Source organism: Aythya fuligula, chromosome 16, assembly GCF_009819795.1.
Source record: "Aythya fuligula isolate bAytFul2 chromosome 16, bAytFul2.pri, whole genome shotgun sequence".
Taxonomy (NCBI): domain Eukaryota; kingdom Metazoa; phylum Chordata; class Aves; order Anseriformes; family Anatidae; genus Aythya; species Aythya fuligula.
The window spans coordinates 15,509,837-15,578,673 of NC_045574.1; the positions used below are offsets into that span (position 1 = coordinate 15,509,837).

Consider the following 68,837-nt stretch of genomic DNA (forward strand, 5'->3'; position numbering starts at 1 on the left):
TTTCAGAGCAGGCCTGCAGGATGCCACAGGATGGGGAATTACTTCAGAGGCAGGCCAGGAACCAAGAGCACCTTGCTGGTTTCCATCTCTGGGCTGCCGTACAGGCCTTTTGCTTTGAATCATTCCATTTTTTGATAATAGAGAAATGAGAGTCTTGGAAGTGAGCATTAAGTGATTCACTAGGTTAAATGCTCTCCTTACTTCCCTGTCTTCTCTGCTTAAATCGTAAAAGTTAGATAATGGTTTTTGCTTCCGTTTCCCTCTTTCTCAACAAATTAAATTCTGTTACAAATGGTGCAGGATGCAAACAGATTTATTTCTTTGCTACAAATATCCACGTATTTCTGCCAATAATTTCTCGTAATAGTTATATTAAAAAAAAAAAAAAAAGATATGGGTGGTCTTGTAGTTGCTTCAAAACACTTTCCAAAGATCCAGGTTCTGAAGGACTGATGGGTCTCTGTGGGCCATGACACTACTGTTTGTCACACGGTCTTGTCTTCCCTTATCCCGCTGTTACAGTCAGCTGGGAAAGAACAGATCTGCAGCGCACAAGGAGAAATTAAACATCCTGGACAGATGTCAGTTCAGACCCACGTAGTTTCAGCTGAAACTCTCCAGGCTGGTTTTGACCCGTTCCATTTCATGCAGAAAACTGTAGAACTGGGGCAAAGTTAACTCTGCAGAAAAAAAGAGGCATAAAGTCTTAGATTTCAGGTTACACATGCAACATTGGAAAAGCCATTCTGGTGCTACTGCAGAGCAACTCACGTTCACCTAAGCTAGGCAGGATTAGACACTGACTCTCAGCAGCTGTTTCTTTATGCTAGCTGGACCGTGCAGGGTGAGGATTCTCCTAACAGCAACTGCCACTTTGGAATTGTTTACTTTCTTCTTCTGTCATGCTGCTCTGACTGCTTTTCAGGGCTCTGTGGCATATCTATATTTACTCATGCAAAGACGCGAAGACTGCCCAAGAGTCAGTGTTTGTAAGCGTTTTGCAGAGCAACTGTGGCTGGGAGAGGCCAGGGCGGGAGCAGCCGCAGCATCTACCAGCAGTGCTCTCACAGTGACCCCTGCTGGGTCCGCGTCCAAAGCTCCCCTACCTCCACGAACAGCCCAGAAGCTCTGACTGCAGCTCAGATTTCGTGTTCTTGAATGCTTGCTTCTTTTCCAGAACAGTTAACTCACCTATATATACGTTTTCCGTTTGGGTTCCTTTTTTAATCACCAGCTTCAGCTGGGGGAAAGAAAAAGCAGAGGCATTTTAATTCAGAGGCCTGTATTTCAAGCACTGTGAAAAGGCAGGAGTCTGCTGAGAGTTTTAGTGCAGACTGCTGCAAAGCACACACATCTTTGACAGGCCTTTCAAGAAGTGTCACTGTAGGAACAGATTAGGCATTGGGAGGATCTCCGGGAAGTCCTTATAAATGATGGCATTCCCCCTCCCTCCCCGAGATAGCATGACCTTTGCTAGATTGAGCTTTTTGAACAGATTTTCAGAGTGGGCTACGCTTCTGTGACACGATGTCTTCTGAAGAGTAACAAATAGCAGCGTGCCTGCTATCTGCTGGCAGTTGCACTGAGAAGACTGAAGCAGATGCACTGTTGCAGAGCCTGCTCCTATGAGCTGTGGCTTTCCTCAATTTCCTCTCACAGCCAGTACTTCCCACATGCCTGGTCATAGCTTGTTCCTTAACTGCACTATAACCTGAACTCTCTGATGTAGGAGATTTACCTGTAAGAAGATACTTCCCACTTTTTCCAGTTCACTGCTCCCAGCAGTAACTGTGAGTCAGAAAGAACAGAAGGGAGATAACGTTAGCTAAGCTGTGAAATAAAAAATTCTTTAGCTGAAAGCTGCTGTTGGGTTTCCCAATCCATTTGGTTTATCTTTTAGCTCTATTACCTCCAAACTTCCACTCCATATCTATCAGCTGGTTAATCATCAGCGTCTGACCAACAGCCAGGCGTGTTAGGGTAGGGGAATTCAGCCTCCACTGCAAGAGCAAGACACACGAACAATCAATTCAGAGGGACGTCCATTTACGGTACCTGTAATTTCAGCATAAATTGGAAACCAGAAGCCCAATGTGTGTGTGTGAAGGGACAACCTAACGTGGTTGGGAGGTTTCAAAGATGTTTGAGTCCTACAAGGAATCCCCTCTGCCTTGTCACTTCTGGAAATGAAACTCACTGTTTCTGGTTTAACACTGGTTCAGCGTAACAATATCTGCACAAAAAGTCATGTGTTCATGTAACTGCATGACCCCAGGGCTCAAAGCATGCAAAGCAGAAAAACAATCCAATGAAAGCCACACAGAACCACAGGAATCACTAAACCTATGGGGTAGAGGCCACAGTAAGCCAGATGTATCATTAGACAAAATGTTTCTTATCGGTTATCTGGGGATCTTTCATTCAAAACTCTGAGCTGGATTTGAAGAAAGCAGCTGATGCATCTCAGTGGGGTTTTACAAGTTCCTGCTCAAAGACTGTCTTTTTGTTAGTTTAGAAACAAGCAAAGATGTATTAATACCTGTTCTGCAAAATAACTGGCTTTCTCTTCACTGAGGCCTGTGGGAGAAACCATATGAGATTACTATATGTGATAAATATTAATTAGCTTTTATTTAGTGAAGTCACGTGACCTACCTAGAGCAATAAAATCTGCTCTGACTTGTTCGGAAGACAGATTTCTCTTCAGGGCACCTGAATAAACAACGCAAGGAAAGAAAATCAGTTTTTACTGAGTCAAATCAATCTTTACTGAGACAAACAAATGCAGGGATGGAGACCCTGCCATAGAAAGACTGGTTGTGGCCTGTGTTTTGAAACAAACCACAGCTCGGCGAGATAGGAAATACAGTTGTGTCTGCCGATATCTTTGCGGATGCCCAGTGCTTTAAAAGTCAGTCCTATGGAAGTGCCTGAGAGAGAGAGGGAGATTTCATTGCAGGTCACCATGGTAACAGCAGCAGCAGTTGTGTTTTGAAGTTGCTGCTTTCTCTCCTATAGAAGCTTTGCTTGTTAAAGGGGAACTGTTAAGGCTGGCAGGCTACTAATTTGACCTACCTGCTGTGTTTTGGATTATGGGTGTGAACGTGTGCATATAACACTTTCCCCTGCTGTGCCTGCCTCCTTTGTTCTGGGGCACAGGCAGCACATGGAAGTTTACAAGGATTCTGTTCTCTGAAGCCAAGAGCAGGAATCTCATAAATTCAAAGAGACTGCCAGCCCCACGTGGCTTTCTGTCTGTGTAGCACATAGGCAAAGTTATCTGCTGTAATCTGTTCTGATGCTGGCCGTGGCATCTCAGAGCTAATGAAAAGGTGTAACAGTATTGGAGCCAGTGCACACAAACAGGAACTGTGGGGCTGAATGCGCCTAATCCAGAAACAGGAAGGGAGAAAATACCAATTCCACATTAAATACCTCCCAGACAGTCGTAGGGAAGGAAATCATTCTGTGCTTCTCTGGGATAGAAGAAAAGGCTTAAAGTAGTGGAATGAAAGTTTAGACCAAATGCAGGAAACAGTTGTGCATGGCTTCACTGCTGTGAGGAAAGCTATAGGAAAACCTGGATCGAAGGATGTTTATAAGGAACTATTAATAATAAGGATCAACATGGCATGAACATGCATGTAGGTAAGATGCCTGATGCAGTATTATGTCCAGTGGCAGCCCCAGCATCAAAGCAATCTCAAATAGTGCTGGAGGCTGTCTGGGGCACCCAAGGGGAATCCCTCTCGCCCCTCTTCTCCACTGCTTATGAATGAGGAATTGCTGGACGCTAATGAGTTTATCTAAATCAAGACTAAAACAGCAGACATCACATTTATGTTGCCTAGAACTATGCTGGTTTCCAGCCCACTCCAGAAGGGTGTGAATGGACTGAGATCTGTCTCAAATGGTGCTTTGTCCTTGTTGGAATTACAGTCCTGGATCATCTAGATGGAAGTTTGCACTGGTCTAGCAAAAATGGATTTACAGGCAGAAGTTAAACCGAGCTCTGTTGCTGTCACAAAGTGTTGTGCTTGCATTTAATAAGTACCTAAGTGAGATTAGTCAGGCCTGTGAGACGCGTACACAGGCAGGGTGTAAAGAAGACAAAGCCTGAGTCACCAGACAGGGATACTCCAACAGGAGAGCAATTTTTGAATTTTTGATTCTTAAATGCTAAGCCATTTATTAGCTGCTATTAGCACTCATTGTGTAAGTCAAGTGCACTGCAGTTCTGAAGACACACAGCCTTAAGCAGCATGCAGGAATGGACACAACCATTTGGCCTCAGGGTAGCATATGCATATGTATCACTTACCATTAGGTACCAGAAGAATACTTTTGACAATGTTTTTCAGGGGGCCCAAGCTGATTTTATTCATGGTGGCAAAGTCTGAGAGCTGAGTCAGAAACCTTTCTACCTGCTCGAGAGAAAGAGCAGCAACACAATCTTATCTCTGGGTGCATCTCACCCAAGAGCTGCAGTCACACACTTCTTGGTGTTCTGTGCAGGCCTTACCTCCTTGGGCTCTGTTAGAAACCGGAAAAGCACTTCGGTCAGCGCTGAGAATTGCTGTGAAGAAACAGGACAGCGTTAGGAATTGTGCATCTGCATGTATCATTTCTCAGCACCTCTCCACCCCCATCATCCCCACGACTCGGGGGTGATACACCACCTTGATACAGCTCTACCTGGCTCCAGTACATCGGTCCCAGAGTTTCATCTCCCCTGCTGGTACAGTACCCCAGTCCTTGGCATGACAAGATGCCTGTGGATGGGATTTGCTCATGGATGCTTTTCAGGGACTCTCAAAAGGGTTTGTGCAGCTGGTAGCTGGCACTGCACAGGGCTTTTGTGATTCTTGGCTAATCAGAAGCTGCTGTTCTATCCCGTGTAATCCAAAAACTGCTAGAGAGAAGGGATGCAAACATCCACTCTCATGTTTCATGGAAGCCACAGGGTAACCAGACTGACTCGGGAAAAAAAAGAACTGGTCAAAGGCCCAGCTGCTGCCCTCAGCCCCCTGCACTCGCAGCCAGGAGAGCTGCAGAGCCTGCCTGTGGCGCTGAGCCCACCACCCTCCCTCTGCTGCTGCCACCAGTGCTGGCGTTGTCCCGAGCACCCCAGCGAGAGAAGCCAGTGCTCGATGGGACCAGAACCCTCCTGTGCGTGCTGTGCATGACACGAGCCCCTCCATCACCCCCTGCACCCTGAGCACAAGCTGTGGCGGGGCTGTGCCACGCTCTGGTCCCGCACCGAGGCTGCTGCGGGGCCCGTTCCCCGTGCCACCCGTCCCGGCTGCTGCAGCCCCGTGGGTGCGGGCCGGGCCTGGTGCCATGGCCTCGCCTCGCTCTCCCCCCCCGGCCGGCCCCGCACCTCGGCGCTGAGCTGGTTGAGGTTGTGCATGTCGCCGCTCACCGCCTCCGGCACGGGCTCGCGGGTGAAGTTGAGCAGCCCCATGGCGGCCTCGGCTCCGCCCGCCCGGCCCGGCCCGGCCCCGCTGCCGGCGCCCGCCTCAGCCTGAGCATTGGCGGCCGCACTTTCCGCACCGCCCGGTCCCCCCCCCGGTACACCGAGACCGGGCACAGAGACCGGGCACCCCCCCCTCTCCCGGGGCACCCCCGCACCCAGGGGTGCCGAGCACCCCAAGCCAGGCCCTGGTGGCCGGGTGCTGCCGGCCCTGTACAGCGCACACCCGGTCACCCTCACGTGTTTCTCCCAAGAGATCTAAACCGGGCGCCTCGGGACCCCCGTGCCCCTTGCCCACTTTGGCCCCTTTGTGGTGTGCCCCCATGCCCAGGCTCCTTGCCCCTCAGTGCCGCTCTCCCTGCACCCCGGGCTGGCACCCCAGGGCCCGCAGGCCACCCCTTGTCACCCCTTTTTTCTCCTGCCACATCTGCTCTGTGCGGGGAGGTGGCAGAGGGCACCGATCCTGGCTCCCTGTCCCCTGGAGCAGGGACACATGGCATGCTGCACCCCCCAGGGTACCCCAGAGCAGTCGCTTCGGCCCCGCTCCCAAAGCCTGGGCACCCAAAACTGCAGCTCTGGGGGGACCCTGCTGCCTCCACAGCTTTGCTCTGAGACAGGGAAGGGGCTTGGGGGGCTCCTGTGCTTCCTGGGGGAGGCAGCCAGCAGGGCGGTGGGTCTGGTCCCCCCCCAGCTTGCACACAAGGTGCTGTGCCATGACCATGCGGCCTGCAGGCTGCACTTGTGCAGGACGAAGGAAATGTAGCCAGGGCTTACCTCCGAACGCATGCTCATCCTCCGTGCATGGGTCAAACAAAACGATTGCTTTTGATGCAAGGGTTTGGGATAGCCTTTTGCTTTCCTACCCAAAAGCGCTATGTGTATATCTGCACGTTTGCTTGTCTGTCTGTGCCGATAAATATTTATTCGTCTTCATGCTTCTAAGATCTTTATCCTATAATTATTTACCCATGTGTTTGATTTTATGCACCTGATTCCTTCCATGGAAAGTAAAGTGTGTGATTGCTTGTAGGGGTGTGGAGACTAAAGTATAGGTGAAAAGGGAGAGAGCTGTGAGTGCCCTCGGTGAGCAGAGGCTTTAAACTTCACCTGCTGATGTCTGGATGAGAGCCAAATGGTGTATATTATTTTTCTGTACAAAAACCTCAAATAAATTGTTGAAAATCCATAGTTTACAGAGTGATTTATTTATGTATTTATTTATTTATTCCCCTGGAGATTGCAGGACACAAAACTCAGCTGTGGTTTTCCAGCTCTGCTCTTAGCACAGCCCTGCTCCTGAGCCCACCCCATGCCTGTGGCACTGTCTGTCTGCAGCAGCTCATCTCCAGCCAGGCTGCGTGGTGTGGTCAGGTCCTGTGCAGGAGAGGAGGCAGTTTGGGACTGAGAGCCCAGTGACATGAAGTATCTGTGTTTCAAAAGGATCAGGGTTTCACAGGAAGATTTTAAGCCGATTCTTACTACAAACAGTAAGCAGGAGGTCTCCTTGACTCATGGGCATGTACAAGGGCAGGTGAGATGTAAAATCAGCCCTTTCTCATCCTGTTACACGGTCTAGTTTCCATTTGTGTTCAGGAGAAAGGCCTTGATCCAGAAAATATTAAAACTTGATGTATTTCCGCAGAGGACAATGGGGCTGATCTGAGTTTAAGGACTCCATTGCCTTAAGCTGCTATTTTGCAGCTTTCCAATAACAGCAAAGTAAGTTCTGCAGAAGTTATTCCTCTGTCAGTGTGAGTGTATCTGACCCATTTTTATCTTGCAAGGTGTTCACCAGCTGCCTGAGCAAATAGCATACGAAAGCCCCTGTGAAAGGTAAAACTGTGGCAGTTCACAAGGCTGCTGGTTTATTACTGAAACTTTCAGTTGCAAATGAGAGCACAGAAATTTTATAGTGCCTTTCATTGTGAAGATATCCTACCAGTGGTTTATAAACAAGGAGTAAAGCAGCAAAGTACCAGTAAAGATGAGGAGTTAAGAGATATTTACTGGTGGTCTGGCTGGAAATAACATTTGCACTTCCTTTTCTTCTCCCTCCATCTCCTAGCTCAGCCAGGAGATTTTCTATTTCATGTACATGCTGAGTGGGGTGGAACTGGGTGCCTCAGTTTAATAGGATTGGTGAGGCGAAAAAGTTACGTTAGATTGCCTGCAGGATTTGACCCTAAATATTCAGTATACCTTAAAACAAGGTGCAGATTTTTCACAGTGTAGGTAATTAGCTATTGGAATAATTTATCAGGCTCTGTGGTGAACTGGCGACACTGTCAGTTTTAAAACCACAGGGATATGTTTGTCTCTAAACAATAGTTAACCTTTACTAAAATTAATTCAGGATTATTTACAGACTATGTAGTTATGGGTGCCAGTGCGTGTGAACACGGTACACCTTTCTGGCCTTAGAATGTCACATAAAGTCCTATGTACATTTTCCTAAGTGTAAAATAATAATTGCAGGTAAGGGTGCGCTTCCATAACCCAAAATTCATTTGTGGCCAAAAAAATGAAACAAGGAAAGAGACAATTTTCTGTCTGGTTTGTGTGCCAGGATTAGCCATGCAGTAGCAGTGTGTGAGTCATCTTTAATTCCCCACGTCTTTCTAGGGTGATGATTTAGGAACTAGTTAAGGATGGTCTCGGTGCACGGTGTGTACCTGTGTGAGCATGCATGAGGTATGGCAGAAGGGGGAAGCCAGTGGTGGCGAAGAACTTCCCAGGCAGCAAACCAAATTCTTGGGGAAAGTTGAGTGACAGGATTCACGAAGAAGAGTTTAGACTGAGGTACGTGCTCATAACATCCTGTTTAAACAATCAACAGGAAATTCGGCGATCCCACCTCGCAGGATGCTGGTTTATTGAGGCATGGCACACAGCTGAGTGCCACGAGCCCTCCCGCAGCACTAGGACCAGGCTGGGATCTGGCAGCAGGCATCCCCAAAAGGACTTAATCCAGGAGGAGAGAAGGCCACAGGGTGCCCGTGGGGGCGAGTTATGTGCCAGGGCAGGGCTGGTGCCTGCAGAGCCCCCGGGCTCCCCCCTCCAGGCTATGGTGGGCGCAGGGTGCTGGGGCTGCTCAGCCCCAGGGTGCTGCAGCGGGGCCATTCTCATGCAGAGCGTGGCACTGATGGGCTCCTCCGAGCTGAGGACAGGCTGAGGACGGCGTCTCTGTGTTATGGGGTAGGTGCTCTCGTCAACCACAAGTACTGGAGCAAAAGCAGCAACAAAAAGCAGTTGTGGGGGGACGCAAGGAAATAGGGTATTAAAATGGTGCACTCCAAAATGAGCTACAGGACTGATGTGCCCTTTTCAAGAGGCATTTTTCATTTCACCTGTCCAACTTGAGGAGCTTTCTGCCTGGCCTTCTTCAGCACATGGAGAAGGTTACCTTGGGCAGGCTCCTAATGACATGTTCTGCCTTTCACCCCACCAGGACCACAACTTCTGTGGCTTCTGTTTATTCTGCTGATGCACTGCGTGTCCCTCCAGGCTGTGTGAATTGGGAGCATCTGTCTAGAGAGCTGAGGAATGCTGAAACTTCCCTGCCTGCTGTTGTGATGGATATTGCCCAGCTGAAACACTGCTGGATGGGGGGGTGGAAGTTCTGTTCCTACAAAGGCTCACCCAAGTGACACCTTTGAGATCCGGATTTCATTTTCTCCTGCATTTCAGTGCCTCTCCCCGTCTCCTGTCACACTCTGTACTCCCAGCGAAGTCTTGCCACAGGAGTAAATTATTGCAAAATGCAGGGGTTGGAGCTGGAAGCACCACTTCTGGGCCCTGCCATGTGCTTGCCTGGTGGACGGGTGAAATATTTCCTCCACCGGGCTGCCCAGGAGCAGGGGGGGAGCCCAGCCTGCGAGGGGCTCTGGTGGTGGCACCCTGCCTGCCACCACCCTGCTGCTCACAGACCTGCGAGCGGGCTTGGGGGCCTCGTCTGCAGGTTGGGCTGTAGCAGGCGCATCCTGTTTTCTAGGAAAAAGAGGATTTTGTGGCCGGCTTTGTTACAGAGGCATTGAAGACTTCTCTTTGTGTGCTTTCTCATTTGAAGTTTACACGCTGGTTGCCGCAATCTTTCTAGATGTTCTGGTTACACAGATGATAATTGTTTTTAACCTTATTTTTATTAGAGAGTTGTATCATGTGGTCCTGGCCAGCCCACAGGAAGGGCTAGAAACTCCATGTAGGCGGGATAACACTTCCTATCTCCGTGTAAACACCAATTCCCCACAGATGTGAGAAGGCAGCCCCGCTACACGGGAGGCTGGAGGCTCTGCTCCCACATGTGGCAGCGGGCTGAGGCTTTCCGACAGCTGGGACAGACCTCGCTTTCAGTAGCCTGAGCTCTGCCACGGCGCTGCTCTGTAGTGTGGCTCCCCGCCGTGCTCAGGAGCAAATCTGGAGGCACAGGAGCTTTTCCAGGGAGCGTGGCGAGGAGCAGCCGGGCCCTGCAGAGCATGAGGGAGTTGGTGGAGCTGGCGGGGAAGCTGGGGCCAGCACGGGGCTGGGGCAAGGTCTCGGGCACGGAGCATGGAGCCAGCTCACAGAGCACGGGAGATGTGCTCGGATGGGGTTTTGCACTGAAGAGTAACAGGCAATGAAAGTGATGTCAGCTGCGGTCTGAGGAAGGACCCGCTGTGTCGTGTGGTGTCTGCACACCGACACAGAAACCCCCAAGCCTGAAGTCAGTGGGAGCATTGCTGCTGCCTTCAGTGAAAGGAAGAGTTCAGCCTGCTCCCTGCCTCGGGGCCACTAAAGAGCTTGCAGCAGTCCGAGGGGATTTCATGGCACTGGGACTTCTCTCTACTTGTCGGAGGACAAAGCAAACACTGAGCCTTTACTGGGGTCTGGGAGTCTGGGACCTACAGTCTCCAGAAATTACAAGGTTACACTGCTGAAGGCTGTAGGTAATAAAACATATTTGCTCAATTGCTTTATTTGTCTAGGATCTCCAGGCATGCTGCTTACGAAACACGGAGCAGTTTCCAACCCAAACACTTTGGTGCAGAGTGAGAGACAGCAGGTGAGCACTGGGGGGGAAGCAATGTCAGCTGGCCTGGCCAGGACAGCAAAGGGGGAAGAGGACTGAAGGTAGAGAATAAGGCGGACAGAGCAGATCTGGGACTGGTGCCATAACATGGGGATACTGCAGAGAAGGCAGCAGCTGAGTAGCCTTTGGTGGGGAGGAGGATTCAGGGCCAGCAGTGCTGTTACGTGAGGAAGGGCTGGCATGGATGCTGGTAAGCATTCACGGTGGAAGGTGAGGATGAGGAGTGACTTCTGACGTGGATGGATGTTACCAGTCCTGTCTGACTCTGTCGTGATGGTGGCAGTCAGTGGCTTTCACCTGGTCCATCACGGGCTTCATCGCTTTGAAATGATGGTGGAGGAAGAGCAGCCAGGTGTGAGCGTGGCTCTGGCTGGGATGATTCCCTGCAGAAGCACCAGGCAGATCCGGCTGTGCGGCCGGTGGGAGAGTAACTCCATCACAGGGCAGGGATATATCCAGGACACGGTGTGCTGTGTCCTCCACCTGTCCCCAGCCCCAGCTCCTTGCTCCTATAGCCAACACCTGGGCACATTTCACATCTTCTCACGGATGCTCTGGTGACAGAGCAGAGGAGCTTTGTTCCCAGAGCCACATCTCCCCTCCTGTCGATGCTGGAGAATCTCAGGCTGGTGGGAGAGGTGACGCAGTCACTCTGGCACCGGTCTGGCACAGGCTGCAGGCTGCAAGCTCTTGTACAGCAGGGATGGCTGAGGGCCTGATGCAGGGCACCAGAAATGCCTGGAGGGAGCCTCAGTATGAAATCCCCATTAGAGGAACTTTTTTTTTTTTTTTTTTTTTTCTCCTGTGAAATGGCACACAAACTCTTGACAGTTAAGAAATAAACTCGCAGCATCTCTCTGTGGCTGTGTGTAGCAGAGAAAGAGGAAAGGGTCAGGGTTTAGCTCATAATCTGCTCAGAGCTGCTTTGTTTGGTACCATGCCTTTTCCAAACAGTATGCACAGAAGTGCACTCCTGAATTAAATGATAACCAAGGGGAAGAGAGAGAAAGAGGGCGTTTCCACTGGCTGGGAGATTGATGGCAGGTCAGTGGGGCCAACAGCAGCAGCAAGGTTTCCCTCGAAAGGGAGAGGAGCCTGTGGATCCCTGAAGCAAGGGCTAATTCTGCTCTTAGCAGTGGCCTAGAAAGTTGCCTGAGTGCAACCCGCAGAAGCACTTTGCTTTTCCAGATTTGGAAAACCAAACAGGAGTAAAATCTATTTGCTTGGTTTTAGTCTAGACAACAGAGCTGCAAATTAGCTTTAGGTTTATTTGCCGTGTGTTTATTTGAGCTGTAATCTGCCGCGTTCCCAAAGGTTTGTCCAGACCAGATTTCTCGGCTCCTTCTCTTTTCACTTGCAGGGCTTTTTTTTTTTGCACATGCACCCCCATTTTCCATGCTCGTGCTTTGCATGGCTGGAGGGGTGCTATGGGGAACCTGCTGTACAGGCCTGTGGGTTGGTCCAGGTCCAGGCCACAGGTTGCTGTCGCTTTGGCTCGCTCATTTTTCCTCCTGGCCTTGAAAGTTTATTTCTATCACAGAGGGATAATATTATTCCTGCTTCTTCCTGATATACACTTTTCTGCTGTACCTAGAAGCAATAACAAGCGAGCGGAGAAGATTATACCCCACGTGGACTCTGGATGCTTTGTCTCGGGCAGGGGACGTGCAGCCTGTTTTCCTCGGCCCCAGCACAGCCCTCGCAAGTGCTCGCCTCCGTCCGGGAAAGGAGAAGCACAAACAAACGAAAAACTATTGTAAAACTTGCGCCGCTTTGTCTGTCCTGCGCCGCGCTGCGCGGCCAGGGGCTGAGTGCTGATGGAAAGCCGCGGGCACGGGGCGGCTCGGCCGGGCAGGGGAGCTCTGCCAGCCCCGGGGGCTCCGTGCGGAGCGGCGGGGGGTGCTCGGAGCCCCGGGGGTGCGGAGCGGGGGAGCCCCCGGGGGGCGCGGGGCAGTGCTGGAATGCGGGGCCCCGCGGGGAAACGGAGGCGCGGCGGGGGTGCGGAGCCCCGGGGGTGCCTTGCTCCGGGGCACGGCGCGGCCCCGGGGGATGCGCGGCCCGGGGGCGGCGGCGGCGGGGGCCGGGGGGGTGCGGGCCCCGCGTCCCTCCCCTCCCCCGCCGGGCGGCGTGGGGCGGCGGCGGAGGAGGAGGAGGAGGGGCTGCCCAGCACGGGCAGGGTTAAAGCGCCATGTAACCGGAGCGCGGGGCTGTCGGGGGCCGGCCGGGGCGCGGGCGGCGGCGAGCGGCGGCGCGGCCCCGCTGGACGGCGCGTCCCGCAGCGGCGCAGGTGAGCCCGGGGCCGGGCACCGGGGCGGGGGGCGGCGGTGGTGGCGGCGGGGGAGAGGCCGAGGCCACCGGGGCTACCGGGGCCGGAGCCGCGGCGCATCCTCGTGGGCGGCTTTGTTGAGCTCGGCGGCGGCGGCGGGGGACAATGGGCCGGGCGGGGACGCGGCACCGGGTCCTGCGGGAGTGGCCCCCGCCGCCCGCCCCGCGCCCGGTTACCGGGGGTCGCGGCGCTGCCTCCCCGGCGGCGGGAGGGGGGCGGCGGGCGGCGGGAGGGGGCGGAGGGCACCGGGAGGGGGCAGCGGGCTCCGCCGCCACTTGTTGCCGGTGCTCGGCCCCCGGGGGCTCGGCGAGGGGCTCGCCCCGGTCCCGGTCGTTCCCTCCCCGCCCCGCCGGTGCCGCCCGGCCCTGCCGGCTCCTGCCGCAACTTCGGGAGTTCCCGGCGGAGCCCGGGCCCGTCCCGGGGCTGTCACGGAGGGGTCTCCTGCCGGGCTCTCCCCCGCAGCCCGGCGATGTCGGGACGACGGCGCCGGAGAGCCCCGGGCTGCGGCGGGAGCGCGGCGAACCCGCGGGGCCCCAGGCCCCCGACGGCGGCACGGCACGGGCTGGCTCCGGGCCGGGGGGGCTCGGGGAATGCCCGGCTCGGCTCTCGGCGGGGCCCCGGGTGGGCAGCGGCTCCCCGCGGACACGGGAGCAGCCGGGAGGGTTTCCGGGAGCCCGCGGTGCCACCGGCGTGCGGGGCAGAGGCACCTTTGTTTTGCTCTCCTCGGGCCAGCGATCTGTCAGGACATCAGCCCCTCTCCTTCTCTCTTTTCGCAGGAAGGCGGCTCCCGGCCGGCGCTGAGGCGTGAAGGCACCCCCGGGCTGGGCACCGAGGGCAGCGGGCGGCCGGAGCCGGGGGGCGCTGGGCTGCCGGGCACCGGCGGCGAGCGGCGGGGGCGAGCGGGTGAGCCCAGGGCAGGGCTGCCGTCTCCTCCTCCTCCTCCTCATCTTCCTCCTCATCCTCTTCCCGCTGAGCCCGGAGCAGCTCCTCAGCAGGCGGCCAGGGGAGGGAGCACATCGGGAAAGCACAGGGGGGCGCGGGGTGGCCCCGGAGGGGGGCACAAGCCCCTGGAGTGCCGGGGGGCAGCAGTGGGCACCCGGGGTGGGGGTCCAGGAGTTCTCAGTGATGCTGTATCCAGAGGAATGGGCCAGGAGGAGGAACGAGGTGTCTGGATAAAGGCAGCGCTTTCTGCCTTTATCCACCTAGGTTCCAACCAAGTGATGGGGTAGCGAGGCAGGGGTGCAGGGGTCCCGGCCCTGGGAGGGGCTGGAGCCTTGTGCCCTGCTGGAAGCAGCCGGGGTGGGGGGGAGAGACGGGGACAGCGAGGTGGCGTTGTCATCACTTTATTTCCTTTTGTGCAGGGGAACGATGATGCAGTAGGCGCTCCGGACGGAGGAACTCCGCTGCCCAGCGAGACCCGAGACCCACCTGCGCGACGGCGGAGCCCCTGCGGCCCCAGCCCTGCCCGCAGGCAGCACCGGCCCGGGCAGGGGGCTCGGCAGAGCCGGAGCGGCTCGGCCCGGCGGGACGAGAGCGAGATGAGCATGGTAAAGAGCCTAGAGCGGCTGGAGCAGCGGCTGGCTGTGATGGTGGCTGCCCAGGAGACTTCTCAGGCCTGGTCTTCACTGGGAGAGGAGGGGCCGGTTTGTTTTTTGTTTCTTTTCTTTCAACCCAGCTTCGCTGAATGCGCAGGGGCACCGTGCTGCTGGACCCCGGGGGTGGCCACAAAAGGGCTGCGGCGGGGAGCGCGGCGGGGCTGGGAGGGCAGCAAAGGAAACGGGGGGGAAAATGGAGGGAAGTGCCGCAGCCCGGGCGTGCGGAGGGAGAGCCTGAGCGGGGAGAGGGGCCAGGCACAGGAAACAGGGCAGGGGAGGGGAGAGGCTGGCCTTTTAATGAGCATATCTGCCAAAATGGGCTCCCTTTCTTACTCAACTGCCAACCCAGCGACTCTTTTCTTCGCAGGATTAGAGGGAAATGTTCGGTTTTGGGGACAGTTAAAGGCCATTTGTGTGCGTGATAGCCCAGAGCCCTCGTCAGGAGCCGGGGCTGGAGGGAGCTAGCCCCGGCCATTGGGGTCTTTTATTTCTTTTTGTTATTCAAACAGGGCTTGGGTGATGGCTGCCATCCCAGCCATCATGTAAAATGCTTTCCTCCAGCCTTTTGATATGCATGCCCCTGTCTGGAGGCAAAGTCCGCCTGTCTCCCCTGCAATCTCTCCACCTACTGGGGAAACGGACCTGATAAGGGCGATTCTGTTTTCTCAAGAAGGAAAACTGAAAGCTGCCCAGGCCGGGCTGGGGGAGCTGCCCTGGTCCCCGAGGCCAGCCGGGCTGGGAGGCTCAGCCTCATCGGGATGCCTCGCAGGTGAGCGCAGAGGCTCTGTGCCTCCGGGCTGCGGCGAGCTTGGCCAGGCAGCGAGCGGGCATCCTGTGGCCAGCAGGCTCTCTAAGCAGTTAACGTTATGGCATGGTCTTTAACCAGTTTGGCAAACTTTAAAGAAACTGGTGTTGCAAAACTAGGGCGGGAGCTGGAGTCAGCGGGTTCATTGTCTCCATGGGGTATCGCTGCAGGGAATGTCCTGGTCACCGAGGCAGTGTCATGGGCTGCAGCTAGCGCCAGCCTCTCGGGGAGCTTTAAACATCCGAGCTGGAATTCTGGATTATTTCATTCTTCATGGGTTCCTCCACGAGCTGTATCGCCGTCGCGTATGTCTGCGTGCTTGTAGTGCATTAAGCAATGCAAACACTGGTGCTGCTTTTCTCCTCCCCCCGTGAGAGAGAAGCATGCGAGGGGAGTGCTCTGTTTCTTATTATTTTCGTAATGCCCTGCGTGCACATGTTGGTGTGTGTCTGTGAGGGGAGGCAAGGACAAAGAGCTGAGCCTTGCTCTGGAGCAGGAGCTGGTGAGGCTCACCACGGCTGCGACTGCTGCAGGAGCTGCCCGCTGGGCTGCCCTCACCAGCAAGCTGGGCAGTCTCGGGTGCACAGCTTCGTGTCTCGGTGCAGAAGGCAGCAGTAATAGGAGAAGGGATGGGTATTTGCTGCCTAGGGGAAGATTTTTCGGAAATGAAGCGTTAACTAGCTTTGCAGTTTGGGTTGTGGTATAATGTTCCCTCTCCTGCTTGCGTATCAGAGGACGGTGATGGGATGTCCTTGAGCGATCCCAGACTGTGCAGCTGGAGAAGTGCACGGAGCAAGCAACGCATTCACTGCAGGCCCTGCCCGTACCTGGTGAGCTGAGATGTCTGCGCTTGTGCATGCATCTGCAGCCAGGCCCGTGGGCTGGCAGAGCCCTCCAGCTTGCGCCCAGTCAATGTAACAACTCTTTTTCCACTTTATAACTGGGCAAAAGAAAAAGTTGGAGCTCCCTGCGCAGGCAGCAGAACTGAGCCAGGCACATGGGAAGCACTTGGAATCCCGGCTGCGTGTCCCATGGCACAGCCGCATGAGTTGGCCTTTCCCGTGGGGTGGGATGAGAGGTGGCCGCTGTGTCGCCCTCCCCGTGGCTGTGGTGGCCCCGCTGCCATGGGCTCACGTGGTGGCTGTGGCCAGCGCGGGGCTGGCGGGGGCAGCACGCTGCCTGTGGACCTGTAGTGCTTGGCCCTGCGCAGCCCCAGGAGAAAGGAAAAGCCATTTTGGGCTGCAAGTTGCAAACTCCTGTGCTCGGGCTCTCTCCCAAATGGGCTCCTGAGGGAGGGCCGAAGGCGAGGTTCCCCTCAAGGTCCTGGTGTGGTTCTGTGGATGTTTAGTGGGGCTGGGAGGAGGCCATGCCTGCTGCGTTCCTCCCTGGACCTTAGCAGCCATGCTAGCCTAGTGCTATTCCCATCCCTTCCCTGTGCTCCCACGCTGAGAGGAGAGCAGCGTGTCCTGTCCCACCTCGCTGGATGGACTCCTGGGTGAGATGGGCTGGGTTTTGTGAGATGCGCTGGGTTTTGTGGCAGCATCACTGCTGCCTGTGGTCGCTGCCCCTGCTCTCTGCAGGCTGGGGCAGGGAGCAGCCCCTCCAGCAGCCGGCTTGGTGCCGCGGTGCCGTGGTGCCTTGCTGCATCCAGGGGCATCCGGGGCTGGGGAGCACGGGGCTGGGGCTGGGAGCCTGGTCTGGGGCAGCTCGGCGAGTCTGGGCAGCTCCCAGGAATTGTTCGCTGGGTCTGGGAGCAGATGTGCTGCAGCAGCGGGATTTCTGCACACAGCTGTAGGGGCTTACTCAGCTTTAGGCTTCTGCCGGTGCCATTTTCCCCCTTCCCGTCCCTTTGTTAAGGAGCCGTGTGTCTCGGGCGGGCGGGGGGGACGCGCAGCCGGGGTCTCGGTGTGCAGAGGTGGGTGCCGGGCGGCCACCTGCCCTCCCTCAACTTTTGGATTTTACCAGGGTTTTCACGCAGCCCGCTGCATCTGAAACATCAAACCCCGACTGGTCTTTGTTTGCCAGAGGTGCTGACAGATGATCTCAAAGCAGAAATCTCAATTGTTAGCGAAGCAGTTGGAGCCGATGCCGAGAGCGGGAGCGCCGGGAAGGGGCGGTGGGGCCGGGGCCTGGGGTCTGCGTGGGGCTTGGGGGGGGGGGGGGCTGCCTGCCCTTCCTCAAAGGGCCTTGGAGAGGGGTAACGCCGACCGCTCCGCAGCTCGTCGGGCTGCGTTACGTGCTCCTGAAATGACTGTGCCGGCGAAGGGGCAAGTCGCAGCACAGATCCATAGCCCGGCAATGAGGCAGCTTCGTTAGCGCAGCCCTGGGTGCCTCTGGGAGAGTCTGGGAGCTCCCGCTTCCGAAAACAGGATCCAGGAAGGGCACCCGAGGGAAGGCAGAGGCGGCGGGGTGCAGGCGAGGCGGCCCCACCTCTGCCGGGGGAGCGCCTGGGCAGCCTTTATCTGCGCCGGGGCGTTGGGGCTGGGCCGGGCGGCCCCGGGGCAGGCGGCCGGGGGGCTCGGGGAGCAGGCAGTGCTGCCCTTGGCTGTAGGGGGTGTGTGTGTGTGTGCCTGGGGAGGGGACGTGCCCGAGCTGTGTTTGGTGGCGGCAGACGGGAACCCTTCTCTTCACAGCGCCATGCGCGGCCTGCGGGGCTGCGGCAGCGAAATGGCTGCTCCGCCGGGGCAGAGGGTGCCGGGCGGCACGGGGAGGGGGGAGAGGTTTGGAAACGCCCGCCTTGGGCTGCTTTCTGCTCTGCTCCTTTGGGGTCAGACTGCGCATAAAGGCCTAGAAGTGCCCAGCGGGTTTGGCTTTGCGGGCTTGAAAACATCGTTACCGCAGCCACGGGGAGGTTATCGACCGGCCGCACTGCGCAGAGCTGCCTGTCCCCGTGCGAAGAGCAGTGCCAACAAAAGTGCAAATGCCTGTAAATGCAGACCTTTGCATCAGCTGGCGTGCCCACGGCCAGCTCGGCTCCGGGAGCTGCTGGGGCTCCAGCGGTGCAGAAGCGAGTGCCGGGGCCGTGATGGGGACAGGAGGCACCGTCCCTGCGTGGGTGCTGCCTGCACGCCCGCTGCCCTCCCCACCACGCGCCCTGCTTGTGTGTAAGTGGCTTTTGCTGCTTTTTCAGTGTCAGAAGAGCCCATCTCCTGAGGCGGGTTCTGTGTCTCCTGCCCGGAGCCTGCTGCAGCCGGGCCCCTTTGGCCTTCAGGGCAGTTGAACGCGCGGCAGGCGCCAGGACTTTGCTCCCCCGTGTCCTGCTCTCTGCTGTACCTGCTTCTGTAACCGCTCGCCCCGCTGCTGGGTTTGCCAGGTTTGTGGGGTGGTGAGAGCACAGTGAGGCTGGGGGCAGGAAAATCCCGGAGCTGGGGAGCTCTGACTGGCCACAGTGGGCCAGCCCTGGGGAAAAGCCCCGGTGCTTCCCCAGGGATGTGAGCGGGCTGTGTCTGGGGCCTCCGATCGTTGAAGCTGGTGGATCTTCAGGGCTGTGTTGGGGAGATTTTGTCCAGGTGCTCATCAGCACCCAGCACTTCCAGATGCATCTCCAAGCAGAGCCTTCTGCCTGCCCCCCCGGGTGCTTTAGGGGAGCTGCAAAGGGAATAAGCTGTGGCTGGCTTGGATGGCGCACGCCGTCTGCTCTGCCTTTCTGGGGGCTTTCTGGGTGGCTGATTTTTCTCTCCACTGATGCTTCCACAGGCAACCATGAAAAAGGAGAACCTCAGCCGGGATGAGGCGGACTGCAGGGCAGGGCTGATCCTCCTCAACGGGGACTGCACTGATCCTGCTAAAGACACACCGGCCCTTCTGGAGGCTAACGGGACGCCCAGTGCTCCGGGTGAGTCCCGCTGTGCCATGCCGTGAGCGGGGCTGGGGGTGTCCCAGCTGCCTGCTGCCACGGAGGGGCTGTGTCCTGGGTTTGGGATGCTCTGGGCATGGTCCCAGATCCTGGCTCTCGGGCTCACGAGGCCAGGGGATTTCTGCTTTCGAAGGGAGTGGAAACCAAGCTTGGTGGGGCCATGCCTGGAGGATGCTTTGGCCCTTGGCCCTAGGGAAGCCCAGGCAGCACCAGCGAAACCACTTGCCCTTCGCCAAGCTCTGCCCTGCTGGAGGGAGTGGCAGAAGCTGCCTCTTCCAGAAAGTGCTTTAAATGAACTGGTGAAGCCCTGAATAGCGGGTGCACAGTTTCATTATTCCTCTGAGCTTCAGAAACACAAGGATCTGTGAGATCCCCGTTCAAGTCTCTGGCAGATTTTAGAGCAGGTCTGGGGCTTGGGACTGCTGTGGTGGTAGCACCGCCATGGCAGCTTTGAGGACACCACTTGTCTTCTGCTCTTGGCCATGGTTCTGCAAGATTTCAGTCTCTTCAGGTCACGACTGGCTGCCCTCACGGGCAGAGGCACAGGACGGCTCATGGAGCTGAGCCTGCTCTGGCTTCTTGTGCAGACGCTGGGAGCCTGGGACTGCCGACCCTGAAGAACAAGAGGGTGAGCAAGGAACTCTCCAAGGAGGACCTGTCCTGGCCACTCGCACTCTCGGAGGCTCAGGAGGTGAGTGTGGAGGTGTGCACCGAGGCTGCTTTGGGGTCTCGCTGCCCGCAGGCAGCCACACACTGGGGGCAGCTGGTGCCAGCCTCACGGCCAGGGCCCTCGCCCTCCTGTCTTAACTGGGAACGTGGCCCTGCTGCTGTGGCTCTTGCGTGCAGTGCCAGGGAATGGTCCGATAGCAGATGCATTTTTCATTTACGAGCATAATGTTTGTTTTCATATTGAAATTCTGTGATTTACATTATGCCGGCAGCAGCAGGAGGGTGTGGTATGTAATGTAGTGATGCCCACTCTTGTGTTGCAGCAGTCTAAGCTCTTACTGTGTGAATATTTTCCTTAAAAAGTCTCTGCTGTGTTGGTGGACAGAAACATCTCGTGTCTCCCACTCTCAGGGTGGCCTGGTTTGAGCAGCTGGGGGGCTGGATCCCAGTTTTGCTCCCCCTCCCTTTTGTTTACTAGGTTGACAAACCTCTAGGGTCTGGAAGCATTTTTGCCTTCTGGCTTTATTGTCTTGACTTTGAAATAAAACCCCAAGGTTGGAGATCTGCCTGTGACTATGCGGCTTCCAAAAGAGAGAGCCATAAATTCAGCCGGGTGAAAATTCTGCTTTCCCACTACGTTGGGCTCAGGGGCTGCTCGCGAGCGAAGCCCACTGCAGAAATCTCATTTCATTTTGAAACTGTTAGGCCGGATGCCGGAAGCATGCCTGGGTTAGGCTGTTTTGTAAACTGCGGCTGCTGCAAACCACAGAGGAAAAGCTGCCCTTGGAGCCTCCACAGGGCTGGGCTGTGGGACCGAGCACACCCCCGTGTGAGCAGGGTGCTGTGCGAGCTCCGCTGGGCACTGCCTCCCTCTGCTTTCTGTCGTGGTGCTGTGGGTGTAGGGGAGAGGAGGGAGAATACAGCTGAGGATTCACACGGTGCCTGGAAACACGAATTGATTTAAGTGGCCTCTGGTGCTGCAACCCACATGGAGGATTCTGGGGATTGCCGTGAGGTGCAGGGCTGGCGCAGGGGGGCTGCTGCAGAGTGCAGGGTGAAGGGCAGCGTCTTGCACCCTGGGGGTCTCCCACAGCTGACCGCACTCCTCTTGCCTTCCCTGGGCCCTTGTCCCCGATGCTGTGCCTGTCCCCACATGCCACTCGCACCCTGCAGGCAGCTGTGCCACACACCTCTTTGTTTCTGCTTGCAGACACGACCACGGGGCAGCGCTGGCTGGGAGAGCAGCCTCAGGCAGAAGCCTCCTGTCCGCCTCATCTTCCAGGCAGGGCAGACCCGGCACGAGATGAAAATCAAGGAAGCGAACAGCGAGGAGAATCTCAGGGACCTGCCAACGCCGCTGCGGGTGAGGGCCCTGCAGGGCAGGGGCTTCCCGGGGCTCTGGTGATGTGTGCTCCTGCTGTGCATGGCTTGGAGGCTGACAGGGCACATTGCAGCTGCCCCATGCCTCAGTTTCCCTCCGAGGCAGTGTGTGTGTGTGCTACTGCTTGCCTCTGTGTTGTGCTGGGTGCTTTGACTGCTTGGGATGACCTGGGGAGAGAAGGGAAGAGAGCAAGAGTGGCCCTGCTGTCTGTGTGTCCTACAAATGAAAGCAGCACTCCCGTAGATGTGCCCAGCTCTGGGCCCTCTCCTCCCACCCGTGCCCAGCCACAGCAGTGCCCCTGCTCCTTGCTCTCCAGTCCCTGGCTGCAGGGATTAGGGGGATGTGCTGTTTGCAGGGGCAGGCGAGGGGCCTGCTCCCTCCTGCTCCTCTCTCCCCGTTCCCCGCGGGTGCTCACACCTCGCTCTCCCGCGCAGAGCTCCAGGAGGCGGTCGGCCATGCCCGTCCTCACCACCATCGACCTGACGGAGGACGACTCCCGGGACTCGTCGCAGAGCAGCAGCACGCTCTCGGGGAGCAGCTCCCAGGAGGGCCAGAACGGCTCTGCCGAGCTGGCGGCTGAGGAACCGGAGAGCCGAGAGGCGGGGATAGCGCTGGAGTACCAGGTACGGGGGGCACCGTGCTCGGCAGCCTCGCCTCTGTGTGCCTCCCCTTCCCCGTGTGCAGGGCAGTGGGAGGGCAGTGGGTCCCTGTCCCCTCTGTCAGGATGGGTCCTGCTGCAGCACCGAGCTGTCTGTGCCGTGCATGGGGCTGCAAAGCTGCCAACAGCCCCCGAGCACGGCGTGCGCCAGGCTGGGAGCCATGCCCTGTGGAGACGGGCAGAAAGAGTTTCTGTCCGGAGATGCTGAAGGGGAGCAAAGTTGCTGGAGCTGCAGAATGATTTAGTGCCTGCGGGCATCAGGGCAGGGCCTGAGACTTGCAGGAATTGGGCAATTGCGTTTTGCTGCATAATTAGGTGCCTAATTGCAGAACAAAGCTCCAAGGAGCGCTCAGCTCCTGTGCAGGACTCCCAGCCCCAGCCCTGTCGGTGTGTTCCCTGCTGGGCTGCAGCTTGAGGGCCCTTGGCATGGTCTCACCAACTTTCCCAGCACTTCTTTTGGTTTTAGCTCTGCCTTGTTTTCTGTTCTGCCCTGGGGGAAGCAGAGGAGGGGGGCTGCCCCCTCCTTGGGGTTGCTTTGTGGCCCCATCGAGAGGGGCTCTGCTGAGCCAAGGAGCCCTCGGCTGCTCAGGAGCCCAGAGAACACCAAGCCCCTGCAGCCAGGCAGGACCTGCAGCATCTCCTATGATATGGGCCATGCACTGCAGCTCAGGAGCTGAGTTTGTCTGGACAAACATGACTGTGATGGGCGAGGGATGTCCGTGCTGCTTGGGAGCTGCTGCCCCCTTGCCTTGCCCGTTCCCCTTGCTGGGACTGTGCAAGCCCTTTGTGGCACAGCTGGAGTTTTTCCTTGCTCCTGTGAGTGCAGGAATGGGCTCTGCAGGAATGGGCTCTGCAGGAATGGGCTCTGTGCTGCCTACAGAGACCCCGTGAGGGCAGGCAGGAGTGGGCACGCATGGCTGCGGGTGCCAGGCCGCCGTGCAGGACGGAGCAGGCAGCATGCATCGGCGTGCCAGGCTCGGCACAAGGCTGGCGGCGTGCGGGGATAAGGCATGGGTGGGTGCTTGCTCTTTTGCTTATCTGTTCTATCTTCTGCTTTCAGGATGGGAAGGAATTTGGAATTGGGGAACTCGTCTGGGGAAAGATCAAAGGTTTCTCCTGGTGGCCGGCGATTGTCGTCTCCTACAGAGCCACGTCCAAGCGCCAGGCGGTCTCGGGCATGCGATGGGTGCAGTGGTTTGGAGATGGGAAGTTCTCCGAGGTAAGTCTGCTGCTTCTCCTGGCTGGGGACGGGCTGAGGTCTCCTCGTGCAGTCTGTGCCCCTTTCTGGGGCTGCTTCTGTGCCCAGTGGGGTGCGTGTGCCTACCTGCTGCCTCCCCAGGGCAGGGATCCAGCGCGTTTTGCCTGGAGCTCAGGCTCTGGGGTGCTCTCGCGGCTCTGGTGCCGGTAACCAGTGCCTGACCACCACCCTTGGGCTGGCAGCGGGATCCAGCAGCTGGGCAGGGTGACATCCCATCCCCTTCCTGACCCCACCTGGCTCTGTCCTGGCTTGTCCCAGGCATCCCCGGTCGCTCCCTGCCCTGGTGTGCGATGCCCTCCGGCATCCCTCCTTGCCATGGCACTCGGCTGCGCTGCCAGAGGTGCGGTGCCAGCAGAGGGTGCAAACAGCCTGTCCTAGCTGCATGTGCGATGCCTCTGCCCCCTCCCCTCTGCAGCTTGGCTTGCTCTCGGTGCAAAGCCGGCGCTGGCTTCCCCGCGAGAGCGGTGCTCGCTGCAGGGCGCGAGGGCACCGTGCTACGGGGGCAGGAACGAGCTGTGTCCGTGCCCAACGCTGAGCTTTTGTCGCTCTGTCCTAGGTTTCTGCAGACAAGCTGGTGGGGCTGATGGCCTTTAGGCAGCATTTCAATTCTGCCACGTTTAATAAGCTGGTTTCCTATCGCCGAGCCATATTCCATGCCCTGGAGGTAACCGCGGAGCAGAGCTGGGTCTGCGGCTGGGGAGGGCACAAAGCAAAGCGCTGGGCTCTGCGGGGAGCGCGGGGGCTGGGGGAGCAGCGAGCTGGGCTCGGCGAGGGCTGGGGCTTGGGGTGGCTGCCTCGGGGGCTCGGTGCTGAGGAAACGATTGAAATGCTGGCTGAGGGCAGGAAGAGGAGCCTCTGCCGGAAAGCTGGGCACCGGCTGCGAGCAGCGAGCCCCGGTGCGTGCAGGCGCTGTGGGAAGGGGGCTGGGGCTGGGGCTTCGCTGCTCTGCCATGGCACGTGGCTTGGCTTTGCCTTTGGGGTGGCTCTGGGTAATGCATGTGAGTCACCTTGAGAGCTCTCAGCAAAAAGGAGCCCACACCACGATCTACAATTAATCATTTCCCCCCATCCGTGCTGGGGTTACGGGGACAGAAGCGTGCAGGAAAGCCTCTGCCTCTTTCTGCTGGGACATTTCCAGACATGGGGGCTGAAATCTGCCCTGGCTTCCCCAGGGAATTGGGAACAGTTGCCAGGCAGTGTCACGCCGGGCACGCTGGTCCTGGGCTGATGACTGGGATGTGCCTGGCACTTTGGGATCCTTCCCTGCACTCCTGGGACGGGCTGGCACGGAGAGCCCCGGGGGCCTGATCCCCATCCAGGGGATGAGCCATGCTCCTGGCTGCAGCTCCGCAAGCCTGCGGGCACTTCTTGTGCCTTTTCTTTGCTTAATTTCGCTGGGGGCCAGCGTGGCCACAGCACACCCAGCACAGGAATCTGGCAGCTGCTGCCATGCCGGGGCCAGCCCAGCCCCATGCACAGGGAGCAGAGGGGACCGGTCACTTCGGCACTCAGTCACTGTGTCCCCCTCACCCCTCCTGTCTCGGCAGGTTGCCCGGAGCCGGTCGGGGAAGACGTTTGCAGCCACCCCCGGGGAGTCCCTGGAGGAGCAGCTGAAGCCCATGATCGACTGGGCGCTCACCGGCTTCAAGCCCCTGGGCCTCAAGGGGCTGCGGCCGCCCAAAACCTCAGGTGTGCAGGGGCAGGAGCTGGGCTCGGTGTGGGGGCCTGGGGGAGCCGGCCTGGCTGGGGTGGCCTTGGGCAGCTTTGCCAGAAAACCCTGTAAAGAGCCCTCAGAAACCTTGCTGCTGGAGATCAGATGTGATCCGTGGCTCCCTGGGGACTGTGGGGTCTGGGGAGAGCAGCGGGAACCAGCCCTCCTATGGGGAGGGGAGGGGAGGAAGGTTGCCAGCTCCAAGGAAATACTGGGCAGGGTCCCACTTGGGTCTTCCCCCAGTGGTCTTCCCCCGGCCTGGAGCCTTTTTGGCACAGGGCAGAAGGGCAGTCACTGCTGGGATGGGAAAGGGAAAGGAGCAGGGATGGGAATTCAGCACCCATCTTCTGCACCGTGATGGATGAGGATGCAGATGGGGCAGGGATGCCCTCCCCTAAAGTGCAGGGTGCTGCCATCCCCCCATGCACCCCCCATGTACCCTCCAGGGGCTGAGCTGGGCTGTGGGGTTCTGTGGGGTGGGACCTGGCTGTGGGGCTGGGCAGGAGGTGTCCCTGAGGTGTCCCCACCAGGCTGCCCATCCCTTGCAGAGAACGGGGCCCTGCGGAACGGCACGGAGGAGGTGCTGTGCCTCGAGCAGTGCCCCCCCACCAAGAGGCTGAAGGCCGCCCTCTGCAACAGCAACAAGGAGCAGCGAGTGGAGGAGGACCAGACCCGAGGTACCGGGGTGCAGCGTGGGCTGGCAGGAGCATGGGTTGTGTGGGGTACCCTGAGGGAAAAGAAAAGGGAAAAGGAAAGCTCCCGTGGTCTCGCTTTGCCTGCATGCACCCTGCAGAGCACCAGCAGACCACACGGTGAGCTGGGCTCCCTTAACTGCTCACCTTGGAGACCAGCTCCGTTTTGTGGCATTGCAAACGGGGTTGGTTTAGCAATCAGGACATTCCCCTCCATCTGCCTCTCGCAGGTGCACCCTGGGTACACCCCAAATTTCTAACATGCCCATAGCCTGCCCTCTCTGTGCAGTCTTAACACAATTAGTCAGTTCTAAGTAGAGCACAGTTCCAGTTTGTTACATTAAGGAATGCTAAATCTATGTTTCTGTATTTTATTTTATAAAGAGCAAATGGTTTCCGAAGTTACGAACAACAGCGGGAGCCTCGAAGGTAATCGCTTGCCTGTCCTGTCTTGGTAGGGGGCCTGGGGGTGTGGGTGCCTGAGGGCAGCACTAGACAAAACCCGGCAGTCCCTCCTGAAATGCACCATGCAGAAACGGGGGTGGTGCTGCAGATCCATGGGCCTCTGCTTGTTTTCATGGACAAGCTGCTCCGATCCTCCCTGGGGGAGCCACAGCTGGGCCAGGACCTGCCCACAGCGGGGCAAAAAAGGCTGCGGGCGTTCCCAGCCCTGCTCCGGAGGCGCAGATCCTGCACTGGGTTGGGCGCTCCTGGTTGTGCCCTGGGCACCCGGTGGTGAGGAGCACCCCGAGCCCTGGGTGAGCAGAGCTCTCTGCCTCTCAGACAGCTGCCTGTCCTGCGGGAGGAGGAACCCGGCCACCTTCCACCCGCTGTTCGAGGGGGGCCTGTGCCAGACGTGCAGGGTAAGAGGCGCTGTGCCGGGGCTGAGTGCAAGACTGAGGGGGCGCAGGGCTCCAGCTGCACCATCGGGATGGGACGGGGTGGGAAATCCGTTTTGGACCCCATATCCACCACGGGGTTGTGCCTCTGCATGCTCTCCTCTCTGCTTCCCATGTGCTTTGGGTGCTGCATGTGAAGCCCCGAGGGTGGGCATCTCCGAGCTCTCAGCATGTGCCAGTTCTGGCACTAAGCACGGATCCTGATCCTCGCCCTTCCCTCCTCCTGGCTCTGCTTTGCCAGGATAGATTCCTGGAGCTCTTCTACATGTACGATGAAGACGGCTACCAGTCCTACTGCACCGTCTGCTGCGAGGGCAAGGAGCTGCTGCTCTGCAGCAACGCCAGCTGCTGCAGGTGAGACCCCCGCTCGGTGCGGGGCTGTGCGTGGGTCGGTGCCACCAGCACCTCCTAGTGCTGCCTGCCCATCCCTCAGGGCCAGGCTGCACCTGAATAGATCCTGGTGAGGATGGCAGGAGCTCTGCCTGTGCCTGGCTCACCAGCTTTTGTCAGCAGCCCTAAATGCCAGGGTGCCATTGCAAAGAGCATCCCGCAACGTGGGCATAGGGCAGGGGAGGCTGCAGGGGAGGCTGGGGTGACCCCACAGGGGTTTCTGGCGGTGACGGGCACGAGGTGGTGTGCTTTGGGCAGGTGCTTCTGCGTGGAGTGCCTGGAGGTCCTGGTGGGGCGAGGGACGTCGGCCAAGGCAAAGGAGCAGGAGCCCTGGAACTGCTACATGTGCCAGCCCCAGCGCAGCTACGGGGTGCTGCAGCGCCGGCAGGACTGGAACACCCGTCTACAGGACTTCTTCACCAGCGACAAGGGCCAGGAATACGTAAGGGCTGAGGCAGTGAGCCTGGCACGCAGGGCTTGGGGGAAGAGGGCTGACGAGGGCGTGGGGACGGCTCAAAATCCCCCAGCCTCTGCTCTGGTCCCACTCATCCGTTGCTGTCTTCCATCGCAGGATGCACCCAAAATCTACCCAGCCGTGCCCCCGGCCAAGAGGAAGCCCATCAGAGTGCTCTCCTTGTTTGATGGCATAGCAACAGGTGAGGCACGGGCAGAGCACTGTGCCGAGGGCTCGCAGCCCTGGGTGTTTTGGAGCCTCGAGCCTGTCCTGGAGAACCTGGTGGGGAGAAGGGGACAAGGGACAGGCGGGTCCCCATCAGAAGGGGTGAGGGCAGCAGCTCCCTTCCTGCTGGATGGGGATGGAGGCAGGGAGGAGAGGAAGGAATGGGTGGGAATTTTGAGCACGGCTGCTCTGCTTTCTGGGAGCAAACGTACATGACAGAACACACCAAAAAGGGGGCTGCTCGCCCAGAAGTCATCTGGGCCAGCACCTGCCTGGGGGAGGCTGGGGGGCTGACGAGAGTGGAGCTGCCTCAGAGCCCTTTGTGTGTCCCGGCGCAGGGTACCTGGTGCTGAAGGACCTGGGCATCCAGGTGGAGAAGTACATCGCCTCCGAGATCTGCGAGGACCCCATCGCGGTGGGCACCGTGCGGCATGAGGGCAACATCACCTACGTGCACGATGTCCGGAACATCACCAAGAGAAACGTGAGCCCTGGGGGCACGCTGGGAGGCCACACGGGGAGGGTCACCCGCCTGCTGCCCCCTAACCCAGTCTGTCCACCCCCTCAGATCGAGGAGTGGGGTCCCTTTGACCTGGTGATTGGCGGGAGCCCCTGTAACGACCTGTCCCTCGTCAGCCCATCCAGGAAGGCGCTGTACGGTAAGGCTGCTCCTCCCTGAGGGCCGGGTACCCCCGGGATGCTCAGAAATGGGGCCACACGTCTCTGACCGGTCCTTGGTGGCCCCGCTCTGAGCCGCAGAGCGTGGGGGCCACCTTCCAAACGCTGTCTCCACCCAGGCCCGCCGGCCCCCACGCCCCCGCCGCAGCCTCCCCTGCGGGGCCGCGGCCGGTCGCCACCCAGCACTCCCGCTTCCCCCCGTGCAGAAGGGACCGGGAGGCTCTTCTTCGAGTTCTACCACCTGCTCAACTACGCCCGGCCCAAGGCGGGCGAGGAGCGCCCCTTCTTCTGGATGTTTGAGAACGTGGTGGCCATGAGGGTCAACGACAAGAGGGACATCTCTCGGTTCCTGGAGGTAAGGGAGCGCCGTGGCAGGACCCTGCATGCGGGGCAGGGCCGTGCTGCACCTTCACTCCACCACATCCCCGTGGCTCACCCATCGCACCCCCACACACCCATGGGAGCAGAAGATGTGCACTGACCCCCCCGTAATTTGTTCTCCCTTCTTTCTGGCTGCAGTGTAACCCGGTTATGATCGACGCTATCAAGATCTCTGCTACCCACAGAGCTCGCTATTTCTGGGGCAACCTCCCGGGGATGAACAGGTAATTTTTTTGCCGTGGTTTGGTTTGGTTTTGTGGTGCTCCTCATAGCCCTGCGCCTGGGAGCACAGGCGGGGTGATTTCCCCACGGGGAGCAGCGGGTAGTGATGTGCTTGCTAACGAGTGATGATGAGAAGTGCAGCAACGTTCCTGTCCCCAGGGCTGCAGCCTCTGGAGGGAAGCTGAGTGTGGGTTTGCCCAGGTACGGGGGTGCTCAGCCGAGCCTGGCTGCGCTGCTCCAGGCCCTGTGCACGCCTCGGTGCAGCCCCGAGCTCACCTCAAAACCCAGCAGAATGGCTGGGGGCAAACCGGTCGCTGGCAGCCCTGCACCCTGCGCCTGCCTAGCAGCAAAAGGTGGGGTTTGGCACTCCGAGGCCTCAGCCAGTAAACACGGATTCATGCTAAGTATTTTTCCATGTTTATATTTAAATTGCCAATATCTGTTGGAATTAAAGCTAATGAAAGCTGAGCCAGAGGCATGCAGGGATTTGGAAGTTAAACAGCAGCTACCGGGCTGTTGTCACCTCGTGCTGCTGGAGGTGGCACCTGGGCTTGGTCCGATCACAGCAGGAGGAGGCATGGCCATGACCTCCCTGCCGTGGCCGTGGGCCGATGGGGCAGCCGGTGCTGGGTTAAACCTCCCTGAAGAGCCACAGCTGCTGCCCGTGCACTTGGAGAGCAGCAGGCGTGTGGGGTGAGGTGTGCACATGGCAGAAGCCGTGCTGGGGAGCAGTATTTGGATTATTGCCGTGCATACACATGTATGCAAAAACCTCCTGCGAGTTCAGCCACTTCCTTAGCAGCTGAGGAGGAGGCTGCAGGAGCCATCGTTGGCCTCTTGTTGTGTGCATCACGGGGCAGACCCGTGCCGTGCCTCTGCTCCTGAACCCCAGCGTGATCTCCCTGTCCCAGTGGTGCTGCAGGAGATCGTGCTCAGGATTCTCCAGGTTGCTGCAGTGGAGCAGGGGGAGGCTCACAGCTCCTAGCCCTGGGCAGGCTGCGGCCAGGCAGAGCTGTGTGTGCCTGCCTCGGGTCACCCGTGGGGAGCAGAGGGACCCACGGGCTCCTGAAATTGCCTTTGGGTGGCCTGAGTAAAAGGCCTTTTTTACCCTGACCTGGGTAAAAGCTCCTGCTCTGTGCCTGGGAGGAGCCGCTCTGATCTGGCTGGAGCGGGTGGGCAGCAGCGTGCGAGCTTTGGCAAGTGACCTCCAACAACTCGGCGCCACGCGGGGGTGATTTATTGGCCTTGGGCAAGGCTGAGGCTGTAGGAGGATCTGCCACAGAGCTGGGAGGGAGCAGGGACGGTCTATTGTCTTCAGCCCTTTGGTGTCTGTTTCTCACTGGCTGGTATTCAAGGCTAGTGCTGATTCTCGGCTGAGACGTTATTGGTGGCTCTTCAGTTTTGCTTTTCCTTTTATTTTTGTAATCCAGTGCTAAAATAGAGCCAGCATCCCAGGGTCTTAATCCCTGCCAGCATCTCCCTCTAACCGAGCAGCCTGAGCTCTGCTCTGGTGAGCTGAATTCCTTGCTGTGCTTCGGGAAAGCACGGGGTGCTTCTGTTCCATCTGACGGGCTGCGTGTCGAGGCTCTTGGGGGAAATGTCCCGAGAGGATGAGCTGTGACTGATGCTCAGGGATGGTCAGCGAGGCTCTCAGGCTCAGGAGGTGCAGGCTCTCTGCCCCTGCTGGCCCTGCCAGTGGCACCTCTGCGGGTGCTTTGGGGCTCCTCGGGAGCATGAGGCGTGGGGAACGGCTGCCCTGGGCAGGGGAAGGGAGGAGAGAGGAGAGGAGGCTGGTGGGGAGGCACAGACCAGAAGGGAGGCAAGAGGATGCTGGCGGGGACCAGCTGCTAAGCATCACCCCGTGCCTCTGCTCCGCAGGATCTTCGGCTTCCCCCTCCACTACACCGACGTTTCCAACATCAGCCGCGGGGCTCGCCAGAAGCTGCTCGGGAGGTCCTGGAGCATCCCCGTCATCCAGCACCTCTTCACCCCGCTCAAGGATTACTTTGCCTGTGAATAGCAAGCGGAGCGTCCCTCGGCTCGTCCCTCGGCTCTCGGGTAACGACGCAGCTCAGCTGCCTGGGGGGAGAGGGCAGGATGCGACCGCCAGTCTCTCCCGTGGGCCCTGCAGCTTCCCCGTCCCTGTCCCTGTGCTGCGGGAAGGACGCACGGCCCCGCAGCAGGGCTGGGGGAACTTCAACCAAAGAACCTGGCAGGGTAACCCTTCCTTAAGGGACCGATGACAGCGACATGTATGGACAAAAGAGCTTTAATTACCCAGCCCAGGAAGCTGCGTGCATCACTGACGAGGCAAGAAGTCTCCTCCAGAGCATTAAATATCCCAATTTTACCCCAGAGCTGAAGAGGAGAAAGTGGTGGAGGCAGCTGCTGGCGTGCTGCGGACAAACGCGGACTGTAGAGGCCGATTGCTTTTCCTAAACAAACAAAACCTCTTGAAATGACTGCCAAAAAAAACCCCAAACTGCAGCAGCAGGTGTAAGGGACCCTGGTCAGGTTACGTACACTGAACATGCAGGACACACAAACCAAATCTTTTTTTTTTTAAAGACTTTTTTTTTTTATAAACTTTAATTTTGTTTAACGTCTGTTGCTGCTTTAAGGCATTACATAAGAATGTGGAGACTCCTAGACCTGAATGTAGCTGAAACTGAACTGTGAGCTGATAGATTTACTTTTCTAGTTAGAAAATATTTCTACAGGGAGATACTGTTTTCTATGTTTGGCTGTAGTTTACGAATATTCACTACGTCCTTCTCAAAGCATTTCCATTTTTTCCCCTCGCATTTCAAACTCCTGCTGAGTGGATTGAAAGGTTAAAGAGGAAGCAGAGCAGGGAGGATCTGGGCTCCAGCATCCACAAAGGAAAATGTTCTCCGAGCATTTGTTTCCCAAATGAACGGTCAAAGCAGGCAGCAGCCAGTACCGCACGCACGTGGGGTCTGTGGCACCCGTGGGACCAAGGGCTCCCCCCTCTCCTTCTACCTCTCTGGCCAGTGGCTCGCGGGTGTCCCCCCCCCTCGTGCCTGGGCTGTGCCGTGGCTGCTGCCTGCTCCTGTCCCCCGCTGAGGCTGCCTGCGGGGCTCTGCAGCAGGGGAAGCCCAGCTGAAAACCCCGCTGAAGGCCGAGGAGTTTTTCTTGATGCTGCCTGGGGGTCGCTCCTGAGTCCCCCCCCCCCCGTGGTGCTCCCCCGTGTGCACACCCCGCAGGGACGAGGCCCCCCAGCACCTCCCGGCACCCGCCCCACATCGGGGGGGGCTCTGCTGGTGCCGGGGGGGTTTGGGCAGCCCCCCTGCTGCCCCGCTGCTCTTCAGGCCTGGGAGCTTTATTTTCCAAAGCAGGTGAACGTCTGACCTCCACTCAGCCACATCTCCTGTGCCACATCTTGCATCCCTTCCTGTCTGATCGGAAGAAAAATAAGAGAAAAAAAATCCAAAAGGACTTGGGGAAAGCAAACCAAGACCACGGGAGTGAGCGGGCCCGGCGTGAGGCTGCCCGGGAGCTGCAGCTGCCAGGTCCCGGTGCCGGAGCCTCCTGCGTGTGTGTAAAGATGTCATACGGAGAGGTGGATCCCCGAAAAGCCTTCTGAACACACGGTGAAGGCCTCTCACTCTCCCCGGTGCTATTTTTCTAGAGTAAGGATTTTTGATGTCAAAAGTGTTGCGGGTTTTTTATACGAGCTTTGAAAATAAGAGAAAAAAAAAGTGTTCTGTTCAACGCCTTTTGTGTGTTTTTTTTTAATGTTCTGGGGACTCACAGCGGGGCCCTGCCCGAGCCCTTTCCTGGCCCGGGGGGGGCTCCGGGGCTCCGGACTCCGTCCCCCCCCCCCAGCCCCGGCCACCGCTCGCCCTCCGCTGCGCCTGGCTCCGTACGGCGGGGGGCGGGGCTTGAGGCTGTGGGCGGGGCTTCCCAGCCGGCACGCGCCGCGCGGCCGGAGTTAATGAATGGAGCCGCGGTGAGGGGCGGGGCCTTCCGACTCCTCCAATCAGACGCGAGCCTTCGCGCGGGGTGGGCGGGGCCGCGCGGTAGCGGCTCGGCGCCTGTCCCCGCCCTCCCCCCCCCGCCTTTTTTTTTTTTTTCTTTGCTGCGCGCGGCGCTGGGGGCCGCCGCGCCGTGACGTCACGGTGACGTGAGCGCGTAGCGTGCGCGTGACGTGGGCCCGGGGCAGGCGGGCGGGGCCGGTTTGAACGCGGGGGAGACGGGGCCGGAGCGGGCAGGTAACGGGCGGGGCCGGGCCGGGACCGGGGCCGGGGATGGGGCCGGGCCGGGCTGGGACGGGCTGAGGGGAGCGGGGAGGGGAGCGGGGCCCAGCGTGCGGCCTGCAGGGCCCGGCCCCGCCTGCCCCGGGCGCGCCCCTCGGCCGGGCCGCGGCCCTGAGCGGCGCGGAGCAGCCCCGGGGCCGGGCCGGGCCTGGCCTGGCCTGGCCTGGCCGGGCTGGGCCGGGCTGGGGGGGGGGGGGCGCGGCCGGGCCCGGTTTTGGGCAGGCTCCGGGAGGCGCTCGGGCTGCTCCCACCCCCCTCTGGAGCCTTCTTCCCCCCCCCCGAGCGCCGGTGCCGGTGGAGCGAGGCCGTGGTGGGGGCTGACGGCCCGGTTGTGTCCCGCAGAAGATGGCGGTGAACGTGTACTCCACGTCGGTGACGAGCGACAACCTGAGCCGGCACGACATGCTGGCGTGGATCAACGAGTCCCTGCAGCTGGCGCTGACCAAGATCGAGCAGCTCTGCTCAGGTGAGGGGGGGACCGGGAGGGACCGGGGGGGACCGGGGTGAACCTGCCCCGACTGAGCCCTCCCCAGCCCTGTGTGCTGGGGGTAGGAGCAGCTCCAGGTTAACATTTATTTAGCATCTGCTGTTGTGGTCTGGTTAAAACTGGAGCTTTTCAAGCTGATTTTTAGCAGTGTATTGCTAAAAAAGGTGTATTCTCCAGGTTCGCTGCGGCATAAACAGAATAAGAAGGGACAGGGGCTAACGTGGATAAAGGACTCTTAGGAGAAGTTGTTTTCTATTAGGGAGTTTATTCTGATGGGGATGTAACGCCTTGCAAGGACGGTAAGTAGCGTACGCAGATGTGACTGCTGGAGGAGAAGCACGAGGAGGTTTGGGGAGTGCCTAAAGGCTCAGGTTGGGCTGGAGGAGAGGCGTGAGACAAAGCATCCTGGTAATTCCTGGGTTCACCTTGAGGAATCTGCAGCTGCTTTTAGTGAACTGCTCTCCCATCGGTCAGTGGGACCCTGAGTTAGTGTGGATTGAGCTGACTTCATCAAAGATGAATATCTGATAGCTGTGAGCAGAAAAGGGGAAGTGACTGCGCTGCAGAGATGAAGTCACATGTCATCACAGGGAGGAGTGTGTGTGTTTGTGTGTGTGGGAGGACGCTTGTAGGAACGAATAAAAAATAATAGTGTGTGGAGGAACAGCAGAAAAAAAAATCCTAAGGCTAAAAATGCAGCCTAGGTAGAAGATGGTGATTTGAATAACTGCAGCAGGGAGATGAAAGGGACTTGGTGAAGAGTGGAAGCGTGTCTCGTGTGGTAAGTTTGAGATAAGATGTTGTTCAGAGGACGACGGATGTGGAAATTGGGAGCTGAGTAAAAGGAAAAAGCTTGAAATAAGTTTGGAACTGTCAGTATGCTTCCAGTGCCTGCAAAAATACTCCAAGCCTATGTAGGTGTGGAGGTGGCTTTCACTGCCGCAGGCCTGTGAGAGCAGAGGTTTCCAAGCCTTGCTGCCTAAAAAAATCATATTTACTTTACAGATTACAAATTGTTTTGAGATGGGGAATGTTTTTCTTTGTGCCAGTGTATGAGCAGCAATCTTCTAGTCACAGGGTGAAAGCAGGAGCTCCAAACAACCTGCTAAATACCTTGACAGAACAGGGGTGGTACAGGCCTGTGGCTGAGATGAATAGGCAAGTTCAGGGCAGTGTCAGGGTGTGTTACTGCTTGACCTTGTGTGTCTCACAAAAAAGGCTTCTCATGGAGCTGCCTGGTGCTTTAGGTTAAGGCTCACGTTACTCTCCTTGTGCACTTTATTCTCTGATGTTGGGTGGGAAATAATGCTCGGAATGTGATGCGTGTATTTTCAGGGGCACACAGTTGCACATCATCGCTGTAGAGCAACAAAATACAGGTTTAAATGTCTTTCTTTAGTAGATGTGTACAGTTGTCCGCTCACTGTGGCTGAACTGAATCCTGCTCTTCCTGAACTGAAGGACATGAAGGATTTAAAATGAATGGAAAGAAATAGTCTGATATCAGTTCTTTGATTAAAGCTTGGTTTAAATATAATTCAGCTTAATTTGGCCTCTCAACTTTGAGAGCACCTTGAATTTTATGTTCTGGTTTCAGTAAGTAAATGACACTATTTTGGTGGTTAAATATAATATTTTAGAATAATTCTTTTTCTAGTTTTGTTGGTGTTGATGAGAGTAGATCACATGCCTGTCAGACACATGTAACAGATCTGTGCTGATATCCATGAGTAAAGGAAAACGAAATTACATGTTTTTTTTTTTTTTTTTTTTTTCTGGGAATTATAGAGGTGATGTTGCTCTTCTTTGTGAGACATGAAGCCATGAGACCAAAAGTTTAGTTCTACAGTTCACTTAAGCTTACTGACAGCCATGCTGCACCAAAACAGATCAAAGGGTTCTGTTATCTTGCTGTTGTTGCCTTTAAGGGAACGTGTAGCTACAGAATGAGTCAGGTCAGTTTGCTGATCTGACTGAAAACCAGCTTGTGTAGGCTAGCGAGGTGGCTTGATTCATCCTCAGCTGTGTTCTTCTCTCGGCAGGTGCTGCGTACTGTCAGTTTATGGACATGCTCTTTCCAGGTTCTGTAGCGCTCAAGAAAGTGAAGTTTCAAGCAAAATTGGAACACGAATACATTCAAAACTTCAAGGTTCTACAAGCAGGTTTTAAACGAATGGGTGTTGACAAAGTAAGCTGGACTGTAACTGATTCTCCTTGCTCTTAATACCAAGTAGATGGAATGTGCTTTTAAATCTGGAGCTGAATAAATCTGGGGACAGTTTGTTTCTGGCTTGCAAATCTCAAAAGTGTTGGTTTGCACTGGGGTCCTCAGTTGTATTGATATAATCTGCTCTACTCCAGTTGAGGTTAGGTGTGCATTTCTTAATGATGGAGATGATTTCTTCCATTTTAGTTCCGTACAACTTAGCACAGACTAATATTAAACGTAGCACAACATAGCACAGACTAGTATTGAAATTTGAGATGAATTTTACTTGATCTTATACACTACAAAGATGGTTCAAACAGTGTGTTCCCATAAGCCGTTGGTATGGTAGTCTTAAGGATCTCAAATTCCTCTTTACAGGTATATGTAACTTTAAAGTGGTGACAATGAGATGTAAGTTTTTTCATAGATCAAGTGTGTGTTATGCTTACAGAAGCGTGCTTTACCTAGTTACTAGTTACTGATAGCATGTTTGGTACAATGCAGAGCATTCCCTTGTTAAAACTTCTGATTAAGAAGGCATCTCGTTCTTTGTTGGCTAACAGCTTGAACACGTGCTTGGTCGGTCTTATACCTTGGGGAAAGAACTTGTGCAGCCTGCCCAGACCCGGGCAGCTGTGCCCAAAGTGCCAAACGATCACCTAACAGTAATGATTCCTGGCCACTGTCAGGCTGAAAGCTTGTGGCCTACAGACAGATCTTCATGATTTGCTGTTTTTTTTTTTTTTTTTTTTTTTTTAAATAATCTTCCTCATTCCAGAGACACTGTAATAAACTAAAAGGTAATGTTTCAACCTTGTAGCAGTTCTGTGTGTTAGCAGGCTGTGAAATTGTCAGCAGTTCAAGTATATGAGAGCTAGCCCTGGGTGAGCCACCTTCAAATTTACAGATAAGTGTTTGTCAACGGAACTTGATGCAGCAGAAACCTTGCTGCAGAACTACTTCAAACTAGCTGGGCCCTCACAGTGAAACCATGATTTTAATTCTAACTATTAGGAAAAAATCTGTGTTACATACAGTTATGTCCAAGGAGGATTTCCTCTAGACTGCATAAAGAATTGCATATGCTTATTATTTTAAAACTTCTTATGTAGTAAGGGAGAAAGAGGTTCTTTACCCTTAAAACAAATGTAATCTTTTTTTTTTTCCAGATAATTCCTGTGGACAAACTAGTGAAAGGAAAATTTCAGGACAACTTTGAATTTGTTCAGTGGTTCAAAAAATTTTTTGATGCGAACTATGATGGGAAGGAATACGATCCCGTTGCTGCCCGGCAAGGCCAAGAGACAGTAGCACCAAATCTTGTTGCACCAGTTGTGAACAAACCCAAGAAATCTCTCGGTTCTGGCAGTGCAGGTAGAGAAGACAGTTAAAAATTATCTAAATCATTTAAAAACTCTGGGGGAAATAAGACTGGGTTGCTAATTAAAATCAGGGTACGGAACTGTATTATTTTGTGTCTAATTTCTGAGATGCTAGGCTTCAAACTCTGAATCTTGCTTTTGTACCCAGTTATCTTGGAGCTACAGAAAGAGAAAACAGCTAGGATTGGTGCCAAGACGTGAAAGAAAATGCACGTCACACGGAGTAAAGGAGGAATACTTCATATACAAACATGTCTTCAAAGTTTTACGTGCCTAAGCATGCTTGGAAGGGGGACAATGCTTTTAGGGCAGGGGAAAAAGGTGTTCTAGGAAAAGCTAATGCTAAGTCAATCTTGCAGCCCCACAGAGGCCGATTGTTACACAGAGGACCCCAACGACTGCGAAAACTGGGACTGGAATGGTGAAAAAGGCTGCAGGAGATGATGAATCAGCAGGATTGATTGAGCAGGTGTGTTGCCAAAATGGCCTTCTGGACTGCCCTGTGCTTTATGGTGTATGCATAAATATATTTTAATAGCATGAAATGATTGTGTTAGGGAGATAGCAGAAAGATCTGTATCTATTAAGTTCATTTAGAATCACTTAATCAGAAGCCTTCGTTATAAAGGTCTCGCTCTCCTGATAGCGAAACCGCTTATGCAGTACATGAGTGCCCAGGCATTTAAATCTAGTGTGTGCCATATCATGCATAGCATTGTTTTTAAGTATTTCCACAGCTGTGTTGCAGATATTGCAGCATTCCAACTGAGCTATGAGCAGCTGCTACTTCAGTGAAATACTGAATGTAGTACAACTAGAACAGCCCTCAGTGTGAGAGAGTTGTCTTGAAGGAATGTGTTAGCAAAGAAAACTGCAGGCAGTTAAATTTTTACCTATGTCATGTACTAAGCCTTTGGAATTTTCAAGTGGTATTGCATGTGTTGGGTTGGGTGTTTATTCTGGAAATACTATTATAATTTAAGAAATAGACCTTTTCTTCCTCTTAAGACCTCCCCCTGCCTTTTCCAACATCTTGGTTATTTCTGAAGTGCTTTGCATATAAACATGCTTCTGAGAATGTTGGGGATCCTGCCTTTTGAATAGACGCTACTGCCTTCTCTTTGGTGGATAAATTGTTGTTGATGTCCTGTGACAGATCAATGTATTGAAACTTACTGTTGAAGATCTGGAGAAGGAGAGAGACTTCTACTTTGGCAAATTGAGGAACATTGAATTGATCTGCCAGGAGAATGAAGGGGAGAATGATCCAGTATTGCAGAGGATTGTGGAAATTCTTTATGCCACAGATGTAAGTAATCTTGTATGAATTGTATTGCATAGTTCTCCCTGCACCGCGCCTTGTTACTGGGAGCTGGTTTGCTTTACAGTGCTCCCTCTTTCTACTTTTTTTTTCCTTTAGGTTTATGGCCTAGCTTTTTCCTGTAATAAAGGAACAGATAACATAATTATAGTCAGGCAACAAACAAGATCGGGCTCTCATGGAGAGTATATAACAAATAGATCAAAGATGAGGAAAATAAGCCTTCTGTAACTTATCTTGACACTGTAAATGGTTGACTTAAGGGTACTTCCTTTTCAATGTTCTAAGAATAAATAAATACATTAAAGGAGTGTACAGAGTAGCTGGGAATTGGTTGAACATAAGTTTTTCATTAAAGCACTTGTTTTATCCCCTTTCAGGAAGGCTTTGTGATACCTGACGAAGGAGCACCGCAGGAAGAACAAGAAGAGTATTAACAGACCACATACTGTACCAGCAGAGCAGCAACATCAGAATTCTTTGCCCCAGATCATGTGCTTAACTGTAAAATACTCCACTTTATTCTTAGAGGACTCACTGGTTTCTTTTCATAAGCAAAAAAAAGTACCTCTTCTTAAAGTGCACTTTGCGGAAGTTTCACTCTTTTTACAGTGGGTTTGAGTTAGGAGCTCTTTCTCACATTGTAGCAGAGCAGTATTCACATCTAGGTGGTATATTTAGGGAGCAAGAGGCTGAATATTTGGAACTTGTTGCAGAATGGTTTGCTGGTAAAACACTGGTTTGTGGAAAGACTCTTTTTGTATCTAAGGTGGCGTGTAGTAGAGAACTTAAAGACTCTGACTCACAGAAAGATTGAGTTAATGTGAAATTGCAGCACAGAAATTATAAAATGCCTTAAGAGTATTTAATATGCTTCCATATGCCAAATTGAAGTAATGTGACAGGAGATTTTATGTGCTTCATACTGGGGTAGACGCTTGTTTAACTCCATTCACTGCTGTCTGAGAGGCCTTGCATGGCAGTCTCACTTTGTCAGCAAGTGCTCAAAAGGGGCTATTAAAACAAAACTTCATTCCTATGTAAAGCTGCTTACTGAGTGATTAGTTCTCGATGAAATAGGCCTTAACGTTGCCTGTCACAAGATTAGAGGGAGTATGAACAGCTGAGACACATAAATTACCTTGAAGAGTGCTAAAGCCTTTTTCTATGGCATTGTGGCTAATGACTTTGCCAAAATGTACTGTGTTTTCTGTTTCAAAACAAAAAACAACAAAAAGCAAAGGGCATCCAGTCTTACTGCCTAAAAGGTTCTTCAGAAGTAACTTTCTTTTCTGGCTCTTGTTTCTATTACTGTTTATTTTTGTTGGTATGCTTTTTGGTCTCTCACTGGTTCTCTTCTCTTTCCCATCCCAAGGAGTGCTATCAAATCCAATGGTTGTAACGGGACTTGCACTGTGCAACTCTCTTAGAATGAAAATGAATTGAGCACGTGAGGATGATTTTGTATTTTTTTTTAAACCAGGACGTATCTAATAATAATACTTGCCACTTCACTAGTTTTCTGGGGTCAAAACTAAAAGATGCTGGCTAACAGAGCTAATGTTCCTGCAGAAAATACAGTACTGAGACTAACTTAAATATTAATATTTAAAGTACTTTCTTTAACTGTCCCTCTTTTTTGCTATCATGCCCCGCGTTACTGTTGTGTTTGGCAAGATCCTGCAAGACTTCTGATTCCCCTTCACTACTGAGATTGATCAGTCCTGTTGTGCTTGTATTCATTTGTTCCTGGTGGTAGCTTGTCCTAAAATGTGTGTAGGAGAGCATTTTATGGTAATTGTTGTGTAGTGCATGAATCTTTGTGAAATTCAGAGAAAAACCCAAATTCAGTGAATGCCAAAAATGCAAGTATCTAGCCATTGTTTAAAATTGCAGTGGTGCTATTTCTCTTGTGGCCTTTTAGACTTTTGTTGCCCTAAAACTCCATTTTACTGAGAAACCATATTTGACTCGGACTTTTCTTGACAGGGTTTTTCTATTTTATGCAGTTTCTAAATAAAGTTCTGTATTTCAAGAGTGTCATGTCTGCTGGAGTCTCTCATACTTTCAGATATGATTAGGCAAAGCTAGAGATCGTGGTGGCTTTCGTTATGAAGCTTGCAGGACCTGGAAATCAGCTTTCATTTTCTGGTCCTACTTATATTCATTTCTAACCTAAGTAGCAGCAATGTTTAAATTTTCTTTGAAGTGTGCTGGGGGAAAACATTGCTAGAGTTTTTTTTTCTCCACACAAGTGGATGAAATATGAGTGTATTGTTGACTTCCTCCTAACGGTGTAAGAAGGGCTGGAGAACAGAAATGCCAGTTTATGACTAAAGTGTTTTAAAGTTGCTAAAACACTGGTTATTAGCTATAAATAACTAACAGAGGGTTGGATTAAGATGATCTTTAAGGTCCCTTCCAACCTGAGCCGTTCTGTGGTTCTATAAACAAATGATGTTAATTGCACCTGTCACCAGTCTCTAGTAGTTGACTTGTTTCCTTTGGATTATGTTTTATAAATGAGCTTAAATGTTACTCTTTCAGATGTATGAGCAGACCAGCTTCTTCAGAGAAGTGCTTATGTGATGTATCTAACCTTGGAATTGGAAGTGATCCCTGAAGGGCTTCTCTGTCATGCTGGGGAACACCCTCCTGGCCCGCCCAAGCACTCCATGGATGCCTCATTCTAAAGAATTGGCATCATTGGTATTTCAAAACTGGTGTTGGACTATGGAAGTGCAGACATAGAACAGGGTGTTTGATGCACATAAAATCTTCTTTACCATTACTTGTTTGCTCTGAGGTCAGAAGCATGCTTTTATCAACTCCAAATACTCAGTTATGCCAGCAGCTCAAAGCAAAAGATGGTGATAGCATGTGGCTGAATTTGGAGGTGGCTTCTGGGGTGTCTGCGTTCTTGCAGTCCAGTTGCACACTGGAACATGGTTGCTTAAAGTCTCTTTTTAATGAGATTGCGTGTTTGGGGCTATGAGGCAACCAGGTCATCAGATGGGATGCATTAGGTCAGTTTTGAACTCTGCTGTTGCAAGCAATTGCTGCTAAAAGCAAGCAAATATTCTTTTATGCTGAGAGAAAGATGAGTCAGAAAAACTGTCAGTGCGCTTTGTGAGACAATGTGTGGACCTGTTGGATGTGCATTGTGAAACTAAATTGACATTGCAGTCTTGTAAGTAAAATGTTGGTAAGATTTAAAATTGCTTAAATAAGTTCTGTGCTACCAAGATGAGTTAGAATGGGGCCAAGCTTGTGGTCAACTTAAATGACTGCATCTCAGATATCTTGGCATAATCTGTTTTTAGTGTCCTTTTTGGGAAGCAAATGACAATGAAACCAACTCAAACCCATAGATTTAATATAGCTACTCTGTTACACTGGTACAGTATATGCTGTTAAATAGTAAATGCTCACCTACTGGAACAATTCAGATAGCATCCAACCTTTCTTAGTATCTTGGTTTTATCAGATATTTGAAAAATGAACAGAATGGAAGAACCAAAAGCTCACATCTCCTTTCTGTATGTCTTACTTGCAGGTGGGCTTGTGAATATTTTTTAACTCTTATTGTTCAATTTTTTCAATCTTCCTGGTTTGCAATGACAATTCTTACTGTAACTGTTAAAAGCCTTCAAATAAAGGCCAAAAACTTACTCACTGTTGTATCATATCACTATTTAGTGTGACTGTTGGAGCACTCGGTGATCTTGTAGTCTGTCTAGTCAAATGTCCATTCTCAAGAATATCCATGTTCTTCAGGAGTGGGATTTTTTCTTAAAATACCCTTCCAAGGGTAAGGCTGGAATCTACTTCTCACGAGGTATTTTTAGCAAGTCAGTTTGTAAACCTAGTGGAAGACATACAGGGGATAGTAGCATGGGCTTAGCAGCATTGCTGGGATAACTTGTGTGTCGAGAACTAAATCAAGGGTAGTGGCTTCTTGGCAAAGCATGGGTTGAGCTAAAAGACTTCATGCTTGAGTGTTAGGTCAAGTATATCTCTTTCAGAGTTGAGCAAGTATAAAATAGTGTAAACTGATTTAAGATGGAAAAAGAATATAGCTCTAAAGTAAAACTTCCCCTTCTTTGTAGGGCAGCAAATAAGTGGGGGTTTGGTGTCTGCAACCTCGTGAACAACTGGAAGAATGTACTAAACTGTTACAGGGGCTGCAAGCTACTCAGGCTACTGGTGGATGTAAGGGAATGCATTAGGGAACCTGTGCGTTGTTGGCAGGACAGCTGAAGAACTTTCTGGTCTTTTGATGCAGAGAAAACAAGGAGATAAAGTTGTTGTGTATCTAGTTCTGGCTAACTGGAATATGAAACTGCAAACTGTTTGGATGAGAGCGTACAGTGCTGTAGCTGACAATGCTTAGAACACAGGGATACAACCATGGTTTGGCAGAAAAGGGATCTCAGTGAACTCGGTTGGTAAGTAAGAGCTCCTGGGATGAGATTTCGTGACTGGTTGTCAATTCCTTGCAGAAAGTGTATTTGGGTAGTTAATAAGCTTAGAATTAGAGGAAGGAAGTGTGCTAAACTAATGTGACTAGAGAACATTGAGGGGTATATATGGAAGTAGAAATTAGAGAAGGTTGCATTTGTAAAAGGACCAAGAGTGAATAAAATCATGCCATGAAATGGTAGGAAAAAAATGGGAAGGAATCTGATGTGGGAGAACACCTTTAAGGAAAGAGTAGTGGAATATTCTGGGGTTAAAGAGGAATAATCAGTACACAAATACTGGACTGGCAGTACGTGGTTAGGAAACAGTACTGCAGGAGACGGGCTAGAGTTTTAATACAAGCAATGCTCATCCAAAGACACAAAACAAGTATTTTCTTTTTTGAGTAACGCCTGTTAAACTGAATGATTTGACCATCAGAAAGGAAATGGTATTTCTGAAAATACGCATGCTTAAACCCTCATTAAGACAGACAATCTGTCTTCTAAGAAACTGTCTTTCTCTTTAGTTTTGTTCCTTCTCTATTAAACTTCAACCCGAACATTTTCTAAGGTAAAAATAAAAGTTTACAGAAGGCAATTCCAGCTTTGAAGGCACAAAAGCCAATCTCTGTTTAAAAAAAAAAATTAAAAAATTCTTTCTCCGCACAGCTGGCTAGCTTTTTGAACTGCAGCCTTTATATACATACTTCAGGAAAATTACATATAAGTGTATATATAAACATGCAAAACATGTATGTATACGTCAATTAAAATTTTTTGGCTAACCTATCAGATCTTTGGGAAACAAGACCTGATGTGGTTCTTGTTTTTTCTTCTGAGAGATGTTTTGCAGACATTTTTCTCTTGAAAGTAATTTTGTAAAATGGTTGTCTGCCAATCTTCTGATAGTGCTCTGACTCTGATCTTGTCCCCAGGGGACGCATAAGGCTGAATGGACATTCAGAAAGCATTAAATCTCATGGGGCTGCCTGGATATAAATCTCAATGTATTCAAAGCTCTGCAGGTTGATATTTATGAAGTGATAAGCGGATGAAGTTAAAAGGGGGGTGCGGGGGGGACAGTGAAGGCGGGTGCATTTTCAAAACCTGAATACAAAACCATATTTCTTGGCTTTTCTCCAAAAAGGGCTTTCTGAGAGAAGGAGGAGGGGGAAAATGGAGAGGTTTGAGACAGTTACTGTGTGGCTCTGCAGCAGCCCTACGTAAAGGTAGAGCAGGGTGAAGAGGTGGAGCAGTCACCCTGGGGACTGTCCCTGTGACCCCAGGAGCAGTGACACATCCCATGACTACTTAGCATTACATGAAAGTGCTTTTACAGAACAGCTGGAGAGGAACCACTTCATCCATCAGGACCAGATGGGGCAAGGTTGGTGCATCCTTGACAAATAGGTCCTGAGACATTCCCCCTTTCTTGCTGTTCTCTTGCATCCTTTGTTTTTTGTCTATTATGAAATAAGAGACCTCACTGATGGCTTCACAGGCAGGTTCCCAGTGGATGTGGGAGCAAATGAAATAAACGTGTGCTGCTACAAGGGTGAGTAGCACCAGGAGAAGTGACAACTTTCTCTGATACAGTGCTGAGAGATGAGACAAGCACCTGGTGGCAGATCATTTCCTCCTTTCTCAGATAAGGCTGTTCTCTTGGAGCCTCCTCAAAGTCCCAGTCACAGCAGATCCTTACTAAATACTTGGGTGGGTAGGCAGAGCTTGGCTCTTGGTGTAACAAAGGAATGAGATCTTCCCTCTTACTGCAGTTTTATTAAGGTTAGTTCAAGTCCTGGGGGCCTGGGAGGCTGGGTGGGGGTGATTAGCACGTGTGGGGCTTGGTGCTGCCATGGCTACCTTGATAGTATTATTTGAGCTGGCTAATCTTAAACTAGCATGGGTGTGAGCTGCAATAAAGGCATTGTCATGGAGAGCGTGTTCATAAAGGTTATTTCCATTCATCCACACACGTTTGCTCCTGTTTAATGATCACTTTGTCTTCAAAACCAGCACAATGTGAATGAGCAGCCGTGGTGCAGATAAATAGAGGGCAGAAAGCTTGAAAATGTAATTCTGATGGGCTAAGTGAAAAAACTGCAGCAGGTCACTTGGTGCTTTGAAGACACTTTGGAACTTCTGATCACTGCTTTGGGTATTTTATATAACTACTTACCCATAATATTAATAAACATTAATATTTTAAGTTATATTTTTATAACTATAAAAATTGTGCGAAATATATTGAAATCAATGAAATCAATATTTTGTAATATCTTCCAGCCTAATCTCCAGGAAAAGGGGATGCTTTCAGGGTCCTGAAGAGAGACAGTGGAGATAAGTTTTCTTCTGTACTGGGAGTTTCCTGCAGTTCTCTCTGCTCTGAAATATGTGCATCCAGCTACCCCTACCTTTGAAACTGTTCTGAGCGGAAAACATCCAAGTTTACATAATATTTCTGCAGAGGAGACTTTATTTTCAGTACTGAGCAAATCTATGCTTTTACTATTTTCACTCTGCTGTTTGGGCAAACGAGCCACAAGATGCCACTGTTTCAGCTGCTGCAGCAGGGTGGCTGGACAGCCACCTACGTCAGCTGTGCCCACAAGGGCTGGGAGCTCTCTCTGTCTTGATAAATTTGTCAGCTCCACCACAGCTATGGATTGAAGCCTGTGCTACTAAAGATGGATTAGAATTTGTTATAAAGCATTGTCAAAATTAAATCATAACACTCGCATTATCCTAAATGTCTCCTAGCTAGCCCTGATCTCACAGTGCTGTTATCTTCACAGTCTGCTTACACTTAGCAAGAGGTGTAAGCTTGGTTAACTTGGGCGGTAAAGGTTTTGAAGCAGAGAGTTTCTTATAGCTCTAGATAATACGCCAGAACTAGTAATCTTGTAAGAGTGTTCCAGTGTATTTGCTCTGCTCCAGCTTTTCCTCCCTTTCTGCAGGACACGGTTATCAGAATCTCTGTGCAGAATAGATGCATGCATCTCTGTGCATGTATTAATCATCAAACTTAGAAAAGATGCATACTAGACATGTCTGGGTGCATGAAAGTTATAAACTATTTGCAAAGTTTAGACTTCCAGTAAACATATTTGCTGATTTGGAAGCTAGAAATCTGATGCAGGGCTCTTTTTGGGATCACCTTTAATACAGTGTTTTTATAGCATGCTCTCCTTGTGATCTTTTTGCTCAGAAATGAATTATCTGATTTAGTCCAGGTTGTCAATCTGTGATGCTTATTTCCACAGGTTTGGATATGAATGAGTTCTGCACTGCAATGAAAGAAATTATCTATAATATGAACAATAAAGACTTTGATATGTTATGAAGACTGACATTGATTGTGATGCTTCATAGCCTGGGTAATGACACTGTCCTCTGTGATGAAAGATGAGGGTTAAGGAATAGCAGATGCAAAAGTAATTTCCTGATTTATTTAAAAGAAAAATCGAACATCATTTATTACTGGTGGTAGGGTAGTGTTTATTTTCATAGCTATCTACTGTAATTCTCACTCTGTCAACACCACAGAACCTGAGATAATTAATTCTGCTCTTCTTTTGTTGCTGTGCAAATTAGATCAGTGTCTGTCTTGTAGGAAGAGTATCTGGACTATGTGCTACAGGAATTCAGAAGCAATGCTACCATGTTGGAAAACAAATCACACCTGCTTTCTAAGATGCCCAGCAACGTAATCCCATTGTAAGATATTTTTGAGGAGCAATCCTACATTAAGAGCTGCTTGTATTTATCTTCCACTTAATGGCTCTCCTGTGAAGCCATGAAAAATGTCTACTACTTAAGCATTCATTTTACATCAAATGGAAAACGTGAACATCTTCCCAGATGAAATTGGCTTAATAAACCAGTCCCTCATTTAAGAACAGTGTCTATTATAAGATAATAGATTTGCTGATGAATGACTCCTGGAGATGGGTTCTCTTGGGTTTAATCAGTCTGGTTTGGCTACTGTATGTAAAACTATGAATTTAGTAGATTGTGCAAGATTGTGCCTGTTACCAAGACAAACCGGGATATAAGATATTGCAGCTATTCTCCTTCATGAGGTTTAGATTTACAAAGGTGAAATGGCCTATTTAGGAAGATTAAAAGAACTGAGGTCGATCTAACCTAGAGAGAAGACTGCACTGGGGATGGAGGAAGAGACTTAAGCCTGTATGCATAAGGCTGTTGCAAAGAAAAGAATCTGATTTTGTCCGTGGTGAAAAAGGACAAATTCATGGAATTAAACTTAAAGTATTCATATTTAACAGACCTTTATTTCCTGTTCTAATACCAAAGGCCGAGCAGAATGTGACCTAAGAAGAGTGGAAAGGTTTCACAAACGTTTAGCTGAGAGGTAAAGATCCTGGTTCCACTGCAGGCAGGGGTTGGGTTAGGTCCCCCCGGCCCTGAGGTTTTTCTACTTCTCTTGAATCTATGACTCAAAAGACAATTGGTTCTGATTTTTTAGGAGTTGTAGAGGTCTTCACTGAGGTGAAGTACATGTATGATGTGCTTCTTGTGTATGCTTGCCTGTTAATCTAAGCAGAGTATCCTTTTTCCTGCTCCATTTCAAAGCCATCTTTCTTCTTAGCCTTGCAACTTTCCATCCAGAGAGAGCTTTTGGGGTGAAACCCTGCAGATCTGAAAGTTAGCAAATTTGGGTTCTCTTTTGGGTTTAATCAATCTGGTTTGACTGCTGTACATAAACCCCTGAATTTAGTAGATTATGCCCAGCAATGGGGAGGTTTTCTGCTCCCCCCCCCTCCAGAGTGCTGCGAGGTGGTGGAAGTGTGCAGGACTTGATGGTTGAAGATATCTGTGAAAATTACTTTTTCTCCATATTGCTGCTTCTCTCCTGAAAAATTTTTAGGGAGCCTAAGAGGGGAAACAATCAAATTTAGTATAAGGAATATTTTAAATTGGTTTCCCAGGAGAGTCTGTTTAAACAGAAGCATCTGGTCTTGGCTCAAATTGCTGCCTGCTAAGTCAACTTCTAGATTGAGTGCAAGTTAATGAATCAGGGCTGAGCGCTGGAGAGGTGCAATTAGACCCTTGATTCCTGTTTCTTTCCATCTTGTCATTAGCGAGCTTCAAACGAACGTTCTTGTAGAGTTTTCTTGAACTTCTTAGTTTTCTCTAAAGGCTATTGCAGATGAAAAGTATCTGACTTGCAGCTTCTCTGGGGTGGAGTTCATCCTGGAGCAGAGGCACAAGGAAGCCCGTTTATCCCTTGGAGTGACAGTGAAGGTGACAGAGCAGCAGACAGTGGCACTGGGTTTGCCTGTGTTCTGGAACTGGTTTCTTTGCAGCTTGGCTACACTCACCAGGGAGTGCATTGTGCGGGGGTCACTGGTGTGGTGGGTCTGAGCAATGCCAGCCTGCTGGTGATAGGAGCTATTGATGAAACCATTGGTAAAGTACAAAAATTACTATGGGTTCTGGGATTGTGCACACTGTCTTCACCTTGGAAGTCAAAGGAAATTAATCCTTGGTTTGTGGTGAGGATGTTGCCAGCATATTTAGTACTGTGCATGCTTGTGAATCGCTGTCTGCATGGCTGTGCATGCCTTCGGTTAGAAGCATGTGAAGACACGGTGCCACCAGCGTGTCATTAGCCCTGTGACATGGGATCTCCCCACAGATCTGGCACAGAATTCCTCGGTATCAGTGGCAACAAATGTGATGGGATCTTTTGCCTTGTTGAAGGGGACAGCTGTGCCACGGCCTTGGATTACTGGCAGGATGCTTCTCCAGGCGGGTGAATGACTTATTTACAGCAGGACTTCGGATCAGAGGCCTGTGCCTCCCTTCTGCAAGAGAGGTTCCTGAGGGGAAAAAAACACTGCCCATGAGCTCTGGTTGCATTCCTTGGGGTGTAAAGTGACGCTTGCTGCCTGTGGGATCTCTGCTCCTAGAGATGATGCTGCTCAGTGCCGGAGGTGGGAGCTGTCAGTGTGTGGGCTCTGAGCTCCGTGCTGGCCTGGGTGGCTGCAGTGTGCAGCAGCCTCCCCGTGCCAAACCCCAGGTAATCACCAGTGTGTTCCTTGTGGGCTACTTCAGGTTCTTGTTGCTTGTTCATCTTTTGCAAGAATAAGGCATTTTTATTCCCGCTACTAAAACGTATCGAGGCAAAAAGTGACGTTTGATTGTCACTTCAGGTATATATTTTTCAACCGTTTGTAACTTTCCTTTAGGCCTTCAAGCAATGTGTTTATTGGGTGTTTCTGTTAAGTGTAACCCTGCCAGGAGACCTGACACATCTCTCCAAGATCTCTGTACTTGGAAGAGACAAACCCAGACTCTTTTCTTGTAAGGCAGTGCAGTAAATTGTTGTTGTCGCTGCGTGTCTCAAAGGGGCAGTGAATCTTAGGTATAAAATTGTTCTTGAGTATTTTTATTGCTCGTAAGCCACCAGCGTAACATAAATATTAATAACCGTGGGTCAGTGGCACTCCAACTTCTCTCCCTGCTTCCTCCTTCCCATATGAAACGGGAGAGGTACTTTTGCTGCTGCCTCCACACCTTGCGGTCACTGGGACCAGGTGAGTGCCCTGAGCAGCTCTGCTGGCAGCCCTCTGGGGCCGTCTGCTCAAAGAGCTGTGACTTTGTCATGATTCCGCTGTGCACAGCACCCTCTGCTCACTGGATTGCAGAGGGAGGAATCCCTTGGGGGGAATGTTACTGCTCTTGTTGCAGTTAAGCTGCTCTTGTGAATTTTATGCGGTGTAAATGATGAACACCTGGTTTTCTCTTCATCCTGGACTACTATTATGTGTGGAAATGCTGTGTCTCCACCATTCCCTTCTGGCTTTCTTTTGTGGCATTCTCTTTTCTCCACCTTCTGCGGCCGGTCCCCTCTACTCTCTTCTGTTTTCTGCTTGCCCTCAGACTTGCAATTTGCCTTCTATATTCCACTTGGCTCCTTTTTTGAAGAACCAGAAACAGGGACTAGACTAATCTGATGCCCCTATCCCTTCTCTCCTAAAAGCAAGGCATTTGCTCAGAAACACATTGAGGCTCAAAGCACAATGTCATCGCCTGAAATCTTTCTCTATTCCAGGCACTTCTGGGGAACTGGTGCCACCAGATAAAGTTCATTCCTGAGCTCAAGCTTGTTGCCTCCTGCTCAGCGGCTGATAAGAGACATGATGCTTACTTGGCTTCCATGAAAAAACAGAGGCAAACTCCAGTAAGACAGGTCTCTGTCTGTTCTGTAATTCATCCATTGCACAATGGTATCAGGCAATGCTGCTGCCATTCCAGCATTGCCTTCCCTCCAGGTAAAACCTACTAGTACCAAAACGTCAGGTTGTGGGAAATGTGAATTGCTGAGAAAATGTGGAAGAGGCTCACTTTTATTCTATTTTTTTGTCCTGTCAATAAGTGAAGCTTTTGAAAGTTGTTTTAGGTTGTGTGAATTTAGTTCCTGTGGTGGGAGAGCGACTCAGTGACTGGGTACAGGATCAGTGCCCCTAGGAAGCGTTGCCCACTTCCCTTGACTTGGAAGGGGATCGCTTGGAGGCAGAGCGGATTGGGCTGAGCTGGTGTGTTCCTAGAGGACAGGAGCCATCCAGAATGGGTATGGCTGGGCTCTCTCTGCCCGGATGAGTGGAGTGGGAAGGAGCCCAGGCAAGAGGCAGCCAGTTTAGCAGCTGGAGGTCTCGTTGCATGCCTGTGTGAGTCGGGTATCTCCTTCCCGGTCGTTCATTTCCCACAGTTTTTCAGTTTCTTTTCTTGCAAATATTACTCAAGCCCCTTCCCCACCACTTGAATTCCCCCTTTCTTTTTCCCCTCATCTCCCCTGTTTTGTTTACACTCACTGACTGTGTCTCTTTATATCCCTCTCGCTCATATGCCTGTTTCTCACTTTTTCCCTGCATTCTCCCATCCCCCTTCTCTGCTTTCATACTGCATTAAGTCTGGCAGCAATCCACCATCTCCTGAAAGCTAATGGGGTACAACAGAAAGCCCCATAGTTGCTATTTAGCATGCTGGCAATTGTCCAAACGCGTTTCTGTATCTGATGTGCTATAAAGTCGGGAGACATCTGACAATGTTTTTTATCTATAGCTGTATGACTTATGTGATTTTCCTTGGCCTCGGTAATCGCTCTTTCCTCTCTGTTTTACCTATACAGGTTACGCTCTGCTCTTCTACAAAGCAAGCTCAATAAACGTCTGCTTGGAAACCGAGGGGCTCTGTAACCGTGGTTTCGCCTGTCCAAGCAACTCAGCAATAACAAAAGATGTGAATGTTAAATTACCACTTTCAGGGGTCTAAAATCCCAGTTGCTGGCACCCGAACTTTTAAACTTCTCTGCTTTTTGTGCTGGTGGGTATGATAACATTGAGTCTTCTGTGACTGTCACGACTTATCAAAATGTAAGTTTAGCTGTGTCTTACTGAAGAAAATAGATCTTTCTCTCACATGTTCTCTTGCATTTGGATAGATGAACTTGAAGGACATGATGCAGTGATTTGCCCCTCATTTGGGTTTGTTTCTTTCTAGAAAATGTAATTTCTCTGTGCTTTTAACAAACTCGCACTCTTTAAACTCAGAGTTTCTGGTTGTCCCTCCCGGTGTACAGGAGTCACTTCTGATGGTGGTGTGACATTCTGCCACTGTTTAAAAAAAAGCTGGTTTTAATACGTTAAATGGTTTTAATATTTTTTCTGCTTCTGGGTGTAGCAGAAGAGGACTACCGCCAGGTGGTACTGTTGGGCTTTCGTTTGTGTTGTAAACAGCCTAGGCTTTTGTGTACAGTTTTCACTGAAGATTTATACGGCAGGATTAACCTGGGTCATCTCTGCGGATTTTTTTTTTGTTTCGTTATTCACACACAAGCCTTGTATACGAAGGAATTTCGCCATGTGAGTGGCTTGCAAATTCTTGACTACTTCCCAAATACTCAGAATTTGGCATACTGTTGATTTAATTTGTTTCTTTTGAGGCTTGCTGCTCCTGTTAATCCATATACCTGCTTCTCTTCAAACTACTTCATTTATTTATTTATTTATTAAAGCAACTGACCAAGCCTGGGTCATGCTGCAGGGCCAGAACTGCTCCTCAGATCCCTCCCTCATGTGCGTTTCATGGCAAAGGGATGGAGAAGGCCAGTCCAAGAGAGGCTCCTTCTAGAAATGCCTGTTCTGCTTGCAAAGCAGCTTTCTGTAGTGCAAGGAGATAACTTCTTTCCAATAATTCCACCCTGGAATTCTCCTCCTTTGCATAGATTCTTTCAGACAGACATACAGACCTGTCCTACGCAGCCTTTGCTAGGGATCTGCAATGTGTTTCAAATGACCTGCTGTAATTTTCATGCATGGCTGTGTATTTGCACTGCTCGTACACCATCAGTGATTGCTTTAGAGAAAGGCATCCCCTGTTCTAATGGTTCCCCAGAGATGAATGTTATAGGCAAGACAGTAAAATTTTTTTTCACCATTCTGTAGCTGAAATTATGCATGCTTACAATGTCTATTATTTCTCATACTTGCTGTTTTATTAGTAATATGGAGACTTGTGTCTTAATCAGCCAGTTGATGCTGGTCTGCATTAATGGCACAGCAGTTCTAGTAGTAGGCTAAAATTGTGACATTTGATAGAAATTTCTGAAGACTGATATATAAAGCCTATATTATGGCAGAGTCCTCTTGTAACCTTCAAAATAATTAAGTAGCATTCATGCAATTAGAATTTTTCTGCCTTTTGCTTCCTCCCCCCCACCCTGATGTTTATTGCATGTTAATACAATTTTGCTGTGCTGTACTTGATAGATCACTTTGCAAACCGTTCTTGGTAGGAATGTATTGATGGACTCTTCTGTTTGTGATGTCTGTTACAGCACAGTAAGCGGCTTCTTCATGTGCATCGCCTTCCCAGTGAAAGAGGGGCATTGGTGGGAGGAGAGGGACACTTCTCAATGTACCTGCAAGGAGATGATAATTTAGAAAGATTGCATGATAAAGTACTTCAGTATATGCTAGGCTTTAATAGCAGCCTCATTACCAATACAGCACTGCAGATTTCCTTAAGGCATTGTTTCCTTTCTCCTTTAAAGTTGTCACAGAGCTTCCAATTCCAACAAACGACATTTAGGGATCTCCTAATCCAGTTATCTTGCCACTACATTTGTCTGACAGCTATCAGATCCTGTTTTCATCAAGAGCTAGTAGTGAGTTTGTTCTTGTTTATACATTTGTGTAATGAATAGTTCTGAAGTCACAGATTATGATGAGTTGGTGCATAACTGATAAGATCTCACAGTGATGGAGTGCTCACTGTCTTCTTGAGGACAGCTTGTGCAAGTCCTACCCTCACAATCCATCTGGGATGCAAATGCATTCCTTTAAACATGCCTGAAACTGTGCAAGTTGCATGTCTTTTGGTGTTGGAAAGATGAGCTCATCTCAGGAGAAATCATTGCATTTCTAATGGCATAGGCATATCTGAGACCTGATCATATGCAGGTAGCTGCTCCCTCTCTCTGTGCACAATGACATTATGAACTTGCTCTGAGTGGTTCGTTTGGTTATTACAGGCACAGAAATTATCTGTTGTCTGGGTCATAAATTATGCTTTTGTTTACATTAAAAAAAAAACAAAACTGGAAAAAAGGGGGATGGAAAAAGAAATTCTGTTTGTTTCTCATCAGTGCTAGTAATTTTCACATGGATCTGGACTTTGTTACGTTGTACTTCATTACTGCTCTGCAGGCTTGTCTCCCTTGAGGTTTTCCTGAACTGGGACCCTGACGAATATTTGCAGGGTGGGGTATAATGGCTTTGGAGAAGTGCCCACTAGAACCTAGTTGAAGAGTGATGGAGAAGTTATCCAAATAAAAACAATATGCACGTTAACAGTACTCCAGCAGCATAGGGGAAAAAAAAGTGGAATTAGCTGGACCATGTTTCTAAGAATTGGTTTCTAGTAGACTGGAACATGAACTAAATCTACTGACTTGCACGTCATAGCATAAGCAGTTTGATGCGGAACAAATCTTTTGCCACATTAATGGAAGAAATTTAGCAGATTGAAACTCTGACTTGCTCGCTGCTCTGATTTGCCTGCTGGTACACAGAACCTCTTCCAGCTTCCAGATGGCACCGCCAGCGCCTGACCAGGATGGCTGTATACTTTACAAATGCATAAAATGTTATTTACCACAGGTTTCTCAAAGAAGTATTATTATTATCATTATTAATATTATTATTTTTGGGTGGGTGGGGGGAGATTTCATGTACTTGGTATTCTAATGAATATTGTTTGGATGTGGAGCTGATCCTGTGCTAAGCTGATGACTTTGTCCTGTTCTCAGTGGAGCTGTTACAAGTTGTCTCTAGTGGAAACTGCATTAGCCATCCTGCCAGGCGTGTCTCTAAACGAGTCATTTGGCTTTTCCAAGTGCTTCTAGCAGTGGATACTGCTGTGCCCTTGGTGCTTATTATTGGAGCCAACGGATTGTATTCAATGCAGCATGATGTAAGAAAGATGGTAGGAAGCATCAATAGAGGCTTTCATGGTGAAACGTGACTTGCTTCCAGTGGCCAGACATTTATGGAGGATCAAGAGGAAGTCGTGAAAAGTATGCAAAGGGAACAGAAAGTTTTTGTGCAAGCTATGAGTGAGGTTGATGAGAGGAAAACATGCTGGGTGGGCTCATACAGCTGATCTGTAATGGTGCCTCAGAGTGCTAAAGAGACTTCTGCTCCCTGCGTTTAGTTTTGCAAGGACTTGGCATCTGTGTCACTTGTAATGAAACAAAGGAGAGGAGACTGCTCAAGCAAAAGGGCATCAGCAATCATCTGTACATCGTCTCGTAGCTTTCTTGCTTTTCTCTCTGCCTCTCTTGGTCAGCAGCAGACCTTTCTCATTTGGGCCATTTTATACCTCAGTAAAGTTGCTGTAGAGTCTGTCTTCACAAGACATTTTCTTATGCTTAATCTTGAAAGAAATAATGCCCTTCAAAAAGTGCTGTCAGAGAGTTCAAACATGCAGAATGTACTTCAGATACAAGTGGACTGTAATGGTCTGTGGGATATGATTTGAAGTACAGGAGCTTTGGGCATGTGATGGTGCTTCTGACATTTGCAGACAGCCCAACCAGCACAAGAAGGTGAACATTTCAAAATGTGTCCCCATTATCCCAAGAACCACAGAGCTGCTGCTAAATCTGAAGTTTTAGTAAAAACTAAATGAATAAAACTGTCAGGAAGATCTCGGGGATGAAGCAGCAGCTGTAGAAACGGTTGGAAGTGTCAGGCCTGCTCTGCAGCCTCCCCACTGCTCAGAGGAGGGAGAACAGGCAGTGTGCAGGTTGCTCTCTGTCCTTCCTCTCTTCTAGGTAATTTTGCTAAAGAAACATGAGAAAAACCTTGCCGCAACTTTCCTGATCATCAGTTCTGAGGATGGCTGCATTTGTGCTTCATCAGTGGGTAAGGAAGGAGGGATGCTGTGTGAACCCTGAGCAGCATGCTGTAGGCTGTGTCTGCAGGTGCCAGTGCTTGGGATCCTGTTGGCTGGGCAATGCTCTCACCTCACCCACTCATTAAGGTGACAGCATCTCTCCATGAAGAACTAAGCTAAAATGAACCAAACTAGCCACCTGTGCTGTGTGCAGAAACATGGCCCAGCAGGGTCCTGGCCCTGCACCAGGTGATCCAAACAAGGCTGTGCTCAGCTGATGCACACCATGTCTGAGAGGTGTAGATTTTGGTCTAACAGTTGCTGTGAACTATTGAACCTTACAAGTTGTTTACTGTTATTGCTGTCCATTACCCCCTAAGGTATGAAAGTCCTTTTCTTTTGATCACTTTCTTGGAGTTCCTTAAAGTCACAGTGACAGTTCCTACAGAAATAATTTAGGTAGTGGAGAAGATGTAAAGGTTAAGCTGACAAGAACCTCCATAAATTGTTGAGCTCATCCTCAGTGAGAATCTCGGTGAATTAATTTTATTTTCTCTGTTCAGCAGATTGTGAATGGTTGGATTTCATCCCTGGTCCCTTCAGAGCTTCTGAGCAATTGGAGGGTCATTTGAAGAGCATCTCTCACATCCTGTATATAAAAAATAAGGCCTATGGTTACTTCAGCAGCAACTGCAGAGTATGATGGGGGGGGGGGTCCATCAGGCAGATGCACAGGTACAGCCACATGGGACAGTCACCACTAATATCAGCTGGATGTTTGTGCAGTGGGATCTTGGTTCTGTGGCAGAACGATCTCATCGGTGCAGATACACACCTAGTGTTTTGTTAGCTGCTGCAGCTGCTTTTGTAGGTAACTTGTGATTTTGTTATGCTCCATGTGCTCCTATCTGAAAGCGTGAGAGGATGCCCAGCCTGTACAAAAGAGATTCATTCTTGGAAGCATTTCTAGTCTGTGGTCAGCTGTGGGCGAGCAGGGAGAAGGACCTGCCTTCAGGTGCAGCCCCAGCAATGCCCAGGGAGCTCATGCAGTGCCAGCAGCAGCAGGGCTGAAATGGGGCAACTGCAGGATCAGCCCCTGGCTAGGGCAGCTCCCTGACATGCCTTACGGTAGGTTCCTACTCGTGTAGATCTTCAAAATAAATAAACACACATACACACAAAAAAACCTGTTTGTTTATTTTTAAATCCCATTGTTCCTCAAAGTGCTTCTTATTTTGATCTCTGGTTTTTCTCTCCTAAGACATAGGCCTGTTGCTTTCTGATCTGGTGCAGATGGGTCCAGCCACATTTTAGGGTCAGACTCTTAAATTTTAGAGTTATCACAGCTACAAATTTCAGCCTGGCCAAAATACAATTAAAAGTGTATAAAAATAATTAAAAGAGCTTATGTGCAGGTGGAGCAGGGTCCATAGGGATGTCATTGCTGGTGCCAAAGTGGGTGTGCATGCTGCAGCATCATTAGAGCCACTGCAGCCTTCCCCTGCCTTGCCTGGGTTTTCGGATGCCCGGTGTGGGTGTGATGGCCTCCCAGAAGCCTGTGAAAGCAGAGGGGTTCCTTGAAATAGACTATTTAAAAATGGAAACAATGGAAACAAAGCTCATAGCAACCTGCTGAGGCAGTTCTCTAAGCTGACAAACAGTGTAGGCGTGTTGCAGCCTCCTTTTTCCATGAATGAAATCTGTTGGCAGGTACAGGACTGCTGGAAAGAGCAGGGATGTGACAGCAAGAAAAAGACTCAAAAGCTTTATTTTTATCAACGGCTGAAATATCTCCTTTGCAGTCCTCTCTCTGGCCCTGGTCTTCCTTTTTGGTCTGCCATGGCTCCGTCCTCTGCCCCTGGCTGGGGAGCAAAATGGGGCCACAAGCTCTGAGAGATGAGAGCCACGGGGGGGGCTTGGTGAAATGGGAGGGAACTGGGCACACCAGCTTATGCAGGGGAGCTGCTGGTGCAGCACAAATGCATCATTCATACAGGCTCAGAGTCCTTCCTCTGAACACTCGGTCCTGAAAGCCCTGGCTGGAGGGAAATGGAGCTGTTGCTCCACTAAAATGTGCACGATGAGAGGTAATAAGGGTGGTTGGGCAGACCCCTGGCAGGAGGGACAGCTGAGAGGCTGATATCCCTTCCATGGCGGCACCCTGGTTGCCAGGGATGCCTTCACGTTCACGCACATTATTTGGTAATTATGCTTAGTAGACCATGGGGGACAGTTAGGAAAGCTTAAACATGTGGCAGCTTCCACGACATCATCACCGTGAGCACCAGCAAGGCTGGGATTGCAGCCCTGGGAAGAGTTAGCACAGAGCAGTCGCAAGCAGCCTCCCCAGGGCAGGGAGCTGGGAGCTAGCAAAGAAGAGGGTCCCCTCCTGCGGCAGGAGAAGCTTTGTGCTGAGGGTGATCCTGCAGGCCGCCTTTTCTCTCATGTTTTCAGCAGACTGGAGCACTGGTGGGGTCCCTGCAGAGCCAGCAGCTCCTGTTGTGCCTCAGGAACCCAGGGCAGAATAGTCGCTAATTATTGAGGGGGGATTCCTGCGACTGGTGCAGGCTGGAGCTGGCAGGGAGGAGGAGGAAGGGCTGTGGGATGTGGTGCTACACCAGCTGCATGGGATGTGTGTGAAGAGTTCATGCTGCTGACTGGAGCGTGCTTGTTTTCACATTTTATTAAGGAAGGGAAGGGGGAAGGTAGGCAGCGTGGGGCTGCTGGCTTGGGCTTTGGTTTGCTGGTGCAGCCAGAGGGGTTTGAGGGGAGCTCGGCGGGGGTGTATGTGGCTGGAGGGGCTCTGAAATGTCAGTGATGAGGCTGCCTCTGAGCATCCCAGCGTGGAGAACCGAGCATGTTTTGCTGATCGTTACAGGTGAGTGTAAAGCAATAGGGCAAGGTCCTTATTTTTGAATGTTAGCTGTGTTTATTATGAATATTGTGTACCAAATGATCTTTACTTCATTGTTTGGGGAATTGAGAGCCGTAACAGCACACGGTGAAACATTGCACAGACGAGCTTTGCGGATTGTGTTTTCCAAGGCACACCAGAGCACTTTGTTGGATGGCTGCCCTGTGAATTGCTGTCGCCAGGGCTGTGTCTCGTGGTGGATGGCAGGGGGAAGGACCTCTGGCTGCTACCCTGTGTAAGGAAGCGTTCCCTGCGCAGAGCAATGTGTGCAAAATAGAGATTCACATTACTTACAAGTATGCTTCAAATAGCAACTCAAAATTGCCTTGGAAACCATTTCAGAGCCTGAAATTGCTGATGTGGGGTGGATTATTCTAGAGAAAAAGTGAAAAGAAGTTACAGTATCTTAGATATTTGTGGAGTTTTCTCCTTACTTCTCTGGGTAGCTGGGTATGCTTGTCCTTCTGTCTGAACTGTTAGTGATATGTGACCTGCAAGCTTTGCATTTAGAAAAGGTAGCAAAGGGAAAATTCTGTCTGTACTGATATGAGTGTTGCTGGCAGGGTAAGACTGAAGATGCTGAAGGTTTTAGGCTTTCTTCTATGCGGTCTGCTGATGTCACCACAAAATTCAAATGCAGAAGGCAATGTCGTCTCTCAAGAAGCATATGAGAGGGTGAGTAAAACCTCTCCAGTTTCATCCCAGCCATTCTGCACACTCTATAAGCATTTGTGTCTGTTTCCTCACTGCTGTCTGTATGTTCTGTTAAAGCCCTCAGTCATTCAAAATGCCTTCTGTTTTGGAAAACTAAGCTAGTCTTGTCTGTAGCCTCCCACCTCCTGAGCCCTGCTGAGTTTTGAAAGCCTCAGTTTTTCCATCTCTCCCCCAGTATCAGCTATTTTTGAGCTGGAGTCCACTTGAATTAAACCCAGAAACGTCTCCCTCCACCCCTAATAAACTGAGAAAGCTCTTTGCTCCCTTGAGTGCACCTGCATGCTTCTGGGCATCTAACTTCTACTGCAAGCAGCTTCTGCTGAACGTGCAGCACCTGCACAGTGCTTCATTTGGATGCTGCCCCAAGTGAGAGGCGAAGTGAGAAAATGACAGCTCAGATGCTCTTCCTACAGTTACAGGTCAGCATCCAGGGCACTAGCCTTATAATGGCAGCACCTTTCTTTACAGCTTGTAAAGATTCAAGGAACAGCCTTTGAAATGAGCAAATTCACATCTGCAGATTTAAAGGTGGACTCAGCACCTATCAAAGGGTTTGACAAACAGAATGAAGGCTTCTGCATGATTCTTTGTCCTGAGAGGCCCACCTGTAGACTAGGCAGTGTAAGATTTATAGCAACAATGGTGGCTGCAGGAGGAACATGGGTGGTAGCTAAAGGTGTGTGAAGTACACCCATTGCAGCCTGCCTACAGGATCAACAGGGTAACTGAGGGGGAGAGAGGCTTTTGCAAATTACTTTAAGGTGAGGCCCAATCTACAAGGGATTATCTGAAGAGAAATGACAAGACAGAATGACACCAAAAGCATTCATTTTTTTGTCTATTGTTTGACAAGAAAAGATGCAGGCTTGGACCTTGCAGAAGCCAGCCTCACTTCTCTCCATCCTCTCTCTGTGTTTCGCTTCCTGCCAGGCCTACTTAAGGACAGTTCCTCCTCCTATTCTGCACATTTAACTGGTTTTTTTTTTTTTTTTTTTTTTTTGTATTATTGTTCATGTTTGTAAAAGCGTATAAAGAGATCTGCAGGAGATGCTTTGCTAGATGCTCTGATACTAAATTCATCTTTTCATTTTTTCTTGTCTCATTTCACAGGTTGTACATCATGGATCTTACAATTCTTCCAGTAAAGTGCATCCCTGGAGTTGGGGTCAAGGTGTTTTTCCCTGCTCTTCTCGGTATCTTTGGTACTTAGTGAGTGTTGGCTGTGAAGGCTCTTGTGGAGTGTGAATTTCTTTGAGCAGCATAAGAAAAGTATAATGGAGACTTCTGCGTGGGCAAAAGGAGGGAGGGAGAAGAAATGAAAATTTTTGTAAAGAAATGTTGCAGAAATAAAATGTTATTTCCAGGTTCCTTGTTGAAATCTGTGCAGAGTCCCCAAAAATGGTAGATGATGAAGGGCCAAGAAGTGAGGGGCAGCTGCAGCGTGGTGCTGCTGGCAGACTGCTCGCCAGAGAGCAGAGCTGTTGGTGGTGGGGGCTGCAGGTGTTCCACCAGCAGTGGCTTGCACAGATGCCAGCTCACCAAGATGCTGTCCTACCACGTCTGCTCCACAGCCTTTCATTAGGTGTGAACCATTTTATATTTCAGAGTAATTTACAACCATATATTTTGCTAAGAGGCTTCAGCTACGCCCTTGTAGAGGGGGAGAGTGCCCTTACTTAGGTTAATGCAGAGCTCCCACCTGGACAGGGTGATGCAGCAGATGTGGGAGCTGGGATCTGGCAGTCACAGTCTGTGCTGCTGCATGGAGACCTGGGCTTAATGCTCGTGCTGCCAGTGCAAAGCAGAGGCTGCCTGATGTAGCTTCTCAAATGCGGGCTGCCTGGTCCAGACCCTGCCATGGCAGGTGCTCAGGAATGAGCCTTTTGAACCAGTCTTCTGGTTGCAGACTTGGCTGGCCCAGAGACAGCTGTGAAATGAAGCCTGCTGAGGTTTGCATTGCTTCCTCTTCACACGAGAGGAACATGGTGCATTTGCTTGCTAAGACTGCCCTCTCCTGAGGCAGCAGCTTGGAGGCAGCACTTAAAAACAAGAAACTAGGTTCAAATCATCTCCTGATGATCAGCACTCTCATTTTTCTCACTGCTTTTGTCTGACAATGGTTTGTTTTGTTTCATAATAGTTTCATTTTGTCTGCAGCAATATTGACGTAAGCATAGAAGCCACAATAAGAAACAACATCCTGTTTGAGTTAAAAAAAAAAAAAAAAAGAAAAAGAAAAAAAAAAAAAAACAAAACAACAACAAACAACCAAACAAAAACTCAACAAGGCACAGCTCATTTCTGATTATGTTCCCTAGAGCCACATGAGAGAGAGAAAAATGAGAGCTTTTCTCACTCAGCTCCTCCAGGTGTAGGCAGGGAGTGTGTATTTTGTGAGGCTCTTTTACAAAGCTGCTCTGCTGAAGCAGAGCAGAACCACGTTTTTCTCTTCCTGACCATGAGTGGAGATGTCGGCTCTCCAGGGCTGCAGCAAATGGCTCCCTGCAGGAGCAGGGAGTGAACAGTAGCTTCGTTACCCCTTCAAGCCTTCTGAGCAGTGTGCACCATCCTTCCGTGACCCATCTCCGCAGGAGGAGATCAGCTGCTCAGTTCTGCAGTGCTAACGAATAATGGCATCTCTGAAACGATGTGTGACAGCACGGGGGGATTCTGCCACCTCTAAAGGGAAAAGCAATCCAGACCTGTTTTTTCACTGACTTATGCTTAGATCTCTGTGCCTGGAATGGAATAACTTTCTCTTGTGTTTCAGACAGCTAAAATACTTTCAAGTTGCTTTTCCATTGGATGTAGGAGATTGCTGCACTATGTAAGTGATGTTCCTGAGATACAGAAAGGGTCTGTATCTCAAGATGTGTGCAGTTTGTAAAGTATTGTATTTTTGGAGAAGCTATGTTGATTGGGAGTTGAGCCTGCTCTTTTAAATTAGACTGAGACATTCTTAAAAAAAAAGAAAAAAGTATCTCATATATACCAAGCAAACTTGTTCTGACACCTTGTTAAGTTAATTTAGGTGGTTTAATACAGTTCGGCAGCAGCTTAAAATCACAGTCTTCCATCTGATCTGATACATTGATTGTACTGGTGTTTTGTTTGTAAACCTCCTTCTGTTTCTGTGCAGCTGTAATTGCATTTGAGAAAGGGAAAATTATATATGTGCCCAAACCACCCAAAGTGCATAATTGCTCTGTTGAAATACCTCTAGAGGTAAGTACAAGCTGAGATCATTACTGAGACTGAAGTTTCTCAACTCTTTTCTTGGTGGTTTCTGGGCTGTTTTAGAGCTTCTTCCTCCTGCAACACGAATCAGAAACAACTGGCAGAAACACTGCTGTGCCGTTCAGCTGCCAGGATCCGCTTGGATTCATGGAGAATGGCTCTGCTGCTCTTACTGGCATCATTTCCTCATTGAGATCTATGTAATTACAGGCTTTCTCTGATAGTAAATGTGTGGTACCATCTTTGTTTTCAGACAATATGAGGCCAGCAATGGGAAGAGGATTCCCCTTCCATCTCTGCCAGCCAGCCCTGAGGTGATGCCGGCAATGAAAGGCACAACCAAGACCACTGGGGAAAAAACATTTACCAGTATTCTCTCCTGAGTGGTCTCTGGGAGACCCGAGACCACCCCTTTCACCCATGATACAGTGAGTGCTGTGACTGCACAGGCTGCTTGGCTTTCTGTTGCGTGGCTCTTGCCACAGGATTTTGGACCAGTGCAGAAAGCTGCTCCTAAGTACCTGCTTCTGCCTCCTGGTTTTATTGGGCCAGCAGCATTCCAATGCTTATTGCTTCTCCATTAAACTTGTGTTTCCAGGCACTAAATTATTTGCATAAAGTCTCTGATTTTCTGGAGTTGCAGCTTTGAACACCTGTGCAGCTGCTGCAGAGTTCAGGGAGTGTATTGCAAAGCTATCTATTCTAATTTAGGTTTCTATATATTCCTCAATTGCCTTGAAAGGGCTTGGAAGCAGCTGCTGAAAAGCCATAGAAAACCTGATTGAGGAAGAAAAACAGACTTGGTTGTATAATAAACACACAGGCTCCTTCCAACCCCACTGATAAGAACAAAAAGCACTGCAAGGGGAGGTTGGTTGGGTACCGGTGGGACATCGTGGTGGTCCTGTTATCAGCATGGCCTCGAAAGCTCCACGTGGCTGTGGGAAGTGGTGTCTCCCCACCCTGCCCCTCAGAGAGGAGGCAGACTGTGTGCAAATCTTTAATCTTGGTCTCTGAGACAAGCTGGCATTGACAGCTGACGTTTGGCTTTATGTCAAACAGCTCACAGAGGCTCTCGCTGCAGAGATGGCCCTCAGCAATGCCGCTGTGTCTGAGGTGAGCCCAGCTTAAATCCATGGGGGTCGTTTCCCTGCTGCATCCCACACCTCATCATTTAACCTACTGCCAAGCAGGCCTCGATTCCCCCAGCACCAATTCCTCTGGGGCTGGCATGGGGGACGCCCAAACAGCTTCCACACCGGTTCCTGCTAGCATGGCAGTGAGGTGCAAAACCTTCCAGTAGAGATCCGCTTCCTACTCGATGACAAGGCGTAGGATTTCAGCAACGCATTCTTTTGGTTTTCTTGTGAAGTCATTTCTGCTTTTCAGATCAAACTTCAAGAACCCCTGAGAGCTTTTGTTCTGGAAGTTATAATAAATGAAATCAATTCTAAGTCCACAGGGATGTTTTCTTCCCTGATGTCTTGTTAGTCAAATCCAAAGTATATAAGCCAAGAGTAGAGTGTGTGTTTTTTATCCCCTCCTTTCTGTTTGATTTATTTATTTATTTTTGTTTGTTTGTTTGTTTTTCCCTCTGGAGCAATTTAAGAGTCTGTTCTTCCCTGAATCAATTGCATATTCTACATGTGTTAATTCATAAAAGGCAAGCTGGGTCTTAGGAATCTTGTATATAAACAACCATGAGCTTGGGTCTTAGACTATGATGTTTATATGCTAAAGCAATGTGTATATATATTGTACAAAGCTGTAGGTGTCTGGGGGACTGAACAGTAAAATCCAAAAGTCCTAATGCGTGTTTCTGCATACACCTGACTTAGGTTTGTTTATCTCCAGATGCACGCACCAAATCCATCTGTTCCTTCACATCGTAATAAAATAATTATAGTAAAAATCAAGTAAAGGCTGCATGTTGTCACTGGAGAAGTTTTCCTGTATTGTAAATGAACTTAATCTTTCACAAATACAAAATATTTTTTTAAAATATCTGTGCTAAACCTCTTTGCCTCTCATCCTGGTTCTGGGCAAACCTCAATGAGGAGATCAGGCAGGCCAAGTGTGATCTCTGTGCATGTTTATTCAGCGTGCCCAAAGCTGGAAAAATTGCAGTGCTGAGGATGCCAGGCCTGGCACCCCACACAGGTGAGCCCCCTGGGATACAGGGCAAGTCTCCTCTCCCACTGGTGCCTTTCCTACTGACTCTGAGTGTGCAGAGGCTTTTCTGACCACCTTGCCTTTTAGGATACCTTTCCAGGGGAAATTGTGCAGAGCCAAACACCTCTGAGGAGGGTCTCCTGCCCCTAAGCTGCTGCTGGCCCACTGTGCTGCCAGCAGGATTTGTGGGCAGGTGCTGCTGTCCTCGGACGTGTCCTGCATGTTGCAGCCAGGCCGTGCCTCGGGGGAGCCTCTCCTGGCTGATTTTGCCTCTGTACAGTGCGGGTGCCCTAGTGTGAGCTCTGCCACTTGTGCAAGGACCTAGAATTAAACAGGACAACACCCCTCCAAGGCTAGAAATAGTGTTTTGGAAATACCCATTTCTTGAGGGCTTTAAATCAAATTCTGGCTAGACATAGCTGCTCTGATTTAAGGCTTGCCTGGGTGTATCAGGACAAGGTGGATCCATCTGGTTGTGCTCCAGCACAGCCACCTGCCCAGACTAGACCAGCACCAGCCAGACTCAGAAGTCTTTACTTGCATTTACGTGGGCCTTGAAAGGTTTCTTAAATTCCATGAAGTTAATACAATGGAAAATGGATTTTTTCTGCCCACCTAAGCAAGCCTTTAGTGATTAATGCTGTAAAGTAAAAACAACAGCAACAAATTCAGTTTTACAATGTGCTGTGTATTCCAGGTCTATGAGGAATGCTTGCTTTGTAAAACAATTTTTTCCTCCTCCCAATGCACTTACAAAAAATATTTTATTTCCATAAAATCCCCTTGTCTCCATAAGCTGTGTGTTGATACTAATAGGATGCATAGCTTCGTAATTCTTTGTCTCTTCTTGCGTTGGTATAAGGCTAAGCCCTATCACAGAGCAGATATGTTTTACTAGCAAAGACACTTAGCAGAAGAGAGGGTTCACCCTTTGTTTGCAAAATTAGTTGAGAATTTTTCATCTGTTCAACTCCTAGTCCTGCATTGTGTGCTGTAACTACAGCACAAAAAAGAAAATCTGACGTACAGGATGAGTTGCTTGCTGTCATGTCTCTGATGCTGAACTGAAGAGAGGCCATCATGAATATATTTTAATTAATGTGATTATTTATTCTAAATCTTTGATTATTTTAATTGGGGGAGTGGAGGAGGAGATCCTGCATCTACATATGAGTTACAGATATAGAAATAAGGAGATACAGATAGGAAATATGGAGGATCTAAACAGTCTCTGTGTTAAAAGAATGCATTCTACTTAGTGCTGCTTTTCCAAATCAGTGTCATCTTTGGTGATGTGCTTTGGGAAAGTCTGGAACATTAATTATTGCTCTTGCTTTCTGTTGATCGCTGGGAATAGATGCCTACACTTTACCAGCACTTTCCTTGTGGTCTTTTTTCCCAGCAGCAGGTTCGTAGCTGCAACACCTCCCCGTCCATCTTGCTGGGTGGGAAGGAAGAATCCCAGCTTGGCCCACTCTGTGCTGACCCCGTGGCTCTCTGGCTTGTGGTCTGTGCTTGGCGTGGATGCTGGCTGGCACACTTGACTCAGTGCGACGGGAGTCAGCTTTCGGGATCTCATCCCTTGTTGCTGGGGCTAAATGCACGACTAAAGGTTTTATTTGAATGAGAAATTTCAGAGGGCCTGCTCCCAGCCACAGCAAAGCATGCTGCTACTTGGAAATAAAGGTACGCTGTGAGTCAGGATATTCTTCCTGCTCGTGAAGCTATCCAGAAACTGCAGACACGGATTATATGACTTGAATGCTATGCTATTTATGATGTGTGTTCAGTCACCTAAATCACATTGGTACTGTTTGAGCTTTGCCTGGATAATTGATTCAAATGTAAATTGAATGAATAAATCCTTTACAGCTAAAATATGCTCCCTTTTTATCTTGATTCTTTTTCTTCTTTCTGTTGAATGGCATAGAAAATAGGTAGTTATAATCTCATAAATAGATTTTTGACTACTTTTCTAGGAGGGCAGGTAAAATGAGGTCTGTATGATCTATTTTGAAATGCTTTACTCTTTTGTTTGTTGAATTGCTAACTTGCTTATATCTTGGCGTCTGTACTTCTGGTCAATAATCTGCTTGTGCAATGTTTGCGCCACTCTTCAGTGGCAAGGCCAGGTGGTTATTTATTTCTCTAAGTGCATATTAGTCAAGGGCAAAGTATCAGAGAAATCTCTTTATTTTTGCCATGGAGTGGAATATTGTTGTGAAATGTGTGCCCTGCTGGCATCAAAGGTTTATTTGGTTTGGGAATCTACACAGAGGGACTTGAACTGGCATCAGGACAAGCCTTTGTGAGTGTTTTGTGAAAGTTTTAAGCTATTTTTTCTGTAAGGCTTCACTGATGTTGCATTAGAGACAGGGCTAATGTTAACTACAAGCCAACAAAAGAATGTCGTTTAAGCTTCTCTCCCAGCCTGGTTATATTTAATCAGCAGTTCCACAGATGGTAATTCTTGGAGCCAGTGTCTTTTCAATAAAGTCCAGTGGGCCCCTCACTCTCTTATCCCCAGCATTTCAATGATGGCATTTCTACTCCCAGATCAAGCATTTAGCTAGAGAGCAGAACCAGGCGTTTGGCATTCCTTGGGCTATAAATATTTGGGCATTTTTTTCATGTCTCGGGGCAGGAATCCTAGTGCTGCGTAGCATCCCTGTGCCCAGCTGGGCACTCGCTGCCTTGCTGGGGTTTCACTCTGCACTTGTCAGCTCTTCCCTTTGCTCTGGTCCCCACGTCAGGTATTAAAAGGATTAAAATGCCTAGGATGGATCATCTCTGCCGGTACAAGACTCGATTCCTGCTGACAGCTGTCACTCACAGGCCCTTCAGAGGAAGGTACCAGCACTCTGCAGCTCAGGTGGAAAAGCCCACTGCCTGCCCTCACCTTTCTGGGCTCGGGAAGCCTCTGGGAGCAGGAGCCTGGTGTGGAGGTGGAGCCCATCGCACTACCCTTGAAACGTGCAGCCGGTCACTGTGTGCTTCTGTCCTCTGTGTCTGTGTAAATGTCCAGGCTGCTTTTGAATCTAATTAGCTTCTTGGCTTTGGAGATGTCCTTTGGCAGAGTATCCCGTATTTGAATCACCCATGTGGAAACGCATTTCCTCCTGCCAATTCTCTAAAAGCCCCAAATCCCTGCTTTAGCTGTTTGTGCCGCAATCCTGTTTGCTGGAGGTGTTTTTTGTGTGTGATTTCTTTTTCTGAATTTTACTTCCGTCTCTTCTTCCCTCTCTCCTTTGGTGCCAGACACTGTTTGCTCTGGGGGAACTGGTGCAGCAGCCCAGTGTACTGGGGGTGAGAGTGCCCTGTCCCCCGTGTGACCGTGCTGCTGGGAGAGCTGCTGCTACCGCTTCCTAAAGCAGAGCAAGGTTCATTGGTGCCCTCCACCCTGTCCTTGCCTTCCATCCACCGGTGTACCGGAGGCCTTCAAACCCCTTGGCTTCTTGCTGGACTGAAAAGGACTGATTTGCTTCTGTGTTTGTATAACAGAGGCTTGTTTGTGCCTTGTATCATCACAGCCAGATGTTGAGTATCAATATTTATAGGCTTTGCTATACAGCTTCTTGTGTGTATGTTTATGGGGGAAAAATTGCAGATAAAATGGTTCATGCCCAAACTTGCTACTGTCCAGAAACTGAATTTCTCTCTTCCTATCTCTGCACTGAGCCAGTTAGGAATAGAAGATTTTGTGACTGGCTTCAGAGCCCGGCTCTGGCTATTTAGAAAACATCCATTCAATAAATCATATGGGGAGCAGCTGCCGCTCTCTGCTGAGCCAAGACACATCAGATAAAATATTGCTCATTTATTTGGTTTGGTAGAAATAAAGTTGCTGTAGTGGAACATCATTACAGGCTGTTCTTAATTCACCTCAGGGCTATTTCTAATAGCAGCACACAATTCTCCTGTGATAGTGTGAGTGAATGAGATGGGTGTTTTGATGTCAAGCTGAATGTAAGAAAGGTTTTAGGAATCAAAGCTCTGAAAAAGAAATAACTAGTGTTTGTGCTCTGATACTGGAAGAGGTCCCTGTTTTATTATTAACACTATAGCTATTGAAAGTCCTGACACTTGCTCCTTGGAGATTTGAAGCAATTCAATACATGAAATACCGTTTCAGCTCAGCCTTTTACAAGTCACTGTGTTTTGGTAAAGCCGAAGGTGGCCTTGATAGCTAATGGAGACACCCAGGGCTGGCATTAAGTTAATAATGCCTGATTTTCAGCTGTGTGGCAACCAGAAAGTCTGCTTCTGCCCAGCTCTTGGGTTACAGCTGCCAGCTGCTTTCATCCAAGGAAAATGGTTTATGAAAGGCTGTCCAAAACATTTGAATGTAGGCTCACTGCTTTGCATAAACGTCATCAGCATAATATCCAGCAATGAGGCTATGGTGTCTGTAGACGTGTTGCCCACTGATCTGACAAGATGCTAGAGGCTGTTACTTAAAAAAACTAAAAGTGAAGGGGTAGGAAGACAATGGAG

At 50.7% G+C, this 68,837-nt stretch overlaps 3 protein-coding genes and 1 long non-coding RNA gene across 4 annotated transcripts; 3 read left to right on the forward strand and 1 right to left on the reverse strand.

Annotated features, from left to right (window-relative positions):
- Positions 1-295: 295 nt before the first annotated feature.
- Positions 296-5,481, reverse strand: COMMD7 (COMM domain containing 7). Its single transcript, XM_032198248.1, has 9 exons — positions 5,381-5,481; positions 4,523-4,576; positions 4,322-4,424; positions 2,656-2,712; positions 2,540-2,577; positions 1,910-2,000; positions 1,739-1,788; positions 1,192-1,240; positions 296-680 (listed from the first exon to the last, which is right to left on the reverse strand). Exons 1-9 carry the CDS (start codon positions 5,462-5,464, stop codon positions 604-606), a joined length of 603 nt encoding a protein of 200 aa, XP_032054139.1. The 5' UTR covers positions 5,465-5,481; the 3' UTR covers positions 296-603.
- Positions 5,482-14,402: 8,921 nt separating this feature from the next.
- DNMT3B (DNA methyltransferase 3 beta) lies at positions 14,403-30,758 on the forward strand. The gene is given in 19 exon segments (XM_032198399.1): positions 14,403-14,507; positions 18,961-19,099; positions 19,708-19,811; positions 21,000-21,152; positions 21,605-21,793; positions 22,889-23,047; positions 23,643-23,750; positions 24,634-24,775; positions 25,346-25,474; positions 25,874-25,918; positions 26,273-26,352; positions 26,630-26,742; positions 27,037-27,220; positions 27,350-27,434; positions 27,796-27,941; positions 28,026-28,156; positions 28,217-28,490; positions 28,655-28,740; positions 30,617-30,758. Coding segments are annotated over 19 exon segments (2,514 nt in total).
- Positions 30,759-32,917: 2,159 nt separating this feature from the next.
- MAPRE1 (microtubule associated protein RP/EB family member 1) lies at positions 32,918-40,457 on the forward strand. Its single transcript, XM_032198155.1, has 7 exons — positions 32,918-32,973; positions 33,361-33,484; positions 35,548-35,693; positions 36,884-37,088; positions 37,456-37,565; positions 38,253-38,405; positions 38,798-40,457. The coding sequence occupies exons 2-7, from the start codon at positions 33,364-33,366 to the stop codon at positions 38,852-38,854; spliced, it is 792 nt and encodes a 263-aa protein (XP_032054046.1). The 5' UTR covers positions 32,918-32,973; positions 33,361-33,363; the 3' UTR covers positions 38,855-40,457.
- A 17,655-nt stretch (positions 40,458-58,112) lies between these two features.
- Positions 58,113-60,231, forward strand: LOC116495906. The gene is made up of 3 exons (XR_004253969.1): positions 58,113-58,184; positions 58,784-58,895; positions 60,045-60,231. It is a non-coding gene; the product is annotated as an uncharacterized LOC116495906 (long non-coding RNA).
- The last annotated feature ends 8,606 nt before the right edge of the window (positions 60,232-68,837 follow it).

Bases quoted from the DNA above. Each gene is read 5' to 3' on its own strand.
- COMMD7 (XM_032198248.1), bottom strand. From the start codon at position 5,464: ATGGGGCTGCTCAACTTCACCCGCGAGCCCGTGCCGGAGGCGGTGAGC. The intron at 1,241-1,738 runs GTAAATCTCCTA...TCTTTCCCCCAG, and splicing joins TGGGAAGTATCTTCTTACAG to CTGAAGCTGGTGATTAAAAA. The intron at 681-1,191 runs GTGAGTTAACTG...TTTTTTCTGCAG, and splicing joins AACGGAAAACGTATATATAG to AGTTAACTTTGCCCCAGTTC.
- MAPRE1 (XM_032198155.1), top strand. From the start codon at position 33,364: ATGGCGGTGAACGTGTACTCCACGTCGGTGACGAGCGACAACCTGAGC. The intron at 35,694-36,883 runs GTAAGCTGGACT...TTTTTTTTCCAG, and splicing joins AACGAATGGGTGTTGACAAA to ATAATTCCTGTGGACAAACT. The intron at 37,089-37,455 runs GTAGAGAAGACA...TCAATCTTGCAG, and splicing joins TCTCGGTTCTGGCAGTGCAG to CCCCACAGAGGCCGATTGTT.